At 46.3% G+C, this 71,042-nt stretch overlaps 1 protein-coding gene across 1 annotated transcript; it reads left to right on the top strand.

Moving 5' to 3' along the window:
* Positions 1-46,638: 46,638 nt before the first annotated feature.
* PHB1 (prohibitin 1) lies at positions 46,639-60,375 on the top strand. The gene is made up of 7 exons (XM_007525631.2): positions 46,639-46,717; positions 48,964-49,078; positions 51,013-51,174; positions 54,415-54,557; positions 54,711-54,827; positions 58,181-58,276; positions 59,998-60,375. Exons 2-7 carry the CDS (start codon positions 48,991-48,993, stop codon positions 60,208-60,210), a joined length of 819 nt encoding a protein of 272 aa, XP_007525693.1. The 5' UTR covers positions 46,639-46,717; positions 48,964-48,990; the 3' UTR covers positions 60,211-60,375.
* Positions 60,376-71,042: the final 10,667 nt, after the last annotated feature.

The following is a 71,042-nucleotide window of genomic DNA, read 5'->3' as shown; positions in this document are numbered from 1 at the left end:
ACTATCCAAGTGAGCTATTTCATCAGATTGTGGCCTTCCTCTTAAGGATCTCCCAGTCCTCACGCAGCTTGGTTACAGAGATGGTTGCCAAAAGAAAAAGTAAGGGGTCTAGTTATAGAGGTCCCAGAGTATTGCTTCAACTGTTAGCCAAAAGGCCTTTAGGAAAGGTAGGTGGATTGAAAGTCCCCTAAGGTGTAGTCACAAGGAGGACTTTAACATGGCTCTGGAGAGGGAAACTCACCTGGGGAAGGAAGCTGGGTCCTAGAAGAGCAGAGTGTCTGACCTGAGCAGGTGGGTCTGCAGGAGGCTCTGGTCTCAGGGTGGGCACAAGAGGAGAAAGAGGACTAGAAGGATGTGGTCTGGAGGTGGCACAGTGGATGGAGCACTGGACTCTCAAGTATGAGGTCCTGAGTGTAATCCCCAGCAGCACATGTACCAGAGTCGTGTCTGGTTTTTTTTCTCTCTCTTCCTATCCTTTTCATAAATAAATAAAAAATAAAGTTTTAAAAGAGGGCAGGTTGGAGGAGGGGTCATCTCCACAGGCTTGGGGCTAACTGTTAACTGTGATGCCACTGAGCCTAGAGTGTGAGTCAAGGGCATTAGCTTCTCATCTTGGTTCTGCCCTAACTCACCAGCAACCTTGGGCTTGCTCTCCTTCTAGCTTTCAGTTTCTCCCATCTGTTCAGTGAGCTCTTTCAGAGCCCAAGTTCCAGTGATTAGAACTAGGCAGTTCTAGGCATCGGGATGCAGAAGCACAAAAGAGGCCCAGGATGAGAGGCCCTTGTAGACACATGATGTGACACAGCCAGACAGGGTTCAGCCACCAGAGAGCTGCAGCTACTGGAGTAGCTGCCTGTGGGGAGTGTGGCAAGGAGCAAAGCTTTGACCATGTCTGCTGGAGAAGACAGTGATACTAACTCATCAACTTCCAGATGCCACTAACCTTGGGGAGTGTGGAGGAGTGGGGTTACCCTCAGGTTGAATGAGAGGCCAGAGAGGGCCAAAAGCATGCTGGGAGCAAGGGTCAGTGTCTGGACAAGGTCTTGTCTGACCATGTTGTTGTCTAAGTATGGATTCTCAGACTTTGGAAGTTACCAGGCATGGTGCCTCCCTGTCCCTAGCCCTCTCCTCCTCCCAACCACAGGCCCAACTCATCTGGACGTTTGCCACCCCATCTTGGTGGGATGTCATTGAAGAGTCATGGGGGGGGGGGGGTTTTCAAAAAGAATACGGTAGCCAGGGACCAATCACCCTAAATAAATGAGCAATCAAGGCAGTTACAAGAAGTATCCAGAGCCCCCTTCTATCCACCACCCTGAAAGATCACCATGGCAACCTCTGCTGCCTCCGCCCCATGGAAGACTGAGCCACATGGTTGGTTCACACGACTGTCACTCAGACAGTAGAGGGGGCGTGCCTTCAGGCTAAGAGCCGAAAGGATAACAGTGAAGACAGCACTAATGGGGAGGCCCGGGGTGACTGGCGTGACCTTCTGGCTGAGAAGACTGGGTGGTCCCCCCCCCCTCACGGGGGAGCTAGGGGGAGAATTTAAAGCAGATGCCATGGCCCTGCTGTGGGCCGGGCAATGGACATCCTGGACTGAGAGGTTGGCCGCAGCCCCATGGTGGGGGCTAGGGCGGCTGCCAGGAGAGGCAGCGGCTGCCAGGTCCCCATCTCCTCTCAGCACCCCGCCCCTCCCCCTACACTTCCTGTAATGGCGTCTCCAATGGGGAGGCCATTAGTCCTGCTCAGAGCAGCGCCTAAGTACTGTGGCTGATAAATATAACATGAAGCCATCGATTAGAATCCGCTAGTCCTGCAGCAGCTCGGCTCCCTAATGGCTCCCCTCCCCTCCGCGCGCCGACTGCCCACCCCCACGGCCCACAGGGGGCTGCTTTCTTGCTTACTCTGCCTGGTGCAGCAGACGGAAGTCAGAGGAGCAGAGGTGATGGCAGCAACACCCAGGACCACTCGCTGGGGCTGCTGCTGGGTGATACACAGGACTAGCTGGGGCCAGGCTGCACCTTGGTGACCTCAAGCCCCTGTCTGAAGGGGAACGAGGGGAATGAGCAATCCTGGTGGGGCACTCAGTACAGTGGGTGCAGAAGCAAAGAGCCCCGACCTCTAGGAGGGGGGAGGCCACAACTCCTGGTTTGAAGGAACTCTGCTGGTGAGTTTTTAATAAAGTCTGCAGTGAAACCAGCTTAGGTTCCTCTTCCCTGGAATCTCCTAGATCCATCCCACCCACCCGACCCCAGCAACTCAGGCCAGCTCAGTGCAATCTTCACTTCCCCCAAGCCCCAGTGTTCTTGCTTCATCTCACCCATCTCACGGACATCCATATTTTCTTAACAGTTTTGGAACTGTGGGTGCAGAGGACTATGTCTCTCTCCTCACTCTGGAACCTCCTGGGGAACAGGGACAGCCTTCTTTAGAGTGGGAGATTCTGGAAGCTCACCCTAATCCCTAGATCTGGGCTTGGAACTGTGGAAAGTGGAATGTGATTAGATCAATTAGACCTTTGCTCTGCCTTAAGCACCGGCTCTGAGACAGCAGAGCCAAGACAACTTTGCACTCCACACCAACCCCCAACCTGACAGCTCTAGCCAGCTGCTCAAAGACATCTGGAAGGGTCTTGGCTGGAGACCCAGAAACAGCTCCTGCCTGGGCTCCAGAGGAGGCTTGGGTGGGTGGGGGGACCCAAGCCCTGGAGCAGGCTGTGGTTTCGCAGAATCGTGTCTCTGGGTAGAGGTTGCCCGCAGAATCCTCTAACAGGAAGGCTGAGCCAGGCTGGCTGCAGCCAGGAAGTTAATCCTTAATGTGCATCTGGCCTCGCTGCTGTGCAAACTCACCACTTAAACACTCCAGGCCGTAGGGAAGAGCCACAAAGCCTGCACTCAGCAGGGTGGGCTTTGCCGCCATGGAGAGCTAAGTGTCAGTGATGCTTGTAGTGCAGTGGTACCTGGCCTTGTGTTAGAGGCCAGTGGCCACGGTGGGTCTGGTCGGTTCTCTGCTGGTCTTCTCTGCCCTAAGGCTACGAGAAGTCTCTGTTAGGAGGCCCAACAAAGGAGCTCGGTTTTGTGGGTTGGAGGCTTGAGCTGCATTCATTTGTGACTGGATTGTAAGGACATTCTCTCGTGAACTGAGTGGGAGACAAGAGTGCACATCCTTTAAGGCCATTGTGGATGGCCCTTGAAGGCATTCTGGAAGGGACTCTGACTACAAGTGGAAGAAAACATGGAGTAGGGGGTGGAAGAGGGAGGTTATGTTTAGGCAACTCGGGCTGCTCTGGAGCTAGGTGGCTTAAACAACAGTTCTGCAGGCTGGAAGTCCAGTCATTTCGGTTTCTGGTGAGACCTCGACTCCTGTTTTAAAATAGCTTTTCTAGTGACGATGGGGTGGGGAGCAGAGGGTCAAGTTCTCTTTTCTTTTTTTTTTTTCTACGTAAATTTTTTATAGATAAGAAAATTCGAGTCTCCAAAGTATATATTTTAAAAAGTGTAGAGTGAACTCTTACTTTCATCCTTGTTTGTGCCTTACCTATCCACTTCTCTCTTTTCCTTCAAAATTTATTTACTCATTGGATAGAGACAGAAAATGAAAGGGAAGAGGAAATAAGGAGAAAGAAAGATAGCTTTAGCTACTTTTACTACTTCACCACTCATGAAGCTTCATCCCTGCAGGTTGAGATGAGGACCTTGAACCCTGGTCTTTGGGGAGTGTAATGTGTGTGTTCAACCAGTTGTACCACAGCCTGGCACCCTTCTTGCCCATTTCTTATGCCCTGAAGGTGTTCTGCTTTGTTCCTTCCTTCCCTCTCTAATATTTGTGTCTCTTTTTATTAAGGTACTAATCCTGGGGCCAAGAGATACCTCACTCAGTTGACTGCACATTTTCCCATGCTCAGGGACCTGGGTTCAAGTCCCCAGTCACCATGTGGGAGTACCATGCAAAAGGAAAGCTTCACAAGCAGTAGTGTGATGCTGTGGTGTTTCTCCTCTCTGAATCTATTTCAGAGTGTGTGGGGAGGGTGGGGGAGTGAAGAATCCACCTAGTGTGGTAAACAACTCTTAGAAAAAGTCAGAAATCAAGGGCCAGGCTAAGTGTACAAGGCACAAAGAACAAGGACCAGAGTAAGGATTCTGATTCAAGCCCCTGGCTCCCTACCTGCAGGGAGTCAGGGGAAGGGTCACTTCACAAGCTGTGAAGCAGGTCTGCAGGTGTCTATCTTTCTCTCCCCCTCTGTCTTCCCCTCCTCTCTCGATTTCTCTCTGTCTTATCCAACAACAACAGCAATGGCAACAATAACAATAACAACAGGAGTCAGGCGGTAGTGCAGTGGGTTAAGCGCGGGTGGCACAAAGCTCAAGAACTGGTGTAAGGATCCTGGTTCGAGTCCCTGCCTCCCCACCTGCAAGGGAGTCCCTTCACAGGCGGTGAAGCAAGTCTGCAGGTGTCTGTCTTTCTCTCCCCTGCCCCCCCCCCCCGTCTTCCCCTCCTCTCTCCATTTCTCTCTGTCCTATCCAATAACAATAACAGCAACAACTACAACAAGGGCAACAAAAGGGAATAAATAAATATTTAAAAATAAATAAATAACAATAACAACAACAAGGGCAACAAAAATGGGAAAAAATGGCCTTCCAGGAGCAGTGGATTCACAGTGCACGCAATGAGTCCCAGCAATAACCCTGGAGGCAAAAAAAAAAGTCAGAAACCACTAATCCTATGGGATCACCACCCCACCCTTCCAACTTCATTTAGCCTTGATTACCTCCTTGCAGGCCACATATTTATCTCCAAGTACAGTCACACTGTGAGGTAGGGTTTCAGCATATGAATTTAGGGCAAACAATTCACTGCGTGGCTCAAAGTGAGAAATCTCTCTCCTTAATCCTCCATTTTGCACTTCCATTTCTTTTTCTTTTCTTTCTTTCTTTCTTTTTTTTTTTTTTTTTTGCCTTCAGGGATTTGCTGGGGCTCAGTGCCTGAACTATGAATCCACTGCTCCTGGATACCATCTTTTTTCCATTGTCATTGTTGCTGTTATTGTTGTTGCGGCTTCTGCTGTTGTTGTTGGATAGGACGGAGAGAAACTGAGAGAGGAGGGGAAGACAGAGAGGAGGGAGAGAAAGACAGACTCCTGCAGACCTGCTTCACTGCTTGTGAAATGACTACCCCCCTCCACACCAGGTGGGGAGCCGGGGACTGGAACCAGGATCCTTTTGTCGGTCCTTGCACTCCACATGCACCTCCATTTTTTTTTTAGGATGTAGTAGCTCTGATCTATCTCCCCAGCCCCTTCTAGGCCATGGGAGGGCCCACCTGCAGATCCCCACCCCTTCTCCCTTCTTCCCCAGCCTCCTCTTTTCCACAGCCTCTGAAGCCTGTGGGAGTAGAAGGCATTGGAAAAGCCCGTGCCCTCAATAGCCTGAATTCAGCCCCCAGCCCAGACTATATTTAGCTGTGTGCTGCAAACACTGGACAAAGACACTTTCCAAGAGGTTGGTAGGGACAGAGTTGACAGGGGGCTGCCCTTCCTGCCCCTGCCCCTTCCTGATATGGATACTCCTCGGCTGCCCTTCTGCAGTTACCAGAAATGCTGCTCACAGGGCCATGGGCTAGGAATTTGTGTAACTTGCATTCTATTTCCAGATGGCCTGCTGAGAAGGGCATTTTGAATCCCCTGCTTCAGCCTGAATGGACACATTCTGCAGTGTCCTTTCTTTAGTGTCTTCACTGTGCCTCAAAATAATCTAGGAGTTTTAAAATTATGTACATGCAGGCCTAAAACCTCTGATTTAATTGTTCTGGGGTGAAGCCCTGGCATTTTCTTTTTCAGGTCTCCCAGGCAACTGTAATGTGCAGAAAGGATGGTCAAACAGTTTAAGATCCTTGACATTCAAGAGTGGGTTCTGCAGCAGCAGCAGTAGCAGCAGAGGAAAAAGAGACTCGTTAGAGATGCAGATTCTTAGGGCTGGGAGATAGCTCAGCAGGTCAGGTACACACTTTGCCCTGTGTGAAGCTTTTAGTTAGAGGCCTGGTGTCACATGGTAATAGCATGGACAGCTCCAAAGGAAACTCCATGGGTGGTAGAGTGGTACTTTGGTATCTCTCTGTCCTTCTCTTACCACTTCAAGTACATAGAATTTTTTTAAATATTTATTTATTTATTCCCTTTTGTTGCCCTTGTTGTTTTATTGTTGTAGTTATTGTTGTTGTCATTGTTGTTGGATAGGACAGAAAGAAATGGAGAGAGGAGGGGAAGACAGAGAGGGGGGAGAGAAAGATAGACACCTGAAGACCTGCTTCACAGCCTGTGAAGCAACTTCCCTATAGGTGGGGAGCCAGAGGCTCAAACCGGGATCCTTATGCAGGTCCTTGCGCTTCGAGCCACGTGCGCTTAACCTGCTGCGATACCGCCCGACTCCCTATAGAATTTTTTTTTTAATTGGCTAGTACAGCCCAAAAGGTGACACAAACACGAGGTTCCAAGTTCAATCCCTGACATCATATATGCCAGAGTGATACCCTGGCTCTCTCTCTCTTTTTGTCATAAATAAGTAAATCATTTAAGAAAATAGCTGGGGCGGGGGGCGTGCAGTAGCACACCGGGTTAAGTGCACACAGTGTGAAGTGCTAGGATGGACACCAGGATCCCGGTTCAAACCCCCTGCTCCCCACCTGCAAGGGGGTCGCTTCACAAGTGCAGGGCTGCAGGTATCTTTCTCTCCCCCACTCTGTCTTCTCCATCTCTCTAAATTTCTCTCTGTCTTGTCCAATTTTTTTTAAAAATGGGGGGAAAATGATCTCTAGGAGCAGTGGATTTGTAGTTTCGTAGTGCAGGCACCAAACCTCAGTGAGAACCCTGGAGGGAAAGAAAGAAAGAAAGAAAGAAAGAAGGAAAGAAAGAAAGAAAGAAAGAAGAGAAGAGAAGAGAAGAGAAGAGAAGAGAAGAGAAGAGAAGAGAAGAGAAAGAAAAGAAAAGAGGAGAAAAGAAAAAAGAAAAAAGAGCTGGGCTGGAGAGGATGCTCACTAGTATCCCACGTGCACCAGGTCCTTGATTCATTCCCCAGCACTAGATAATTACTAGATAATAACCCCAGCCAGGTTCTGCATTTTAATAAAATCTTCAAGGGATTTGAGTGCAGGCTGAAGATTTAGAGTCACACTTCTGGAACCTTCCACCGCAGTGAACAAGACTCTAGATGTGTGGTTCTAAGTTGTTTGGATAGCGAAGGGTTTCAGGTTGAAGCAACAGGAGGTTCCAGTGTTGAATCCTCCTTGTCTGCTTTCTTTTTAGAAGAGGATTCTGGCTCCTTGAGATTCATTTCCTGTGGGAGGATGAATAGTCCAAATCATGGGCTCAGAGGAGTGAAGAAAAGACACTGAAGTACCATGAAGCTTCCCGCCTGCAGGTGCCTCCTTATGGCAGCCTGGTGTTTGAACCCAGGTCGTCGCATATGATAATGTCTGTATGAGTTCACTGGGCAAGCCACCTGCCATTCCAGTTTCTTCTCTCTTCCTGGCAGACTCCTCCCACTTGACAGTCTCCACCACCCCCCCCCAGAAGCCTTCCTGAGACACGGTGTTCCCATGGCTGTTTGCACAGGCCCCTCTCCCAGAATCTTTTTTTTTTTTTTTGCCTCTAGGATTATTGCTAGAGCTTGGTACCTGCACTACGAATGCATAACTGCTCCTGTGGCCATATTTTTCATTTTTTTTTGATAGGACAGAGATAAAATGAGAAGGGAGGGAAGAGAAAGATAGACACCTACAGACCTGCTTCACAGCTTGTGAAGTGATCCCCCCCCTGCAGGTGGGAGCTGGGCACTCAATCCAGGGTCCTCGCGTGGGTCCTTATGCTTCATACTATATGCACTACTTCCTGACCCCCTTCCCCCAGAATCTATTTATATTGTGTCTGTCTCCCGCTATTGAGAGACTAGTGGAAGCACTGGCTTCTTCAAGGAAGAAGCAGTCCAGTTAGTCTTTTTAACTTGCACCTGGCAAGGAGTAGAAGTAATAATAACTAGTACTGATTATGGTTATTCTGTTCTTGGCAACATGTAAACCAACTCTTCTGTATTGATGGTATTTTATTCCCCACAATCCTATAGGGCAGATGCTTTTGTCATCCCCAATGATTGGTGTGGAATCTGAGGCTCAGAGAGGCAAAATAGCTTGCCCTAGGCCACACAGTGAATCATAGCAGAACTGGGATTTGAACTCAGCCAGAGTTCATGCTCTTTGCAAATGTAGTCCAGGAAACTTGTCAGGTGGATGATGGAATTAACAGTTGAACTACTTCATGAATTTCCTAAAGTCGCCCCTTCATTGCATCAGTTCCATATTTCCTGCCTCCTTGCCAGCTTCATCAGCAAGAACCCTGGGTAGGTCTCAATAAGTATTAACCCTGGCACAGCTGGTCTTTTGCAGGGGTTGGAATGTTACTATTGCGGTGAAGCTCCTGCTCCAGTTCATGAATCTGGGAGGCCCCACTGCTCGAGTTCAAATCCTGGTTCTGCCACATACTCACCTGTGTGAGTTACTTCATTTCTGGGAGTCCTCAAGCCATCTCACTGCAGGGAGACAGTTATGGTATCTTGCCTATAGGACTGTTGGGGGATTGAATGATGTCTTGTAGGTAGAGGCTCTGTCCGCAATGAGCCCAGTCCCAAAGGAACACAGTGTTCTTAGGGAAGGTGAGCCTCCAGGTACAGAGTGTAGCCCCCAGTCCCCACCTGTAGGGGGAAGCTTCACAAGCTGTGAAACAAAGCTGTAGGCTTCTCCACTTCTCTCTCTCTCTCTCCTTCCCTCTTAATTTCTCTCTTCCTCTATCAAAAATAAAAATAAACATGGTATAATCTTCACCCTCCCATAGGAGAAGAAGCATGATTATTTGGATACTGGCATTGATGACGGGAGACAGTTGTTACAGGGTATGGAATTTCTTACTCAAATTGACCGGAATGGAGTAAGTCACCCCCTCCCCCTGGTTCAGCAAGGAAGATGTCAAGGGAGAGGAGAGGACTGAGAATGATGGGAGCGTTGTCTGAGAGAGATAGTTCAGAGGACAGGGGCTTTGAGGGTGCAGAGAAATGAGGGAAACCCACGGCTGGTGGGCCACTTTCCCCTAGATGGGTGCCTGCTTGGCCCTGTTTCTCACCCTGATGTGCTGTAGATGCTGTATTTAAAACTGGAAGTGACCTCAACCACATCCCAGCCTCAAGCCTTCTTCCTTGGCACCATTCGCTGGCAGGCACTTCGAGGACAGAGAGTGGGAGGAGGAGACCTTTGTCCAGGCCCCGCAGGAACAACCCCAGGGATAACCACTCCTTGGGTCAACGCAGCCCCCTCCCTCCATCCTTCCCTGCCCCATGAGGAATGTGTCTGCGAGCCTCACCAGCTTGGCGGTCAGCTCCAGTTCACAGAGGATGCTGTGTCCTGCTACCCGACCCTCTGAAGCCCCCATTGTCAGGCCAGAGGGTGAAGGGGCAGGCCTGGGACATGTCTCAAAGGCCTAATGTTCTCAGAGGTGGGGAGGCTGTAGGGTCTCCCGGAAGGACTAGGCCATGGGACACCTGCTCAAGCTCTGGCTGACTTGAAACAAGTGTTTGCAGCAAATGGGACAGTTACTGGGGCATCTTCTGCATTTGCCTCCTACTGCCAAATTGATCTCTCAGACTGGCAGATAGAATAGAGGTTTTAAAAAAATATTTGGGGGAGCTGGGCAGTGGCGCACCCAGTTAAACGCACATAGTACTAAGTGCAAGGACTCATGCAAGGATCCTAGTTCAAGCCTGTGCTCCTCACCTGCAGGGGGGATGCTTTACAAGTGTTGAAGCAGGTCTGCAGGTGTCTGTATTTTCTGTCCCCCCTCCCCTCTTGATTTCTCTCTGTCCTATCTAATAAAATAGAAAAAGACGGCCACCAGGAGCAGTGGATTTATAGTGCTGGCACCAAGCCCCAGCGATAACCCTGAAGGCCACACACACACACACACACACACACACACACACACACACACACAAAACTTTTTTGCCACCAAGATTGTCACTGGGGCTCTGTGCCTGCATGACCTCGCTATTCCTATATGCCTTTTTTTCTTTCCCTCTTTTTCTTCTTGTGTTAGAGGGTAAGACACATGAAAGGAGAGAGAGATGGAGAGACACTTGCATCACTGCTCTACTGCTCGTGAAACTTCTCCCCTTCAGGTGGGAGCTGGGGGCTTGAATCTGGGTTCTCGTGGATGGTAATGTGTGCAGCAGAGCCACCACCACCACCTGGCCCCTAGAGGGGATGTTGTAAAAAAGCAAAATATGGGCTGACAAATAGCTCACTTGGATAGTGTGTGAGGCCCAGATTCCAGCCTGGCTTCCATTGCACTGAAGGAAGCTTCAGTGCTATAGTCGCCCCCCCATCCTTAAAGGGAGGGGGGCAGGTTGAATATACATGTTACCATATGCAAGGACCTAGGTTCAAGCCCACCTACAGGGTGTACTTCTTGAGCAGTGAAGCAAGTCTGCAGGTGTCTTTCTTTCTCTCTAAAATATTTTCATTTATTTATTAATGAGAAAGGTAGGAGGAGAGAGAGAAAAAGAACCAGATATCACTTTCTTTTTTTTAAAAATAATTTATTTCTTTATTGGGAAATTAATGCTTTACATTCAACAGTGAATACAATAGTTTGTACATGCATAACATTCCCCAGATTCCCATTTAACAATACAACCCCCACTATGTCATTCATCATCCTTCATGGACCTGTATTCTCCCCACCCACCCACCCACCCCAGAGTCTTTTACTTTGGTGTAATACTCCAATTCCATTTCAGGTTCGACTTGTGTTTTCTTTTCTTTTTTTTTTTTTTTTTTTTTTTGTCTCCCTAGCATTCAAGGCAGCTTTTGAATCTCTGTGTTGAACTATTCTTTTTTTTTTTTTTTTCTTTTTTATTTAAGAAAGGATTAATTAACAAAACTATAGGGTAGGAGGGGTACAACTCCACACAATTCCCACCCCCCGATCTCCATGTGTTTTCTTTTCTAATCTTGTTTTTCAACTTCGGCCTGAGAGTGGATGGGGTTATTTGTTGTCTTGTTGTTGAGTCTGGCAAGCTCTTTATATATGTTGGTTATTAAACTCTTATCTGATGTATGGCATGTAAAGATCTTCTCCCATTCTGTGAGGGGTCTCTTGGTTTGGGTAGTGGTTTCTTTTGCTGTGAAGAAGCTTTTTATTTGATGTAGTCCCATAGGTTTATACTTGCCTTAGTCTTCCTTGTAATTGGATTCGTTTCATTGAAAATGTCTTTAAAATTTATGCGGAAAAAAGTTCTGCCAATATTTTCCTCTAAGTATCTGATAGTTTCTGGTCTAACATCCAAGTCCTTGATCCACTTGGAATTTACTTTTGTATTTGGTGAAATACAGTGATTCAGTTTCATTCTTCTGCATGTTTCAACCCATTGTTTCCAACACCATTTGTTGAAGAGACTCTGCTTTCCCCATGTAATAGTCTGAGCCCCTTTGTCAAAGATTACATGTCCATACATGTGGGGCCTCATTTCTGGGCTCTCAATTCTATTCCACTGGTCAGTGTGTCTGTTCATGTTCCAGTACCAAGCAGTTTTGATGACAATGGCCCTATAATACAGTTTGAGATCTGGGAGTGTGATGCCTCCGGTTCTGTTCTTTTTTCTCAAGATTGTTTTGGCAATTCTAGGTCTTTTCTGGTTCCAGATAAACATTTGTAGCATTTTTTCTATTCTCCTAAAAAATGTGCTTGGGATCTTGATGGGGATAGCATTAAATTTGTAGATGGCTCTGGGTAATATATTCATTTTGATGATGTTAATTCTTCCAACCCATGAACATGGAATATCTTTCCACTTCTTTGTGTCTTTTTCAATTTCTTTGAGTAGTGACTCATAATTTTCAGTATACAAGTCTTTCACTTCTTTGGTTAGGTTTAATCCTAGATATTTTATTGTTTTTGTTGCTATAGAAAAAGGAACTGATTTCTGGATTTCAATTTCTTCTAACTTAGTGTTTGCATAGAGGAATGCCACTGACTTTTGAATGTTAATTTTATAGCCTGACACATTACTGTATTGCCTGATGATTTCCAAAAGCTTCTTGCTGGATTCCTTAGGTTTTTCCATGTATACTATCATGTCATCTGCAAATAAGGAGAGTTTGACTTCTTCTCTTCCAATCTGTATGCCTTTAATTCCTTGCTCCTGCCTGATTGCTATGGCAAGAACTTCCAACACTATGTTGAATAGTAATGGTGATAGTGGGCAGCCCTGTCTAGTACCTGAAATGCTTCAGGTTTTTCACCATTTCAGGGGAAATGCTTCCAGTTTTTCACCATTGAGTATGATGTTGGCTGTAGGTTTGCTATATATAGACTCCACTATCTTCAGGAATTTTCTATCTATTCCCATTTTTTGTAGTGTTTTGATCATAAAGGGATGTTGTATTTTGTCAAAGGCTTTCTCTGCATCTATTGATATGACCATGTAGTTTTTGGTCTTGCTTTTGTTGATGTGGTGGATCACATTGATTGATTTACGTATATTAAACCAACCTTGCATGCCTGGGATAAACCCCACTTGGTCATGATGAACAATCTTTTTGATATACTGCTGTATCCGGTTGGCTAGAATTTTGTTCAATATTTTTGCATCTATGTTCATCAGGGATATTGGTCTGTAGTTTTCTTTTTTGGTTGTGTCCCTGTCTGCTTTTGGTATCAGGGTGATGTTGGCTTCATAGAAGCTGGCAGGGAGTATTCCAGTGTCTTCAATCTTCTGGAAGACTTTTAAAAGTAGAGGTATTAGTTCTTCTTTGAAAGTTTTGTAGAATTCATTTGTAAAACCATCTGGCCCAGAACTTTTATTTTTGGGGAGATTTTTGATAACTGTTTCAATTTCATTAGCTGTGATGGGCCTGTTCATGTTATCCACTTCCTCTTTACTTAGTTTTGGAAGTTGGTAGGTATCTAGGAAATCATTCATTTCTTCCAGGTTCTCTAGCTTGGTGGCATATAGTTGTTCATAGAAGCCTCGCATGATATGTTGAATTTCTGCAGTGTCTGTTGTGATATGTCCTCTTTCATTTACTATCTGATTTATTTGGGTCTTCTCCCTTTTTTGTTTTGTGAGTCTGGCTAAAGGTTTGTCGATTTTGTTTACTCTTTCGAAGAACCAACATTTACTTTCATTGATCTTTTGTATGGTTTTCCTATTCTCAATGTTATTTATTTCTGCCCTAACTTTAGTGATTTCTGTCCTTCTGGTTGCTTTAGGATTCCTTTGTTGTTCTTCTTCTAGGTCTTTAAGATGTGCAATCAGGCTGTTTATTTGTGCCTTTTCTTGTTTCCTAATGTGTGCTTGTATAGCTATGAACTTCCCTCTTAGGACTGCTTTAGCTGTGTCCCAAATATTTTGGTAGCTTGTGTCTTCATTTTCATTGAACTCTCAAACATTTTGATTTCTTCCTTGATTTCCTCTTTGACCCAGAAGTTGTTAAGAAGTATACTGTTGAGCTTCCACATTTTGACACTGTTACTAATCTTTTGTTGATTGTTAAGTGTTAGTTTAATTCCACTGTGGTCTGAGAAGATGCTTGGGATGATTTCAGTGCTCTTGAATAGGCTGATGCTGTCTTTGTGGCCTAACATATGGTCTATCCTTGAGAATGATCCATGTGGATTTGAGTAAAATGTGTATTCCAGTTTCTTGGGATGAATGACTCTGAAAATGTCCAATAGTTCTAGTTTATCTATCTCTTCATTTAGCTCCCTTATGTCTTTACTGATTTTCTTCCTGGATGATCTGTCAAGTTGAGATAGTGGGGTGTTGAAGTCCCCTACTATGATTGTGTTACTGTTAATATATTGCTGTAGCTCTTTCAGTAGAAGTTTGATGTATTTAGATGGCTTCTCATTGGGTGCATAGATGTTAATAATTGTTAAGTCCTCTTGATTGACTGACCCTCTGAGCATTAAGTAGTGTCCATTCCTATCTTTTTTAATCTTATCTATTTTAAAGTCTATCATGTCAGATATGAGAATAGCTGTTCCTGCCCTTTTTTGTGGGCCATTGGCTTGTATGATAGTTTTCCATCCTTTCACTTGAAGTCTGTGTTTGTCTTGTTGCGTTAGGTGAGTTTCCTGTAGACAACATATTGTTGGGTTGTGTTTTCTGATCCATCTTCCTACTCTGTGTCTTTTAATAGTTGAATTCAGGCCATTGACATTTATTGATATCAAAGACTGAAGATATTTTAACGCCATTCTTGTAGAGTGTTTTGATATATGTCCTATTTGTGGTGGTCTGGTTGTTTATAGGAGACCTTTCAGAACTTCTTTCAGGGCAGGCTTGGTGATGGTTGCTTCCTTCAACTGTTGCTTGTCTGAGAAGGTTTTGATGCTTCCATCTAGTCTGAATGACAATCTAGCAGGATATAGTATTCTTGGCTGAAAGCCTTTCTCATTGAGCACTCGATAGATATCTTGCCATTCTCTTCTGGCCTGTAGTGTTTGTATGGAGAAGTCTGCTGCTAATCTTATGGGTTTTCCTTTGTAGGTGACTCTTTGTTTTTCTCTTGCAGCCTTTAGGATCCTTTCTTTATCCTTATTCCTTTCCATTCTAAGTATGACATGTCTTGGTGTCTTTAGGTCTGGGTTAATTCTGTTTGGGACCCTCTGGGCTTCTTGAATCTTTATGTCTTTGGTGTTGTCTAGACTAGAGAAATTTTCAGCTATTATGGCCTGGAGAATGCTTTCTTCCTCTCCTTCTCTTTCTTCCTCTGGTAAGCCAATAATGCATATATTGTTTCTTTTGAAGTCATCCCATAGGACTCTGTTGTTGTTTTCAGCATCTCTTAATCTCTTTTTGAGATCTCTTACTTATTTTTTAGTTGTCTCTAATTCATCCTCAATCTTGCTAATTCTGTCTTCAGCCTCATAGATTCTATTCTCTCTGCCCTCTACTGCTTTCTGGAGTTCATCTATTTTGTTGCCCTGCTCTGATACTGTTTTAGCTTGTTCAGCTAGTTGCCTTCTTAGCTCAGTGATTTCAGCTTTCAGCTCTCTAATGACCATGAGATTATTAGAATTTTCTTCCATATTCTCATTTGTTGTTCCTGCATTTCTGATTACAATTTTTTCAAATTCTTTACTCACTCCTGTTATTATTTCCTTAGTTAATGTTTGGATGTTGAACTCCTTGTTTTGTGCTTCGCCCTCTGGAGGACTTTTAGCTGGACTCTTGTCCTGGTTCGAGTCTCCAATATTTTTTCTTGTTGTTTTAACCATTTTATATATTATGTTATGAGTTCCCTTTATCAGTACTTTTCAAATTATTGATTACTATTGCCTGGATTGACTTGTGTCTAAGTAATTTAATTAAAGGGTTTACCCTGGTGGAAGTTAACAGTTTTTTCCAATCCCTGAGTTGGAGCTCAGTGGTGTAAAAGCCTCTTTTTTTTTTCTTCCCTGTAGGCTATGGGAGCCTGAGGGCTTTTAAACTATCAATAGGCTTCTTATTAATCACTGACTCCTGACCAAGAGATAAAGCAGGGTGTGGCAGAGATAATCCAGTGGTTATGCAAAGAGACTTTCACAGCCCCTCAGCTATGCCACCGAGGTATAGGTCTTCTCCTGAGTTTCCCTGTTAGATCTCTGTCCCCTGGCGTCCCTCCCTGTTGCTGCTCCAGATTCTGAGGGCAGTAGCAATGGAGACTCAGAGTTGCACTTGGTGAGTCTCTGGGGAGTCCTTTCCTCCCTTCAGCTGTCCCCTTGTTGTGGAGCAGACTGAGGTGGTGTCTCCACTGATAAACTGTTGAACAGTTAGCAGTCACTTAATCTCTCCTTAGGCCCCTCTCTCCTCTCTGTCACCAGCCACGCGTGTTTGTACTCACGGGTGATTCACTGGGTTCCTGTGGTCATTCTAGTCCTGTCTTGTTTCGGTCTGGGTGGTCTCCTTTGGTATTCCTAGTTGATCTGGGAGAGGAGAGGAAAGGAGAGAAGAGGAGAGGAGAGGAGAGGAGAGGAGAGGAGAGGAGAGGAGAGGAGAGGAGAGGAGAGGAAGTGATATCCAGATATCACTTTCATATGCTGCTGGGGATTGAACTCAGGACCTCATGCTTAAGAGTCCAGTGCTTTATCCACTGTGCCATCTCCCGGACCACTCTCCCCCCTTCTTCATCTCCCCCTCCTCCTCCCCTCTCAGGTTTCTCTCTATCCTATGGGGTAAAATAGAAAAATGAAAGAAAGGAGAGAGAGAGAGAGAAAGGGAAAGAAAAAAGAAAAATGGTCACCAGGAACAGTGTATTCATATTATAGTACTGGCACTGAGCCCCAGCAATAACCTGGGTGGCAATATTTAAAAAAATTAATTGAGGGGGTTGGGCAGTAGCACAATGGGTTAAGCACACATGGCACAAAGCCCAAGGGCAGGAACAAGGATCCTGGTCCGAGCCCCTGGCTCCCCACCTGCATGGGGGTCGCTTTACAAAGCAGTGAAGCAGGTCTGCAGGTGTCTATCTTTCTCTCCCCCTCTCTGTCTTCCCCTCCTATCTCAAATTCTCTATGTCCTCTTCAACAACAATGACAGCAATCATAACAACAACAATAAACAATAAGGGCAACAAAAGGGGGAGAAATGGCCTCCAAGAGCAGTGGATTCATAGTGCAGGCACCAAGCCCCAGCGATAACCCTGGAAGCAAAAAAAAAAAAAAATTAAATTGAAAAGAAAGAAAAAGATTGGGAGAGAAAAAAGAATAAAAAGCAAGTTAATGAGCAGATGGTTAAGATAATACAAGTGCACTCTGACATCCAGACCACCCTCAGTCACTGTCATCATTCTTGGATTGGAGATGAGGAAACGAGTCACCCTGAGTTGGAGGTGAGGAAAGAAGTCATGGTCTGGCAAGCAACCTGCCAGAGGTGCACAGGCTGTGAAGCTACCCAGCCGGGCAGAACCCGTGTGCGCAATAACCCATGTGTGAACCAGAGTGGAAAGGACACTCACTGATGGTGACACTGTTTGTACCCCTCAGCAGTCCCCAAGGACCCGCCCCCCAATAGTTCTCCTACTTCCAGCTGAGAACAATTCCTCAATCCCTCCTAGGTTTCTAGCCCATGGCTCTGTGGTTGTTTTACTCTGGGAAACCCCCCCACCCTGCCCTCCACTCCCCACCTCCCATGCCCTCAAAGGGACAGAGGGCAAGCAGCTCATCTGCTCACTGACCAGCTTCAACCAGCTCTATCTCCTCCTCCAGGCTGGGTGGAAAGTACTAGTGCTACTTTTTTTTTTTAAATCCTAGGGCACAAGGCCAGCATGGCTGGATAAAATAAAGCCCTTGAAAGGAAAGCACAAGATGTCGCTGATGGTTTTGATAAAAGTGCCAGGACTCGGTGAAGCACACGTGTGGTCGTCTGCAACGCCGTCTTCCAAGGAGGTCCCCAGCGTTTGGGAAACTCCTGCTTGACCCAGCAGCTCAAGTCCCTTACAAAAGCCACAGTGCCTCTGTCGGGGGTTGAACTTGAGTTTGAAGGACAGTCAGGAGCCCCTTGAGCCCAGTGTGCCTCCTTCACTCAGGCAGGAGAGCCTCCTTCAGCACACAGCTGTGGAGCAGGCATTTACCTGGGCACAGTGCCAGGCTAGGGTGGCCCAAAGATGACCAAGGGATTCAGGGCATTCAGTGGGGAAGAAGAGACCCCTCTGAACAGCCCAGGGCACTGTGACAACCCATGTGAGGCTGCCTGCAAAGCAAGTCTTCCCTGTACAGGGGCCCTCAGGACAGGAAGGAGAGTGGGAGAAATACCACTGTGACATACAAAATCAATCACACCGGAGAGAGAGTATCCCAGCATCTTGGAAGGGACATGCCAAATCCAGGATGGCTTCCTGGAGCGGGCAGGCTTTATTCTGGTAAAGATGATGATAGATAGATGATAGATAGATAGATAGATAGATAGATAAGATATAATACAATTCTGGTTGAGTTTGAGCCAGCCTCTGTCACTTACTAGCTATATGGACTTGATCTCTCCTGGCCTTGGTTTTATCATCAGGAAGATGAGAATAATGATAGTGGCTGCCTCCTAGAATCATTTAAACATGAAACAAGGTAAGTTCTGAGAAGGACTGTGACTAGCTCATGGCCAGGATCCAGTCAGTGTCAGTTCTTGTGACAGTGTTCCTTCCATCTGTTTAAAAGATTTTTGGGAGTTAGGTGGTAGTGCAGCAGGTTAAGTGCAGGTGGCACAAAGCACAAGGACTGGCATAAGGATCCCGGTTCAAGCCCCCAGCTCCCCACCTGCAGGGGAGTCACTTCATAAGTGGTGAAGCAGGTTTGCAGGTGCCTATCTTTCTCTCCCCCTCTCTGGCTTCCCCTCCTCTCTCCATTTCTCTCTATCCTATTTAACAACGACATCAATAACAACAACAGGGGGTTGTATTGTTAAATGGGAAACTGGGGAATGTTATGCATGTACAAACTATTGTATTTACTGTTGAATGTAAAACATTAATTCCCCAATAAAGAAATAACTTTTTTTAAAAAACAACAATAATAACTACAACAATGATAAAACAACAAGGACAATAAAAGGAAAAATGAATATTAAAAAAAACTTTCTTAAAAAAATAAAAGAAAGAAAAGAGGTTCTTTCAACAGGCTCCGTCCTTACACATGGTCCTCATTGATGACTTTGGCTTCTAATAAACCAGCACATAAGGTGACATCTTCTAAAATAATTTTCCCAGAAGTTGGGTGGTAGCACGGTGGGTTAAGCGCATGTGGCGCGAAGCACAATAACTGGCATAAGCATCCTGGTTGGACTGCCCGGCTCCCCACCAGCAGGGGAATCGCTTCACAGGCAGTAAAGCAGGTCTGCAGGTGTCTATCTTTCTCTCCCCCTCTCTGTCTTCCCCTCCTCTCTCCATTTCTCTCTGTCCTAACAACAACGGCATCAATAACAACAATAATACAACAATAAAAAGGGCAACAAAAGGGAAAATAAACTTTAAAAAATAATAATTTTCACATTCTGCATTACTTGACTTCCTACTCCAAATCAGTAGTCCCCTTAGTGCCCTTCCAACCCTGATCTCTTCTCTCACCAAGCCTCAGTCTCTCCCAGCCCCAGAGTGACTCCCAAGAGTAGATCAGATTATGCCTCTCCTAAAAGATGTAACAACACTGATTCAATGGGATATATGCACCCCATGTTTATAGTGGCTTTATTCACCATAGTAAAAACTTATGCCCTTCAGCTGATGACTAGATAAAAAAAGTTATGGGTCATATACTCAACAGAGTATTATGCAGCCATAAAAAATGATGATGTTGTATCCTTTGGGATAAAGCAGATAGGATTTGGAGAAGATTATGCTCAGTGAAACAGGTAAGGAGGTGAAGGACAGCTACAGAAAGATTTCAAAAAAAAAAAGATTATGCCTCTCACCCTCACTTTTTAAAATTTTTAAAAAATTATCTTGATTTATTGGATAGAGACAGCCAGAAATCAAGAGGGAAGGGGGTGAAAGAGAGGAAGAGAGACAGGGAGACACCTGCAGTACTGCTTCACCACTAGCAAGGTTTCCTCCTGCAGGTGGGGACTGGGGGCTTGAACCCGGATCCTTGTGCATTGTAATACATGTGCTCAACCGGGTGCACCACCACCCAGAACCCCCCCCACACACACACACATACACACACACTCTTCAAAAGCCTTCATGAAGCACAGAGTGATCTTGGGTGCTCATGGGAGAGTTGTCATCTCTTTGCTTGTCGACTATGGCTCTATATCGGGCAGCAAAAGCAGTGCGTGATCGAAGAAGCAGCCTAAGACTTCAACGGAAGGTAGGAGAAGATGGCCCGAACCAAGCAGACTGCATGTTAATCGACTAAAGCAACTAAAGCCGCCAGGAAAAGCACCCCCTCTACTGGCGGGGTGAAAAAGCATCATTGCTACAGTCCCGGGACCTTGGCACTGCAGTTGATGGAGCTTCTGATGCGGAAGTTGCCTTTCCAGAGGCTGGGGAGGGAGATCGCCCAGGATTTCAAAATTGACTTGAGGTTTCAGAGCAGTGTCACTGGCATGCCCCAGGAAGCTAGTGAATCGTATCTGGAGAGTTCATTTGAAGATACTGATCTGTGTGCCGTCCACGCTAAGAGTCACTATCATGCCCAAAGACATCTAACTGGTTCACCAGATATGGGGAGAGAGAGCGTAAGTGAAGGCAGTTTTTACGGTGTTTTGTAGTAAATTCTGTAAAATGCAAAACAAACAAACAAAAAAACCTGCGTGGGTCCCAGCTGGGTTCTGGAAACCCCATGAAGCTCAACAAATGGGCCTGGTACTTGAAACCAGTGCTCCACCGCCCAGCCCCTGCCTGCCTTTCTGGCCGACAGCCTCACCGCCCATACTCGGGACCCTCCAGACGCCGAGAGCCATCTTCAGTCTCCGGCAGTGTGCGCATATCCCTGCCTTGGAGTCTTTTCCAGGCAACCCTGTTTCCCTTCTGCTTGAAATGTCTTTCTCCCGTCATAGAGCCTAGACATACTCTAAGGCCCACTCAGCCGCCTCCTTCTCCTCCCTGGAGCCCACCCAGATTTTATTACCCAGCAGGGACCATGGCTTGTTCCTGGCTGTCTCCTTGACTCAGTAGATCTAGATGGAAGCTGAGGCCACATTCTGTAGCTGTCCACAAGGACTATCCTGGGGCAGAGAGCGCTGCTGAGAGAGACTATCTCAAACCCTCTTGAAACAGGATAGGGCGGGGCTTCAGAAACCTACACAGAGCCTAGCATGGATGCCAGCAGCCTGGATAGAGCCCAGGCGGCAGGGTTGGCACGGCTCCGCTGCCGGAGATGAGGGTGAGACAAACAGCAATTAGCCAAGCACAGACTGGGCTCTCAAGGCTAATTACCAATTAGATGGGGGCCTGCGATTAGTGACATGAAAGAGACAGTCAGCAAATAGTCACTGGCTGGTAAAGCAGAAGGGGTGGGGGTGGGGGCTGTCTCTGATTCTGCCAACAGGTCTGGCCTCTGAATGGTTAGCACACCCTTCTATAGGAAGAGGGTCTTCAAAAATAGGGAGGAGAGGACTGAGGCTTTCAGGGAGGAGCAGGGCAGAGTTTGTCTTCTCTTTTTTCAGAATGGTTTGCAGCTTGGGGCTTTAGGTGGTGTTGGGGTGGTGAGTGCTTTGCTACCTTTGGACAGGTGAGCCCAGCAATGGGGTGCATTATATCTGGAGGGGGCAGGGTAACAGGCCCACTGCTTCCTTCCTCCATCTCTTCTTAGTTGAGCATTTCCTCAGCCTCCCTGCCCCCTCCCCTATTCATTTTTCTTTGCTCCTCTTGAACCCTCTGTCTCTTCATCAGCATGCCTCCGTGGCTTCCTATCCTGATCTCTGGCTCTCTTGGGTCTCACCCTCCCTGCTTCCCTGAACCCCAGGCCCACAGTCCCTGCTTCATGAGGGTGTGGCCGGCAGCAGTGTGGGGAGGATTAAGCTTGAGGTAGGTCCAGTGTACACAGAACAACAAAGCCAGACTGCTCTGGCCAGCTGTCCCTGAGATGGGAGCCTGCAGATGTGGGGTCTGGACTTCTCGGGGGACATACTGACTCGAGTGAGTGATCCTGAAAGGAAGCAGGATGGCAAGACTCTACATCACACAAACTAAGGGCAGGAATCAAGTTTAACACAGAGTGTGGTTACAAGACTCCCCGGCTGTCGTATGCTTTACATTGATTTGTTCTAGCCCCCCCCCCCCACCAAGAGAATTGGATCAGTCCTGTTAATTTCGTGGGCCTGCTTGGCCCCGCCCCAAGGAACCCCGAGAGAGGGTTCCTGAGTCCGAGGGTTCCTGAGTTCGAGAGTGCCAGAGTTCCTGAGTTCCTGCATTAGACTGAGTTCCTGAGTTCCTGAGTTAGTCAGAGTTCCTGAGTTCCTGCGTTAGACTGAGTTCCTGAGTTCCTGAGTTAGCCAGAGTTCCTGAGTTCCTGCGTTAGACTGAGTTCCTGAGTTCCTGAATTAGACAGAGTTCCTGAGTTCCTGAGTTAGACTGAGTTCCTGAGTTCCTGAGTTAGACAGAGTTCCTGAGTTCCTGCGTTAGACTGAGTTCCTGAGTTCCTGAGTTAGACAGAGTTCCTGAGTTCCTGCGTTAGACTGAGTTCCTGAGTTCCTGAGTTAGACAGAGTTCCTGAGTTCCTGCGTTAGACTGAGTTCCTGAGTTCCTGAGTTAGACAGAGTTCCTGAGTTCCTGAGTTAGACTGAGTTCCTGAGTTCCTGAGTTAGACAGAGTTCCTGAGTTCCTGAGTTAGACAGAGTTCCTGAGTTCCAGAGTTGGAGAGTTGCAGAGTTACAGAGTAAGAGAGAGTTCCACAGTGGAAGAGTTTCAGAGGGTTCCCCAGTACGAGAGTTCCAGAGTGCCAGAGTGCCAGAGTTCCTGAGTTCGAGAGTGCGAGAGTGCAAGAGTTTCAGAGGGTTCCCGAGTACAAGAGTTGGAGAGTTCCTGAGTTCGAGAGTAAGAGAGAGAGTGCTTGCGCCGCCGCAAAGAGACAGCAGAGTTCTGTTTGGTGATTAGTTTGTCTTAGTTTATGAATCGTTGTTCCTGAATAAAGAAATACAGCTGCCCTGCCCAGCTGTTGTCTCCGCGTCTCTGTTACCCGCCCGTGAAGCTAGACCCGCCCGGCCAGAGCCTCCGAAATTTTAACAACACCCGGCTGCCAGTTACTCATCTCCAGACCAAAGTCAGCTGGAGGCCTACTGAGATGTCTGGTGACCAGATCCTGCTACCAAACCTGTGTGCACCTGCCCACGCCAGGCCTTGGTGGTGGTGATCACCAGTGTAGTGCGTGTGCGCAGGTGTGTGTATGCACGCACACTTGTGTATGGTTGGGGGCTGGGTGCAGCAGTTCAGCACACGTCTCAGCCACTAACTATCTCGCAGGTCTGCATGGCAGACTGGGTCCTCTGGGGACACTGAAGATGAGAAGGAAAGGATGCTGCTCTCCCAGAGACAGTGATTCCAAGATCAGGAGGGAGGGAAAGGAAAGAATTCAACAAGGAGAGAGGACTGAGTGAGACAAGAAGGAGGTTCCAGACCAGCTAGGGGGACCCTGAGTGAAGGTGGCGGGGATCCCTGGGGAGATGCTCCAGGGGACCATGAGGCTGGTGGATGGAAGCAGACACAGGCACTCAGACCTGGCCCAGATACCTGGTGGGTCTGTTAATCATGGCAGTCCCCACTACAGGTGCACCCCATCAAAGCACCTCAGGCTCCCATCCCAATGTGGGCGGGGCACCGGAGGACTGCCCCTGTCCTCAGGGACAGGTGTCAAGCAAGATCCCCCAGCTGCAGTTATGTCCGGAGCACCCCCGGAAGGTCGGAAGGTCAGGAGGCTTTGCCCAGCTAGCTCTGAGAAGGAAAGAATGAAACAATAGGAGGTCGGAATGTGGAGCGAGGAGGGGCTATCAGCAGATCTGCTGGGGTGTCCTGAGAGCAGGTGTGTGTGTGTGTGTGTGTGTGTGTGTGTGTGTGTGTGTGTGTGTGTGTGTGTGTGAATGTGTATACATACGTGAACACACGTATGCCTGGCCTGTGCAGGGGCCCGGGATGTGGTGTGCCCCGCCCCACCCTACCCCCAGGACAGCATAGTCTGTCTGGGTTCCTGGCTCTGTGTGTGCAGTTGTGTACACCAGCTCTTGTCTCAACAAAGCCCAGCGGTGTTCCTTGACTCCCTCTTGCTTTGGCCATAAAGCTGGTGACCAGCACAGTGGTCAGCGTCTCTGGGCTCTGAACTCACCCCTCAACTATGCCCCCAGACAATGAGGCTCTTTCTGCACGAGATGGGCAGGCGGGACCCTGTCATGGATTTGTGACCTGAAGGATCAGGGCTGCCCCCAGGGCACATCCTGGTCTTGCTCCAACTTGTGGACACTCTCTGGCCTTGAGCCAGAGTAGACCAGCATGAGCAGAAGAAACTCTTCTGCCTGCTTATCCCAGGAAGGCTTCCTAGAAGAGAAGTCACTGTCCTTGTTCCAAGATCCCTGACACATCTACTCCATGGTGGGCATGCATGCATAAGGCTCCCTTGAAGCCTGAAAGAGCTGGCAGCTGCCCTGTAGCCACCAATACTCAAGTGACTTGATAATACCTCCTGAATTCCGCTAGAAGCGCTAATCAAATGCGGGTTTGATGGGAAAGACAGTGCCTTGGGTGGGGTGGCCAGTGGTGGCTGCCTTAACCTAATGACAGGGGTTATTCCTGGCCTTGCTCAGCTCAAATCCCCTTCTCTCTCTCTCCCTCTCCCCTTTTTTTAAAAAAATTACCTTTATTTATTGGATAGAGACAGCCAGAAATCAAGAGAGAAGGGGGAGAAAGAGAGGGAGAGAGACAGAGAGACACCTGCAGCACTGCTTACCACTTACAAAGCTTTCTCCCTGCAGGTGGCACCGGGGGTTCAAACCATGGTCCTTGTGCACTGTAACATGTGTCTCAACAAGGTGTGCCACCACTCGGCCCCCTCTCCCACTCCCCTACTTTTTAGTTATTTTTTTTTCATCAAAGCACTGCTCATCTGGTTTATGGTGGAGTGAGGGATTGAACCTGAGACTCTGGAGCCTCAAGCATGACAGTCTCTTTACATAACCATTATGCTATCTACCCCCCTCCCCTTCTCTATCAGAAAGAACAAAACCAAAACATCACTCTGGCACATGCGATGCCAAGGATCAAACTTGGAATCCTCAAGCTCAAGAGCACAATGTTTTATCCACTGCACCATCTCCCCAGTCACACTCTTTCTCATTCTTACAAAAGGAAAGTCTGTCTGATGGGCAGGACCAAACTAGGCCTAGACAGGTAGCAGGTAGGGGCCCCAAGGTGGGTGACCATGCAAGGAAAATTTTGTGGGGTTCTCTCCTTCCCAACATTGGGAACACCCCATCAACTGGCACAGAAAGGCCAGGCTCAGGCAAGAGGTTATAGAGTTTAGGCTTCTGCCCAAAGCATTTTCCTATCCCCTACCCCCCTTTGTTAGGAGTCGACCCCCCACCCCCACCCCGAGGCCCAAAAGATCAGTGGGGGGCCGGAAGCATGGTTCCAGCCGGACAGCTGTTCTGCGCAGCTGCTGGGGGCTCTGGGGGCTAAGGGCGGATTTGATTTGATTCAAGCCCCAAAATAACTATTGTAGCAGGAAGCACCGCCTCCCCCAGCGCCTCCAGGACTCTCCATCCGCAGGCTGAGTTGACACCTTCGCGGGCCTACCCCCTCTCCCTCCTCCGCACTCACCCCCTTGTCTCTGGGGACCCACTTTCTCCCCTCTCCTTCCATAATATAATTCCCACCTCCCCAAGCCTTCCCTCCTCCAGGAAGCCGGCCCAGGTCTCTCTCTCTCTCTCTCTCTCTCTCTCTCTCTCACACACACACACACACACACACACACACCCACTGTGCCTGCAGCAGTTCTCTGGCCACAGACTGTGCCCAGCCCCTCCCCCAGCCCTACGAGGTTGTGGTGGAGAGTCCAGGGCTGGGGGCCCGTGGCCAGGCACGGGCGGGCCGAGGAGGACACACAAAGACGCGGGCTGCCCTGGCCTTTGATGAGTAATTGCTGTTCCCTGGAGCCACGATTCCACTCGGCCGACCAGGGCCCCTGCCCCCAACCCACTCCAGCTCTGCAAATAAAACTCGTTTTTGTTCCGAGGACACAATGCTAGAAAATGTCACCCAGGGGGCGTGCCCCCTGGCCCCAGTCCTGACAGCACAAGCTCTTAATCACCCGGTCTCCTTCCTCCCCATCTTCTCTCCTTAGCAGCTGGCTGAGCTGGGGATGGGGGTGGGGGGACACTCACCACCTTCAGGGCTGAGACGTCTTCCGGATGGAACTCTCAAGTCTTCACTTTGCTCCCTTCCTGGGGAGAAAAATGAACCATCCTTTCACAAAGACCAGGACCTCTGCTGGGATGTTAGCTCTTCCCTCTTCCTCAAACTTGCCCAGGTCCCCAATGTGGGAAGGGGGCGGTCGCCTGGAAAGTGTCAAGAGCTCTAGAAGTTGTGTTATATTGTGCAAGGGCCTGGGTTCAAGCCCTTGGTTCCCACCTGTGTGTGTGTGTGTGTGGGGGGGAGTTTCACAGCCGTGAAGCAAAACTGCAGGTGCCTCTCTTTCTCTCTCTTTATATCCCCCTCCCCTCTCAATTTCTGTCTCTATCAAATCAAATCAAATGAAGACCAAGTGGTGGAGCACCCAATAGAGCACAAAAGCGGTAAAAGGGGCCTAAGCCAGAGCATTCTGCCAGGTTTTGTCACATGCTCCAGTGAAGGTGAAAGAACAAGGTAGAGAGTGATGGTGGGAAAAGAGTGATGGTGGGGGGAGAAGGGCAGAGGCCATCTCTTCTGTGCCATCAGGGCTGTAGCTCAGTGCTGTGCACAAACCTTCTAGACAAGTTCCCTGCGTGCCCCCTTTAGCCAAATGACTGCCCTCCACCCAAAGCCTTCTACATAGATATCCTAGAGCCTTCACCACTGAGAGCTTTTTCTACACCCACCAATCTGGTCTGCTCTTCCTCCTATATCACCCTGTTGGCTTCCTGTCACCTCCGCCACCCCTCCCACCTGATGCTGTGCCAATTCAGTGGGGGGTTGGCCCCAGCTCCACTGTGAGACCACCCCTAGCACCCACCACCCCCAAGTGCCTCCTCTGCACAGCCCACAGAGCAATCTTCCAAGGGAAGAGCATCAGACCCTATCACTCCCTTGCTTAAAAGCCTCCAAAGACTTCAAAGCTAGCACTTTGAGAACTAAACTCAGAGTCTCTGGGAGTAAAAGCAGAGAGGGTGGAGGAGTCACATGAGAGCCACATTTGTGGGTTCTCATGACAAGTGAGGGGGAGACCAAAAAAAAAAGTCAGATGACAATGGGCACAGTGAGAAGGCTGATACTAAGTCACTTTTTGGGCAGCTGATCAAATTTGTGTTCTTGAGCTCCTGTAACAACAACAACACAATTCCAGTCTGCTTTCTTTTCCTTTTTTTTTTTTGTCCTGATAGAGACAAAGAGGCAAAGAGTGAGAGAATGAAAGAGACCCCAGATCCCAGCACCACAACTTTCTTCGGTGTGATGGCAGTCTGGCCTCAGCCGAGGCAGTACACAGGCAAAGCAGCACACTGTCCAAGTGAGCTGTCTCTCCTGCCCCCAACCTGGTCTTCTTATTTTGAACCCCCAATCCCTCTGGCTGTCAAGGGTTAACTTTAATTAATAATTTCAAAGAAGTCACTTTGGAACAACATGTGAGGCTGACCACATAATTCCCCAGAATCTTCTGCTTTTACTTTTTTTTTTCCTTTAACAAAAATCCAGAACTTTATTCACTCCCCACCCCCTGCTTTTAGATTCTCATGTCTTGTTTTCTTGATGCTGTTCATGGTCCAGTGTGTCCTACTTCCACAATGTCTGTCTTATTCTCATGTGCTGTCTTTACAATGGATGTCTAACCAAGCAGAACACTAATGACAAACATCATCATCTTCAAAGAAGAAGACCCTTGTCACGGGACAGAAGACTTGCAAAATAAATCAGAAGCAAATGAATATGAAGGAAGAACATTGGGAGGCCGGGTGGTAGTGCAGCTGGTTAAGCGCACATGGCACCAAGTGCACGGACTAGTGTAGGAATCTTAATTCAAGCCCCTGGTTCCCCACCTGCAGGGGGGTCACCATTCAAGCGGTGAAGCAGTTCTACAGGTGTCTATCTTTCTCTCTCCACTCTCTGTCTTCCCCTTCTCTCTTGATTTCTCTCTGTCCTATCCAACAACAATAATAGCAACAATAATAATAACAACAACAAAGATGACAAAAAATGTGAGAAAATGGCTTCTAGGAACGGTGGATTTATAGTGCAGGCAATGAGCCCCAGACATAACCCTGAAGGAAAAAAGAAAGAAAGAAAGAAAGAAAGGAAGGAAGGAAGGAAGGAAGAACATTGTAAACTAGCTATAAGACTTCCTATAGAGAGCAATACAGGAGGTGGCACAGTAAATAAAGTATAGGATTCTTAAGCATGAGGTCCTGAGTTCAATCCCTGGAAGCTCATGTACCAGTGATGTATGATTCTCTTTCTCTCTTCTCTTAACTCTCAAATAAATAAATAATATGTTGTCAGGGGAAAAAAAGAAAAATTAAAGAGATTTCCTTTATAAACACTGAGTTTTTTCTGCCTCTTTGCAGTGGGCTGTTCTTTGCCTTCTGTCTGCTGTTCCTCACTGGTCAGTTTATTTCCAACAAGATGTTCCTTTCCACACTCTTTTTATTGTGAATTCTCTCGCAGACCCAGGAGATTGGCCATAGACAGATGCCTCACTTGTGGGGTCTCCTCCAGAGTCCCCACCTCTCCTACTTTTCTGGCCTTTTGTTTGCTCAACAGAGAACAGGGGGGAAGATTCCAACTTTGTGTGAATTTCCCACGCCATTTATACATTCAGTCACTCTTTCAGAGCCATTCATTGATTAGATGTGGAGATACAGAGCTAAATACAGGCTTACAGTGGGGGGTGGCAGGGCAGACAACAAAGATAAATAGGAAGTATGTAGGGAACCCACTTGGGAAAGGCTTCACAGCTTTGAGCTCAGTCTTCAAGGAGCCTCAGTTGACTAAACAAAACTCAGGATGGGAACTGTTGGTTGAGGGGGGGATGATATTTGCAGAAGCAAGACCCCTGAAGGAACATGGGCTGGGCGGATGCACTTGCTAGGAAATGAGCTTGGAATGGGAAGTGATGGGAGCAGACCATGAATGGAATTGGATGCCTTATTATGACTTGGATTTATCTTTAGGCCACAAGGCTACAGCCAAGAATTTAAAGCAGAGACGTGCATAATCAGATTTGTGTTTTAGAAAGAGCTCTCTGGCAGCAGCACAGATAAATGATAGATTAGAGAGAGGACAGACTGGAGTCAGAAAGACCAACTGGTTCCGGAAAGAAATAATGCAGGCTTGAACTAGGGCAGGAATCGCTTGAAAGGAAGAGGTGGGCACATTCGAGGTAAGCCCTATAACTGTGGGAAGAGGAAGTTCCACAAGAGAAGAGTTTCATGGGTGAGGTCATGAGTTGGATCTCCAAAATAAAAAATCAATATATACAGAAAGAGAGAGAGAGAGGAAGATAAAAGAAGACAAGAAAGGAAAAGACAGCTGGGGAATATAGCACACTGATTTCCACAAAAGACTTTCATACTGGGGTTTGGAGATCCCAGGTTCAATCCCTAGTCCCACTGTAAATCAGAACTGAGCATTGCTCTGGTAGAAGGAAGGAAGAAGGGAAGGGAGAAAGGGAAGGAAGGAGAGATGAAAGAAGGGAGGAAGCCTTGGGAGGAAAGGAGGTCAGGGGATTGGCACAGTCATAGAGTGAATATTTTGCATGTATGGAAACCTGAGGAAGACTAATCCCCAGCATCACTCCCAAAATATGAAGATAGGGATTGATATTAACAGTCAAGCTTCCTCTTGGATAACTGGGAGGGCCCTGGGGCTATTCTTGAGGTAGACAGTTAAGAGGAAGGGCCTCCTGGCATGGTGGGGAAGGTTGATTGAGTGCAGGTCCTGAGAGACTGTAGGTGGAGCAGTCTGGTTGAGAGCTAGAAGCCCACTCCGTGCTCAGCAGCACAATGTGGTTGGAGGGAGAGGCCCAGGAAAGGCCAAGAACATGGATCTCAACAGAGCTCCCCAGTCTCCTAAGGATTCTGACTTTCATAGCACACCCACCCCCCCTGCCTGAATATCTCTGCGTCGTCGGGAGCAGGGATAAGGGAAGTTCTCATGTTGGAATGGCTGTTATGTGCCTTCGGAGACCAGAGATGGACAAGGATAGATGGCAGTTAGAGGGATTCTCATCTTTTAAAAAAAATTTTTAATTATTATTTGTTTTCCCTTGTTGTTTTTTATTGTTGTTGTTGATGATGTCATTGTTGTTGGATAGGACAGAGAGAAATGGAGAGAGGAGGGGAAAACAGAGAGGGGGAGAGAAAGATAGACACCTGCTTCACTGCCTGTGAAGCGACTGCCCTGCAGGTGGGGGGCCGGGGGTAGAACTGGGATCTTTATGCCCATCCTTGTGCTTTGCACCATGTGCGCTTAACCTGCTGCACTACTGCCCAACCCTGGGGATTCCCATCTTTATGGTCGTGTGTGTGTGTGTGTGTGTGTGTGTGTGTGTGTGTGTGTGTGTTGGATAGAAAAGAGTTATCCAGAGGGGAAGGGAATAGAGAGGAGAGAAAGGGATATATATATATATATATATATATATAGAGAGAGAGAGAGAGAGAGAGAGAGAGAGAGAGAGAGAGCATTACCTGCAAGTGGGGACTGGGAGCTAGAACCCAGGTCCTTGTATGTTAGAACATGTATACGCTACTGGGTGTGCCACTGCCTGCCCCCCCCCCCCGAGTCCTTGCTTTTAACTTTAGCAGAAGAATCTCTGAAGTCATCCAAATGACAAAAAGTTCACACTTTACAGATGAAGATACTAAGGTTTCTATCCCATACTATCTCTCAAAAATGCCTGCACTTTAGGTTGGGCAGATGAAGTATAGCTCTGTCTATTTCCACCGGGAAATAGAATTCCACTCCCCACCACCACTTGTATGACAGAGGAGTTAGCTCCAGTCCTTAGTTAAATGGGAGCGGTCTGGAGAACTCAACTTTCTTCCTTCTCACCTCCTGAATGCTTCTGTCCCTAGAGAGCACCACCCAGAGTCCACTTGAGTCCACTAGCTCCTCCTGGTGGTCACAGAGAACACTGCACTTGGCTCCAGGTCCCTGGGAGTCCAAGTCCCTGGAGTTTTGGGCCTCAGTTACTTCTGATCAGTCTCCAAAGTGGCAAACGCTAGAAGAAGAAGTCTCCAAAGTAGGCCCAGTTTGGGCTACCAGCCCCCTGACAGACATTCTGTGTACACCTGCTGTAGGAAAGTTTTGCTCTGGCCAGAGTGAGGTCTAACCCCAGCAAGATGCTCTGTTTTTCACGTCAAACTCCCCAACCATAATGCTAATATGTTCTTGGGACTTATGATGAGGGGTGGGACCCACATCCAAATATCCAAATGCATGAGAGATGGCACAGTGTGTAGAACTTTAGATTAATAAGCATGGGGTTCTGGGTTCGAGCCTCAGCATCCATCGTATGTGCCAGAGTTCTTCCCTGTGTCATTCAGTCTTATTTAAATACTGATGCTCCATAGCATCTGCAGGGAATGGAGCTCACCAGCTGCCCAAAAGGCTTAAAGATCCCTCCCCTACCCACACTCTTCCAGGACAGGAAATCCACTCTCCCACAGCCTCTTAGTTTCAACTCATCATGAAGTTTCCTCTTTGAAAACAAGTCAGATCACGGTCCCAGAGGTGGTGCAGTAGATAAAGTTGGACTTGGGCAGAGGGTAGATAGCATAATAGTTATGCAAACAGACTCTCATGCTGAGGCTCCAAATTCCCAGGTTCAATCCCCTGCACCATAATAAGCCAGAGCTGAACAGTGCTCTGGTAAAAAAAAAAAAAAAAAAAAAAAAAAGATGGACTCTCAGGCATAAGGTCCCAAGTTTGGTCCTCAGCAGTACATATACCAGAATGATCCTCTGACTTGCTCATGCTCTCTCTCCTACCTCGCTCATTAATAAACAAATAGTATCTTTAAATGTTTTTTCTTTTTTAAAAAAAACTCAGATTAAAAGTAAATAAGTGGGGGGGGCGGAGCCAAGTGGTAGCACAGCAGATTAAGTGCACATGGTATGAAGCATGAAGACTGGAGTAAGGATCCCAGTTCAAGCCCCCGGCTCCCCACCTGCAGGGGAGTCGCTTCACAGGTGGTGAAGCAGGTCTGCAGGTGTCTGTCTGTCTCTCCCCTTCTCTGTCTTCCTCTCAATTTCTGTGTGTCCTATCTAACAACAACAGCAATGGCAACAATAACAATAACAACAACAACAAGGGCAACAAAAATGGGGAAAATGGCCTCCGGGAGCAGTGGATTTGCAGTGCAGGCACTCAGCCCCAGCACACACACACTCACACACACACTCACACACACACACACACACACACTCACACTCACACTCACACACACACACTCACACACACCTGGAGGCAAAAATTAAAAAAAAAAAAAAAGGAAATAAATTCTTAATCCAGATTGGAGTTGGAAAATAGCTCATCTGGTAGAGTTCACACTTTGCTATATATCTGACCCTGGGTTCGAGCCTTGGAGCATCATGGACAGCACTGGAGTGGGGGAAGGGGGGCTCAATAGATGGCAGAGCAGTGTTGTGGTACTGATTTTCTCTGTCTCCTTAATCTCTCTCAGATAAATAGGCCGGATGCTTAGTTGTATCTCATTTGCCCAAGGCCTTGGGTCTTCTCTCCAGTGCTGTATAAAACAATTCAGATTACTCACTCTGTGCTTGCTGCCAGGTCCTCCTAGAATCAGAAACACCTCCCAGAAATGCCTTTGGCTTAAGGGGTCTTTCCTCAAACACCCCCCCCCCAAGCAAACCTCCTCCCCCAACCCCTTCCCAGCACCTCCACCCACCTAAGAGGGCAGAGGGAGGCAGAGCTCTCTCCAAGCTCAGAGGCTTTCTCAGCACTTCCCAGGCCCCATCTGCTTGTCTTTGCTACAATATCTTTAGAAGCCCCAGACTTTTCTGGATTGTTTTCTTTCTTTCTTTCTTTCTTTCTTTCTTTCTTTCTTTCTTTCTTTCCCTTTCTTCCTTTTCTTTTCTTTTTTTTTAAGAGAGATTCTCGTTTTAAAATTTTTTTTTGGTATTTTATTTTCCCTTTTGTTGCCCTTGTTTTATTGTTGTAGTTATTATTGTTGTTGTTGATGTTGTCGTTGTTGGATAGGACAGAGAGAGATGGAGAGAGAAGGGGAAGACGGAGAGGCGGGAGATAAAGACAGACACCTGCTTCACCGCCTGCGAAGCAAATCCCCTGCAGTTGGGGAGCCAGGGCTCGAACAGAGATCCTTAAGTGGGGCTTTGCACTTCGCACCATGTGTGCTTAACCCACTGCGCTACTGCCTGACCCCCTCTTTCTTTCCCCTCCCTCCCTCCCTCCCTCCCTTCCCTCCTTCCTTCCTTCCTTCCTTCCTTCCTTCCTTCCTTCCTTCCTTCCTTCCTTCCTTCCTTCCGTTCTTTCTTTTCTACCAGAGCACTGCTCCGTTCTGCCTTCTGGTGGTAGATGGGACTGAGCCTGGAGCTTTAGAGCCTCAGGCAGGAGTCTCTTTGCATAACCATTATGCTATCTACTCCTCTTCTGGATTGGGGAAGTGATACTGAAATTGTCATGTCCCCCCCCCCCCCTGTGAAGAGTAGTTGTGTGTGGCATCCAAAGGGTGAAGCATTTTCATTACTCCTGGTTTTGACTGCCTTTCTAGGGTGGGAGGTACAAGAAGAAAAGGGAACCAGTCTAGAGGATGGTGCTGAGGACAAGGTATTGGAATCTCAAACATGAAGTCCTGGGTTCGATGCATCAGAGTGCTGTCTGCTTCTCTTTTTCTCTCTCCTCCAATCTCTCTCATTAAATAAGTAAATAAATAAAATATGTTTAAACCATAAAAGGAAAGGAAGGAGAAGGGGAGGAGAAGGGGAAAAAGAAAAGGAGAAGAGTAGGAGGAGAAAGGGGAGCCCCTGTGAGGTGAGCACCATGCCATGGGTGGAGTATGAGACGTGATGTAACAGCAGCTAATCTTTGAGTCTTGCACACCACTTTGGGACTTCAGAGGTATGTTCTTCCTACCGAGTCGAGCAAAGAGGGCAAGAATGTTGTTCAAGGGGAGTCGGGTGCGAAGCACAGGGACTGACATAAGGATCCCAGTTCGAGCCCCCGACTCCCCACCTGCAGGGGAGTCGCTTCACACGTGGTGAAGCAGGTCTGCAGGTGTCTTTCTCTCCCCCTCTCTGTCTTCCCCTCCTCTCTCCATTTCTCTCTGTCCTATCTAACAACAACGACAACAATAATAACTACAACAACAATAAAAACAAGGACAACAAAGGGGAAAATAAATTTAAAAAATTAAAAAAAAATTTTTTTAAAGAATGTTGTTCAAGATCACAGAAGTAGCAAGAGTGCAAAGCTGGAACACAGTCCAGGCCTCCAGACTTTCAAGTTGAGTCTTTCCCCTCCAAGATAAATGCCTGCTTTACACAATCTGTGACCTTTCAGAGGCTTGTTAACTTACGTCCGCAGGGTATAACCAGGAAAGAATAGATTTCCTGGGACTGACTTAAACACAAGTTTCATCTGCCCTCCTGCCCTTCCAACAAACTCTGCACTCAATCACTTCAGCCTTGAACTAGAAGGGTAAACGTATGCATTTGTCACTTCTCTGTTGCCACAGAGTGGCTGAGCAGTAGCTGCGCCAAAGAAAGAGAAGAAGCCACACACAAATGACTGGCCAGCCCGGGCCACTGCCAAGGAGGCCTCTGTAGATGAAATCTGTCTTGGGGTGCTGGAATGCTCAATCTAGGAGTGAGAGTGGCAAAGGGCACCAGTATGGCCAAGGTCCCCTGAGAGCTAAAACCATAAAGAGGAATAGACTTGTAGTATGGAGAATACAATTGCATCACCATAAAATGTGCAAAAATGGGTAGGGAGGTGGCAAGGGAGGAAATAGGGCAATTTCTCTTTTATACATATATATCTTCATTTATTTGTTGGGTAGAGACAGCCAGAAATTGAGAGGAGGGGAGATAGAAAGGGAGAGAGACAGAGAGACACCTGCAGACCTGTTTTACCACTTGCAAAGTTTTCCCCCTTGCAGGTGGGGACAGGGGGGCTCAAACCCAGGTCCTTGTGCACTGTAACATGTGCACTCAATGAGGTGTGCTACCACCTGGCCCCAGCAATTTTTTTTCTCTCTCTCTTTTTAAAATTTTATTTATTAATTTTTGGAGGCAGAAAAATTGAGAGGAGAGGAGACACTGCATCCCTGCTTCACCACTCCTGAAGCTTTTCCCCTGCAGGTGGGGACCGGGGGCTTGAATCTGGGTCCTTGAGCACTGTAATGTGTGCGCCTAACAAGGCGGCCCCAGCAACTTTTTTTAAAATTTATTTCTTTATTGGGGAATTAATGTTTTACATTCAACAGTAAATACAATAGTTTGTACATGCATAACATTCCCCAGTTTCCCATTTAACAATACAACCCCCACTATGTCATTTATCATCCTTCATGGACCTGTATTCTACCCACCCACCCACCCCAGAGTCTTTTACTTGGGTGCAATATGCCAATTCCATTTCAGGTTCTACTTGTGTTTTCTTTTCTGATCTTGTTTTTCAACTTCGGCCTGAGAGTGAGATCATCCTATATTCATCCTTCTGTTTCTGACTTATTTCACTCAACATGATTTTTTCAAGGTTCATCCAAGATCGGCTGAAAATGGTGAAGTCACCATTTTTTACAGCTGAGTAGTATTCCATTGTGTATATATACCACAACTTGCTCAGCTACTCATCTGTTGTTGGACACCTGGGTTGCTTCCAGGTTTTGGCTATTACAAATTGTGCTGCCAAGAACATATGTGTACACAGATCTTTTTGGATGGATGTGTTGAGTTCCTTAGGATATATCCCCAGGAGAGGAATTGCAGGGTCATAGGGTAGGTCCATTTCTAGCCTTCTGAGAGTTCTCCAGACTGTTCTCCACAGAGGTTGGACCAATTTACATTCCCACCAGCAGTGCAGGAGGGTTCCTTTGACCCTACACCCTCTCCAGCATTTGTTGCTGTTACCTTTTCTGATGTATGACATTCTCACAGGAGTGAAGTGATATCTCATTGTTGTCTTGATTTGCATTTCTCTGACAATCAGAGACTTGGAGCATTTTTTCATGTGTTTCTTGGCCTTTTGGATCTCTTCTGTGGTGAATATTTTGTCCAAGTCCTCCCCCCATTTTTGGATGGGGCTATCTGTTGTCTTGTTGTTGAGTCTGGCAAGCTCTTTATATATGTTGGTTATTAAACTCTTATCTGATGTATGACATGTAAAGATCTTCTCCCATTCTGTGAGGGGTCTCTTGGTTTGGGTAGTGGTTTCTTTTGCTGTGAAGAAGCTTTTTAATTTGATGTAGTCCCATAGGTTTATACTTGCCTTAGTCTTCTTTGTAATTGGATTTGTTTCATTGAAAATGTCTTTAAAATTTATGCAGAAAAGAGTTCTGCCAATATTTTCCTCTAAGTATTTGATAGTTTGTGGTCTAACATCCAAGTCCTTGATCCACTTGGAATTTACTTTTGTATTTGGTGAAATACAGTGATTCAGTTTCATTCTTCTGCATGTTCCAACCCATTGTTTCCAACACCATTTGTTGAAGAGACTCTGCTTTCCCCATGTAATAGTCTGGGCCCCTTTGTCAAAGATTAGATGTCCATAGGTGTGGGGCAGCAATTTCTCTCCTACTCCATCTCCTCCCAGTACCTTTCATTGGTCTAACCTGGGAATAACTGGCATGGGAGCAAAATCCCTACTCATAAAGCAGGTCAGAGAATGGGTCTAGGGATTCAGAGTAAACCAATATAAGCCAGCTCTCTCCTGCTTTGTACTGATTTTTTTCCCCTAGAAAAACAGAGAAGGTAGAGAGATAGAGAAAGAAAGAAAAGGAACACAGCACCAAAGCTTCTTTCAATGTGGTGAGGGCTGGGCTTGAACCTGGCTCTTGTACATAACAAACTGCACACAATCCAAGTGAGCTATTTTGCTGGCTTTCTGCACACTTGGAATTCCCAGGATCTAATACAGTCCACAACCCACAGGCTCACACACCGAACACTTGTTTAATGAATCCAAAGAATCGGATTAGTAACACCTATCCAATGAGGTGTCAGGAGGATTAAATCATAACCCCTAGCACTTGCTGAGTGCCAGTGTTCCCCCGGAGAGACCACAGACATGATTTAAAGCGGTCTAACATATGCCTGGACACAGAAGCTGCTCATCAGCCGTGCTTCCTTCCCTGGGCCCCTCCACTTTAACCAAGCACCTGCTGGGAAGCACTACCTTGAGCACAGCACGTATGGTGCACAGGGAACCCAGGGATAAGCCACTCTAGTCGTGGGACCTCCAGAGGGTGAGGGCTGAAGACAGACCAGCAAAGTGAAGCAATTCATCCAGTGCTAAGGTACTTTATTTGCCTTCAGGGGGGAAGGTTGGTAGGGAAAAAAATGTTGGGTGAGAGGAAAAAGAGCAGGAGAGTCTAGCCACCCTGAGCAGGATCTGAGAGCTGTTGCTATTTGAGGGGAAGGAAATGGATAAACAGGAAGCAGTTCCTCACAGTGTGTTGCACACCCCCAAATCGATCTAACCAGGAAGGAGTCCTCTGCTGCTCCCTTGGCCAACTATTTCAACATTTCTTCTCTCAACAAGGGTGGGGTGAGAGTCCCCCTTGCCTCTAAAATTTTTTTCTTTCCTTTCTTTAAAAATCTTAGATTATTGTGTTCCGGGAGATGGCACAGTGGAGAAGGCATTGGATTCTTAAGCATAAGGTCCCAAGTTCAATCCCTGACAGCACATGTACCAGAGTGATATCTGTTTCTTTCTTTCCTCCTAGCTTTCTCATTAATAAATAAAGTCTAAAAAAATAAATCTTAAAAAAAAAAACTTACTCAGGCAGAAGTTGAAAAACAAGATCAGAAATGAAAACACAAGTAGAACCTGAAATGGAATTGGCATATCGCACCAAAGTAAAAGACTCTGGGGTGGGTGGGTGGGGAGAATACGGGTCCATGAAGGATGATAAATGACATAGTGGGGGTTGTATTGTTAAATGGGAAACTGGGGAATGTTATGTATGAACAAACTATTGTATTTACTGTTGAATGTAAAACATTAATTCCCCAATAAAGAAATAAAATAATAAAAAAAACACTTAGATTATTGGCCAGGGGAGTGGCTTAGCATGAAAACCAGTCCCTTGTAGATGGGAGAGATAACATAATAGTTATACAAAAAGACTTTCATGCCTGAGGCTCCAAAGTCCCAGGTTCAATCCCCCAAACCACCATAAAACAGAGCTGAGCAGAGTTCTGGGAAAAAGAAAGATCTTATAAGAATTATAATGAATAATATCCATTCTTTGCGTATATGAGATTTTGGCCTTAATCTAGACACCATGTATAAATCTCTAAATAAATAAGTAGATTTAAAAACCAGTAAACCCCATATTATTTGAAGCTCCTGTGATTCATTTACCTTTAATCCACCTTGTCATGACCTATTCTTTGGTCTACCTCCCTGAACCTCATTTTTTCCCCTCTCTTTCTCTCTTTTCTTTTTCCTCTTCTTTCTTCCTTCCAACTTTCCCTCCTTCCTTTATCTCTCTTTTTATTTGTTATTAATTTAATAAAAATGTCAACAAGACCATAGGATAAGAGAGGTACAATTCCACACAATTTCTACCACCAGATTTCTGTATCCCATCACCTCCTTTGAAAGCTTTCCTATTCTTTATCCCTCTAAGACCATGGACCCAGGATCATTGTGGGGTGCAGAAGGTAGAAGGTCTGGCTTCTGTAATTGCTTCTCCGCTGAACATGGGCATTGGCAGGTCAGTCCATACTCCCAGCCCAGTCTATCCTTATCTATCCCTAGTGGAGCAGAGCTCTGGCGAGGTGGGGGTCCAGGGTACATAGGTGAGGTCCTCTGTCTGGGAAAGTCAGGTTGGCATCATGGTAGCATCTGCAACTTGGTGGCTGAAAAAGCATTAAGACATAAAGGAGATCAAACTGTTTAATAGTCAGAAACCTAAAGGCAAGATTATAGCAGATGAGTTTTGGGGATCCCCATTTTGGAAAAAGCTAGTAGGTTTATTTTAGGTATATTCCAAGGGGCCCATGACTTCACTAATTTTTGCCTGAGCATAACAGCTAACATGCAGGTGGGCCAAAGGTATTGTCTGGGGCGATGGTGGTGTCAAAGTCAAAGTTGGAAAAAGGACTAGAAAGCTGGATCAGGGCAGAGAGTAGCTCCCAAATATGGTAAAAGTATATAAGTATCATTTTATGGTTTTGTTGTTGTTGTTGTTGTTGTTGTTTAGGTATTTCTCCTTGCTTGCTGTTTTGGGTCACAGCAAACTATTGTGCACTTTTGCTTTAAGGTGTGTATTTCCCCCAACTTATGAGGACATGTGCAATGCATTCTGTCTCATGGGCCCCGACCTATATTTAGGTTCTGTGGCTTTGTTAGGAGGTACACCACCCAACATGGAACTGACAAGTCCTATGAGCTCAGGTCTTTGGACACGTTGTGGCGTGTGATCTACCAAGTACATACCACCCTGCCCATGAAAGTCTTTCTGCAGAACCACTATGCTATCTCCCCAGTCTGCCTTCAAGCAGGTTGAGACCTCCTTCTCAGATACCACTCTCAGCCATCCTTCCGGACTCCTTCCACCTGCCCAGCTTTGAGTCAGAGGTCTATCCCATTGTAGCTTCTCCCTCCCTCCCCCCCATTGCTATTGTCATAACCCACCTGACAAGATTCCCACCCTGGACACAGTCGGTTTACCGTATGCCTCTGCTGGCCAGGCCTGGGAAGCTGGTCACTGCAGGGGAGGGCCTCACAGACGGCACAGGCAGCACTTGGTGTTTATGCTCACGAACTTCACGAGGGCTCCATGGCTGCCAGTTCTTAGCAACATCGCCCCGCCAGATATTCGTCGGGATGCGGCATCATCTAAGTTCATTTCCCACGTCTACACTCGACCGGACCTGCCAATATACGCGGATATCTTCGCCCACCCTGTCCAACGCTTGACGTTGGACCCAATCTGGTCCCCTACGCCTACACTGAACTTCTCTGTTCCAGACTCTTGGAAACAGAGTTGGCAGTCAGCTGAGGTAAAGAACAAACACCTCATCACAGACCCCTGCAAGCGTCAACCCGGCTTTGACCTAGCACGTTATGATTGGGCCCTCCTCAATCGCTATCGAACAGGCCATGGCCAGTGCGCCGCTATGTTCCATCGCTGGGGAGCCAGAGACCACCCGAATTGCCCCTGCGGCTACAGACAGACTATGACCCACATAGTCAACGACTGCCACCTCTCCAGATTCAAAGGAGGTCTCGAAACTTTCCATCAGGCTCAACCTGACGCTGTTGACTGGCTACGGAAGAAGGGCAAATGCTAGAAGAACGAGGGCTCAACTCAGCGCAGCTCTCCGGCTCTATTTCTCTGGCTCTCATAGCTTCCACACCACACACCTTAGGCCTTCTCTCCTCTCCTCAGTCTCCCTTCTCCTCTGCACTCCTCCCAGCTGATGACTTCACCTTGTACCTAACTGGACACTGAGTCTGAGGTGCCTCTGCCATGTCCATCCCAAACCCTGAACCCTCCTGTGTCTGCACACTCCTTCCTCCTCTGTTCCTCCTGCCACAGCCACGTCTCTACTCATGCCATGAAGTTGGCACCCTTCTCCTTGCCAAAAACTCTGCTCCTAGATCACTGTTCTTACCACCAGGTAACTCCAGGGAGTCAGTCTCTAGACAGGTCAATAGAAATCCAGGGATGTGAGGACCTCCACTCTCCTCCATTGACCCCAGATGCTCTCACCACACTCTGCCATGTCTTTTTTCACCATCCCAAAATAATTGTTGACACATGCTAACTTTCAGCTTCCACATCCTCACTTCCTTGTGGTCTAGTTTCCTGCCCCCATGCTGGCAAAGAATATTTAATGCCAAGAAAATCTTCACAAGTGGTCCGGGAGGTGGTGCAGTGATAAAGCTTTGGATACTTAAGCATGAGGTCCTGAGTTCGATCCCCAGCAGCACATGTGCCAGAGTGATGTCTGGTTCTTTATCTCTCCTCCTATCTTTTTCACTAATAAATAAATAAAATCTTTAAAGGGCAGGGGTAGATAGCATAATGGTTATGCAAAGAGACTCTCTTTGCCTGAGGCTCTGATATCCCAGGTTCAATCCTCTGCACCACCAAAAAGCCAGAGTTCATAAAAGAAAAGAAAATCTTCACAAGAGAAAGACAAGACCGAAAGCTGCACACTGTCTAATTAAGGCAATCGCATTATTTATACATTAAAAGCAAAGGAAACAGTAAAATTCTAACAATAACTACTCCTGAAATGTTGGGGTTAGAGGCAAGTTTTATTTGTTTATGTATGGTTTTCTTCTCTTGGTTTCCACATTGAACATATTTCACATTTGTGTAATCTAAAAATAAAGCAACAGAAGAGCTCTTTCTTGCTGTTTCTGCCCAAGAATGCATCTCTGTTTATAGTGCCTTATCATCATGAACTTTTCCCTCTGTAATCATTTGCAGCAAGCCATGGAGACAACTTGGTCTTATGTATGTTTTTCCTCTAGATCCTCTTTCTGTTTTCCTTCTTTGATTTGTATTTTTGCTAAAGATACATAAGTCCACAGCTCAACTCAACGAGTTCCCGAAAACTTATTTTAAAAGCTCCAGAAGTCCTTGCCCCTTCTCTTTTCACCCAAATTCCTGTGAGATGTCACTGTGCACCCCCCATACTTATTTATTTTGATATTTCCCTTAACAATTCTGAACCACCTACTTATACAACTAGTTACTGAGTTCTCAGTCATAAATATTACTTGCTGTCTTCCTTAGGTGGAAGATGAAGATTTAGCTCAGAGACTTACTTTTCCTCCCTTGTCTTCTCAGTAGAGCTACTACTGCACATTTTGTAAGATCAATCAATGCTAATACTACTATTACTATGAAAATGCTACTCAGAGATGAGCCATGCAATATACTACAATATCATTCTCTAGCTTAAACAACTTCATTTCCCCTGAAATTAAGCTTCCCTTTGTTAACTACTGCTTAGTTGTTTTTTAATAGTAAGAAGTCTTTTTTATATATATTTATTCCCTTTTGTTGTCCTTATTGTTTTATTGTTGTAGTTATTATTGTTGTTGTTGATGATGTCGTTGTTGGACAAGATAGAGAGAAATGGAGAGAGGAAGGAAAGACGGAGGGGGGAGAGAAAGATAGACAGCTGCAGACCTGCTTCACCGCCTGTGAAGAGACTCCCCTGCAGGTGGGGAGCCAGGGGCTCCAACCGGGATCCTTAGGCTGGTCCTAGCGCTTTGAACCACCTGCGTCTAACCCACTGCACTACTGCCTGACTCCCTGCTTAGTTTTTTAATGTAATTATTGCTAATTAATTCCCACACTCTGACAGAAGTCAGAATCTCAGTACTTGTAAACATTTTTGTTGTTGTTAAACCAGAGCACTGCTCAGTTCTGGCTTATAGTGGAGCCAGGAATCCACCACAGGACCTTAGGATCTCGGAGTCTCAGATTATAAATGTCTTTTTGCATAACCACTATGATTTCTTCCAGGCTTTCCATCTGTAGAGATAGCTAACTAGGTAGGATGCCTGCTTTGCTATGTGGTCCAGGTTTTCTTTTAAATAGGGACAGAGAGTTCAATTTCCCCACACCACCATAAGCCAGAGCTGAGCAGTGTTCTGGTGAAAATAAATAAATAGGGAGAGAGAGAAAGAGACACACACTTTAGCACTGCTTCACGACTTGTGAAGCTTCCCCTCTGCAGATAGGGACTGGGGCCTTGAACCTGGGTCTTAAAGCTTGGTTTGCACTCTTATAAAGTGAGTCATAGCCTGGTCCCAACTGTTGCTGGTTTCTGTGTTTTGGCATTCTACCCTACAACCTTGCTAAACTCACTTGATTATAATTGTTATTTTAAAATCATTTTCTGGGAGTCGGGCGGTAGTGCAGTGGGTTAACCACACGTGGTGCAAAGCACAAGGACCAGCATAAGGATTCTGGATCCAGTTTCCAGCTCGCTACCTGCAGGGAAATTGCTTCACAGGTGGTAAAGCAGGTCTGCAGATGTCTATCTTTCTCTTCCTCTTCTCTGTCCTATCTAACAACAATGACATCAATAACAACAATAACTACAACAACAATAAAAAGGGCAACAAAAGGGAAAATAAATAAATATAAAAAATTTTTAAAAATCATTTTCTACTTATACAATAAAGGTGTTCTTTTAAAAATATTTATTTATTTCCTTTTTGTTGTCCTTGGTTTTTTATTGTTATTGTAGTTATTATTGTTGATGATGTTGTTGTATAGGACAGAGAGAAATGGAGAGAAGAGGGGAAGACAGAGAGGGGGAGAGAAAGATAGACACCTGCAGACCTGCTTCACCGCCTGTGAATTGACTCCCCTGCAGGTAGAGAGAACCCAGATCCTTACATCGGTCCTTACGCTTCGTGCCACATGTGCTTAACCCGCTGCACTACCGCCCAACCCACACTGGCTGGCTTCCTATTGTTGAATAGAAGTGATGAGAGTAGACATCTTTACCTTTTCCTGGTTTTAGGGGAAAACATTCAATCTTTCATTTCATATCTTGTCAGTGTCTTCTTAGTCCCAGGCATGGTAGTGGCTTTCTCTTTATCTAAAGATCGCTTTTACAGAACTGGTTGGTTTGTTTGGATTTCTCTGCTTCTTCTTTTTCTCTGAGTCTGCCAAGTTTTTCATTTGTGTTGCTTTTACTTTCGTAGTTGTCTTTGTATCTTTTATTTTTCTCTCTAATGTTGTAGTTTTTCTCAAGTGACTATGTTACTTGTCTGCTTGTTCATTTTTGAGAGTGAGTACTGTTGACTACTAGTTAATTTCCAAATCCTTTCTTCCTGGGTACCTGGTTACTCAGCCAAAGAATACTTTTCCCAGGCTAGTTGTGACTAGATAAGGTCTATTACAAGTTTTCACCATTAAATGGAATGGAATTTATATGTGCGGTGTCTGCCTTATTTGTCTTGGGGGCTGGGCGGCAGCCCAGCGGGTTAAGCACACATGGTGCAAAGTGCAAGGACCAGCATAAAGATCCCAGTTTGAGCCCCTGACTACCCATCTGTAAGGGGGTCGCCTCACAAGTGGTGAAGTAGGTCTGCAGGTGTCTGTCTTTCTCTCCCCCCTCTGTCTTCCCCCTCTTCTCTTGATTACTCTCTGTCCTATCCAACAGCAGCAATAACAAGGGCAACAACAAAAAGGGCAGCAAAATGGGGGAAACTGGTCTCCGGGAGTAGTGGATTTGTAGTGCAGGCACTGAGCCCCAGCGATAACCCTGGAGGCAAAAAAAAAAAAAAAAAAAAGCAAATGGCTACCCTGAATTTCTCCTGCCTTTCCTCCTGGCAAGCTGAAACACAGAAGACCAGCTCCCAGTTAGATGAGGACCATCTTTATGCGTATGGCAAACCAGTGAAAGGAAAGTGAGTCTGTGAACAACCCACAGAGAGAAATTAACTTCTATTTTCTCCACTGAGTTTTAAAAATACGTTTTTTATTTGTGAGAAAAAAACCAGAGCACTACTCTGGCACATGTAATGCTGGGGACTGAACTTGGGACCTTATGTCTGAGATTTCAACACTTCCCAAGTTACGTAGTCTACTGTATTTGGGATCTCTTGGTACAACAACCTAGATGTTACTTTAAATGCTATCCCTACTAATATAAGTACAGAAAACATGGTGGGAAGCTTTGTATGCATGAGGGCTCGTGCAGACATGGATTTTACTCCAAGATAGTGGGTCTCCAGGTGTGACTCATGTGACCCTGGGGTTCATAAGACCCTCTCAGGGAATACTTGAAGCCAAAATTATTTTCATGAAAATGCTAAATCATTATTTACCTTTTTCACTCTCATCCTCTCCTGATTATACAGCTGTTTCCCAGAGGCAAGGTGATACCTGACTGCACAACAGAATGAAAAGCCTAAGACTGCCAAAAACGTGGAGGGGGAAATGCCATGCATGTATACCATTCCTACCACCAAAGGTCTGTGTCTATACCCCCACTCCTCTAACCCCCCCTCCAGTGAAGCTGAAAATCTACCCTCCCCCCAGAGTTTTTAATTAATTTATCCTTTTTAAAAAAATATTTATTCATTTCCTTTTGTTGCCCTTGTTGTTTTTTATTGTTGTAGTTGTTATTCTTGTTGTTATTGATGTCGTCGTTAGATAGGACAGAGAAAATGGAGAGAGGAAAGGAAGACAGAGAGGGGGAGAGAAAGATAGACACCTGCAGACCTGCTTCACCGCCTGTGAAGCGACTCCCCTGCAGGTGGGGAGCCGGAAACTCGAACCGGGATCCTCAATGCCGGTCCTTGCGCTTTGCACCACCTGCGCTTAACCCGCTGCGCTACTGCCCGCCTCCCTTTAATTTATTTTTTATGTTTATTTATTGGATAGAGACAGCCAGAAATCGAGAGGGTAGGAGGAGATAGAAAGGGAGAGAGACACCTGCAGCCCTGCTTCACCATTTGCAAAGATTTCCCCCTCCAGGTGGGGACTGGGGACTCCAATCGCGGTTCTTGTGCATTGTAACATGTACGCTCAACCAGGTGCACCCCCAACCCTCCCTCAGAGTTCTTTTTTTAATATAAATTATCTTTATCTATTTATTGGATACAGCCAGAAATCGAGACGCAAGAGGGTGATAGAGAGGAAGAGAGACAGAGACACCTGTAACACTGCTTCACCACTCACAAAGCTTTCCCCCTACAGGTGGGAACTAGGAGCTCGAACCTGGGTCCTCCTACATTGTAGCATGTGAGCTCAACTAGGTGCGCCACCACCTGGAGCCCCCCCACACACACATACACATACAGAGTTTTGGTTTTTTTATTTTTTCCCCTTTTGGTGCCCTTATTGTTTACTGTTGTTGTTGTTATTGGTGTTGTTACTGATGTCATTGTTGTTGGATAGGCCAGAGAGAAATCGAGGGGGGGGGAAGACAGAGATGGGGAGAGACAGGCACCTGCAGACCTGCTTCACTGCCTGTGAGGCGACTCCCCTGCAGGTAGGGAACCGGGAGCTTTCTCTCTCTCCTCCTATATTTCTATATTCCTGTTTCTCATAAATAAATAAATAATATAAAAAATACAGAGAAAAGGAGGTGAGGAGAAAAGGAAGATTATAAAGCAAATGGAGCAAACTGTTAGCAATGGATGAACTTGAATAAATAATTTTTACTTTTCTTGAAGTAAAGAAGTGACTCTAGAAAAAGAGGGGAAAAAAAAGAATACACTTTTCTCTGAGCTATTCCTACCTTCGCTAACTCTGGCTCTCATCTTCTAGACCAGATGTTTTCTAAAGTTCTCTCTGCTCTGGCAATCAATGTCCGCGATGCTGATGTTTCCACACAAGGCTTTGTAAAGAAGGCGGCCTCGTGGCTTCCCTCTAGGCCTCTCAGTTCAACAGTTATTCTACCACAACCTTCTCTAGGGTGCCACTTCTCCTGTTCCATCATCCGTCAATCATCATCGGTCATCTCTGCCACAACACTAGTCAGGCTGGCTACTCCTCTAAAAGCTCCAGTATCAGGAAAGACACGTGCATTTATTTTCAAGAAACCACACTTCCCAAAAGGCTTTGCGCCAACATCTCGGAGGTTACCACCAAAGAGAAAAGGCTTTTCAGCAAGGACCAGTCGCTGCACAGTTTCTTGGGATTTGTAGTTCTCTTGTGAAAACCCGCTGAACCCGGAGAGCGCCGCTAGACACCTTTCCCAGAATACACTGCGTTTTCTTCCACCAATCGGAGACGCCAATATTGGGAGAAGGCGGGGAAGAGGCGATGCTAGCTGGCGCGTGCGCAGTTTGCCTGGCTGGGGAATTCATGTGGAGGTCAGAGTGAATGCAGGTGAGAATGGAGGGTCCGGCTCTGGGCGGTGCGTGGAGCCTCTGCGCGCCCAGTCACCATTTGAGCAAAGGGGTCTGGGGGTGCATGCTTGGGCGGACTTCTTGGGGGAAGACAGCAGCGCACGAGCTCGGGACGAGCCAGGGAGTTAGTAGTCTAAGGAAGATGTGTATGGGGGCAGGGTGAGGAATAATCCAGAAACTGTTTGAAATGGAAAAGTTGAGGTGTCCGACTGCATGCTCTGGTATTGGGAAAGGAATATTTAAGTGTACGGAGGAAACATCAGTGCACTCGGCCCGAAGCGTGGCAAGGCAAGAGGGAGGACGAGGACGGTGGGCGGGGCATTGGAAAGTTAAGTTTTGGATTCCGCTTAGGCCCGCGGTGCCCCCGCCCACCCTTCCTCAGCACCACCCTCCGCAGGCCCAGTTGAATCCCCTGTTATCTTTGGTCTCGGTGTCATCCAGCACCCTCTTCCATAGAAACAGACCCTTCTTAAAATGTAAGGTGGAGAGGCAGGACGGTAAGGAAATTAAGCTGTGTCTAGTCCTAGACCTTCAGGTCCCAATCCTGGTCTCGCCTCTTAAGAGTTGTGTGATCTTGAGCTTGTCAACTAATTCTCATGTGCCCCAACTCCCTCATCTGTAGTGATCTACTTCATAAGTCTTAGTTGAAGATTAAACAAATTGCTTTTAGAAGCTATTCTCTAGTTTGCAGTTAGCTGTTACTTTCGCTATTAGAATTACCATGTAATAGGGGCCAGGTAGCGGCATACCTGGTTGACTGCACACATTACAGTGCTCAAGGACCTGGGTTCAAGCCCCTGGTCCCCACCTGTAAGGGAAAAGCTTCACGAGTGGTGAAGCAGGACCGCAGGTGTCTCTCTGTCTCTTCCTCTTTCCGTCTCCACCTCCCCTCTCGATTTCTGGCTGTCTCTATCCAATAAATAAATAAAGATTAAAAATTTAAAAAAAAATTACCATGTAATAATGTGTTGGGATGTTTGGTTTTTCTTTTTGTAGTTTATCTGTGGCTATTAAATCAGTGTCCTTTTCATTTTTTTTTTAAATTATCTTTATTTATTAGATAGAGACAGCCAGAAATCAAGAGGGAAGGGGGTGAGAAAGAGGGAGAGAGACACCTGCAGCCCTGCTTCACCACTTGTAAAGCTTTCCCCCCTGCAGGTGGGGGTTGAACCCGGGTCCTTGCGCATTGTAATACATGCACTTAACCAGGTGTGCCACCACCCAGTCCCTGTCCTTTTCATTTTTAACAGAGTGCCCCGGAGTGTTCTTTGTGGAGCATAGGTCTCAAGCATGTGCTGTTTCACCGCTCCAGGCCACTTTTTTTTTTTTTAATTGGATAGGACAGAAGTTGAGAAGAAGGGAAGGTAGAGGAGAGAGACACCTACAGACCTGCTTCACCACTTGTGGAACCGTCCGACGCCCCATCCTCCCCCACCCCGCAAGTGGAGAACTGGGGACTCGAACCCTGATCCTTGCACTTCATACTAAGTGCACTTAACCTGGTGGGCCCACCCCGTCCAGGCCACTTTTCCAGTCTCATAGGAAGAGAGACCCCACAATTCCAGTGTCATAGCACCTGTGTGGTGCCAGGGCTGGAACCATAGGTGCCATATCCAATGAGCTATCTCTCTGGCCTCAGGCTCCTTTTTGATAGGAAAAAGGGGAGGAGGAAAAGGAAAAAAAACAGGAACTGATAATGTATTTTTCTAAGCTGTAGTGTTATTTATTAGTTGTCGTTAAGTAGATGATGATTCAGAGCTCTCAAGAGTTGAAAAACAGTGGTCTGGGAGGTGGCCCAGTGCATAAAGCATCGGACTCTCAAGCATGAGGTCCTGAGTTCAATCTCCGGCAGCACACGTACCAGAGTGATGTCTGGATTTTTCTCTCTCCTCTTATGTTTCTCATTATTAAATAAATAAGGGGGCCAGGCAGTGGCACACCTGGTTAAGCACACACATTACAGTGTGCAAGGACCTGGGTTCAAGCCCCTGGTCCCCACCTGCAGGGGGAAAGCTTCACGAGTGGTGAAACAGGGCGGCTGCAGGTGTCTCTGTCTCTCTTCCGCATTGTATCCCCCTCACCTCACAACTTTTCTGTCTCTATTCAAAATAAAGATTTAAAAATAAAATCTTAAAAAAAAAAGTTGAAAAACAGACAGTTGATAGACTTGGAGAGGTCTTTCTCTGAGGATTTGAAGATGAAGTTGCTCTGTTTTTACCTCCACAGGTGTGAGAGGGTTCAGCAGAAGCAGACATGGCTGCCAAAGTGTTTGAGTCCATTGGCAAGTTTGGCCTGGCTTTAGCTGTTGCTGGAGGCGTGGTGAACTCTGCCTTATATAATGGTGAGGGGGGTAGGTGGGCTGGGGAATCCCCAAAGGATTTCAGTTACCCTGCAGTCTTGCTGGTAGCTGCTGTGTGTGAATCCCACACAATGTGGCTGCCTGTATGTATCCTTTTAGTCAAGGTTCCTTCAGCACTTGTATGCACAGAGAGTCTCCAAGTTGCTCAGCTGCTGGTTGGACACTTCCAGCTGCTCTTGTTAATTTGAAATGATGCCACAGCACCTGAAGGCTGCACTACTGTCAGGGGTTCATAGGCTGGTGGAAATGGAGAGCCTGTTTCTTCTCGTCTCCCTGTGTGTAAAATAACTTGGCAAGGTCTTTAGACCTTTATTCACCTTGACTCTGGGCAAGTTGGCGTAGTTCTACAGAGAAACTGTCTTTACGATGCATTGCCCAGCTTCTTACAATGTAGTAGTGATGTAAGCTGGCATTTCTGGTACTTTCCTGCACAGCTTTAGACAAATCACTTGCTCCTATTCCAGACCCTAGCTTCCTCACTAGCCGTGTGTGGGACTAAACTAGTTTATCTCTGGCACCCTCTAGTTTTGTTGAGAAACAATAGATTGACTTCCACCAAAATCTCCAGATTCAGTTCCCAGCACCGCCTTAAGCCAGAGCTGTCCTCTGGTTTAAAAAAAAAGGGGGGGAGGGAAGAAGGTAGATAGCATAATGGTTATGCAAAGTGACTCTCATGCCTGAGGCTCCAAAGCCCCAGGTTCAATCCCCTGCACCACCATAAACCAGAGCTGAACAGTGCTCTGGTTAAAAAAAAGGGGGGGAGAGAAAGGAAAAGATTGACTCACCCAATGTGTGACACTGACAAAAAGAGAATTGCAGCCTGGGGAGACAGCATAATAAATGCAAAATGACTGCTGAGTAATGATATTTGGACTGATCTTAAAGTCCAAAAAGACTGGCAGACAAAAGCCTATGTATACAGCTGTCTGTATACTCTGATCTTTCTTAGCCATTCCTGCATAACTAGAAAGTTATGTTCATCACTATGCTCTCTCAGGCAACAAGACAGCTCTGTAACTCCTTAGAAAAACCAAGTTACTGCAGAGGAGATTAGGATTGGGCCGAGGGTAGATAGCATAATGGTTATGCAAACAGATTCTCATGCCTGAGGCTCCAAAGACAAATTCAATCCCCTGCACCACTTTAAACCAGAGTTGAACAGTGCTCTGGTAAAAAGGAGCTTACAGGGAGTCGGGTGGTAGCACAGTGGGTTAAATGCACGTAGCGCAACAAGGACCGCCATAAGGATCCCGGTTTGAGCCCCCAGCTCCCCACCTGCAGGGGAGTCGCTTCACAAGTGGTGAAGCAGGTCTACAGGTGTCTTTCTCTCCTCCCTCTCTGTCTTCCCCTCCTCTCTTCATTTCTCTCTGTCCTATCTAACAACGAAGACATCAGTAACAACAATAATAGCTACAACAATTTAAAAAAAAGGGCAACAAAAAGGGGAAAATAAATAAATATTAAAAAAACAGATTAGGCTCTGTCAGATTATGGTTTTCCCATAATTAGAGTGCTGCTTCTGGAAATAGTGGATTAAATTGGAGTCAGGATGGGACATGGCAGCAGTGAATACTTTGGGCAGTTTTAGAAAGCTTTAGTAGTTGATTCTGGAAATGTGTTGGCTGGAGTTTGGGGGTGGAGTTATTAATCAGAAAATCAGCAGTTACTTATTTCAAGGAGAAACTAAGGAATAAATCCTATTACTGAAGTCCTTGGGAAGACACATGGGACAAGAAGTAATTGCTTAGTTTTCCTGCTAGTCAGAAACCTCTGAAGACCAGAAATGTGGGAAGGCAGAACAAAAGAGGAGAGACTTAATAAATGAACAGAAAGCACAGGGAGCTTTCAGAGACATGATCCTTTTGGTGAAAGTGTAAGGGGGATTTTCTGACTCACTTTCTTTCATTCCTTTCTAGTGGATGCTGGTCACAGAGCTGTCATTTTTGATCGGTTTCGTGGCGTACAGGACATTGTGGTAGGAGAAGGCACTCACTTTCTCATCCCATGGGTACAAAAACCGATTATCTTTGACTGCCGCTCTCGGCCACGAAATGTGCCAGTAATTACTGGCAGTAAAGGTGAGTCTTGCCTGTGGGTCAGGTGAAGTGAAGTGTGTGGAGGGGTTGTTGTGTTCTTTTGTCTGTGGGATACTAGGACCCAGAACAGATTGGACTTCATAAAGAATTTCTAGCATATTTTCTGTGGAGAATTTTATATGGAGTCATAGAATATATGTCTGTGGTATTTAGCTGCAAATTTAGAGAAGTACATTTCAAGGGGGGTCGGGCGGTAGTGCAGCAGGTGAAGCACATAAGGCGCAAAGCACAAGGACTGGCATAAGAATCCCAGTTCAAGTCCCAGCTCCCTTACCTGCAGGGGAGTCACTTCATAGGCGGTGAAACAGGTCTGCAGGTGTTTTATCTTTCCCTCTCTGTCTTCCCCATTTCTCTCTGTCCTATCCAACAACGATGACATCAATAACAATAATAACTATAACAAAGGCAACAAAAGGGGGGGGAAGCCTTCAGAAGCAGTGGATTTGTGGTGCAGATAATGAGCCCCAGCAGGCAAAAAAGTGTGTGTGTGTGTGTGTGTGTGTGTGTGTATTTCAAGAGTTACATAGTGATTTGATTTTTTTAAAGGTTTTATTTATTTATGAGAAAGATAGGAGGGGAGAGTGAAAGAACCAGACATCACTCTGGTACATGTGCTGGTGGGAATTGAACTTGGGACCTCATGCTTGAGAGTCCAGTGCCTTATCCACTACTGTACCACCTCCCGGACCACATCTAACTTTTTTTTTTTTTTTAGGTTTATTCATTGGGCTGGAAAAAATAACTCAAATCGATAGTGCACACAGCCCAGATTTGAGCCTGGCCCCCATTTTATTAGGCAAAATTTGGTGCTGTGGTGTCTTTCCTTTGCTCTTTTTATCTGAAAAAGTTAACCCAGCGCAGTGAAGCCCTAACAATGGCCAAAAAAAAAAATGTTTATGGAGGGTGGGGGAGAGAGAAAACGAACCAGAGTATCACTCTGGCACATGTGATGGGGTCAAACTCTGGACCTCACGCTTGAGAGTCCAAGGCTTTGTCCAGTGTGCCACCTCCTGGGTTGCAGTGATCTGGTTTTCAAGAAATTGTCATGTGTGTTTTCTCCTTCTGTTGACCCTTGCCATCGGTGGCTCCCCAGAGTGACTATAGAAACTGGTCTCTAGCCGTTGTGTTTGTTTTTTATAGCCAACTTACGCTTTGCTGTCCTTTCCAAGACCTGTTTCCAACAGAGCTGACCTCACATTGTTAACTCACAGGCCGAGACCCACATCCTTGGGAGTATAATCTGTTGGTGTTTGTGACATATCACTGGATTTCTAGTTGATGCTCACGTGAATTATTGTCGTTACTCCCCGCTCCTACATACAGAGGTGAAATGAATTACTGTCAGTGTGCTCCCCCACAGAGAGGGACATAGAGGTACACAGGCAGTAAATGGAATAGCAGATGCTGGCTCAGCAGTGACATCTGTGCAGCAGGAGAGGGTCGTGTTGATGTTGGTTTGTTCATTGTATTCTTCAGCAGATATTTGCTTACTGCGATCGAGCCCAGCTTTGTACTGGGTTGGAGGATGGGGTGGTTCAGCAATGAATAAAGCCTTTAGTAGCTCAGTCTCCGGAGAGATAAGACATGTGAGTAGTTAGTGTGGTGAGTACAGAGCCAAGAAGGTATAGAGGGAGCCGAGAAGGGCACACCAGCCTAGACTAGGCAGGGTCTGAGTTGGGGTTTTAGAATGAGAAGTGGGCATAGGAGGGGTTGCGTTAGAGTCTGTCCTGTAGCTTCTGGTCAGGGAGAGAAAGGCCTCCTGTAAAATTAGACATTTGGTATATCCTTTACAAGAAGAAACCAAAAATGTGATGGGGTTAATGAAGAAACTTGAGGGTCTAGTTCTAGACTTTCTACTGCTCTATTTGCATTTCTTTTTTTTCCCAAGATATATTTGATTTTTAACATTGTTTATTTTAGAGAAAGAGATAATAGCAAGAGAACAGAGCGCTGCTTGCCTCTGGCTTATGGTGATGCCAAGGATTGAACCTGGGACCTTAGAGCCTCAGGCATGAATCTTTTACATAATCACTATGCTGTCTCCCCAGCCCAGATATATTTTACTTATTTCACATGAGACAAGAAGGGAGAAATAAACCAGAGAAGCACTCCGGTATATGTGACATCAAGAACCTCGGGCACACAGCCTCAGTGCTGTAACAGTTGAACCATTTCGCTGGCCACCTAAGGATACATTATGTCTGTAATGCCAGTACAGAATAGTCTACACAGCTCTTGGCAGAAGCTTCCAGAAATCGGGAACTTTGTGTGTACACATTTCTCACTTCTCTTGGTGTCTGGTTAGGACTTGATCTCGTGGGCACCTGTTCTATTTTGTTGATGATTAGAAGCTACCCTACCTGAGCAGGCCTGGGGCACGGTGTTCTTTCCACCTTGGATCCTTTGACCAAGTGAAATAATGAAGAGCAGACTCTGGCTGATTCTGATAACCCCCTACATCTGTTGTGTCTTTGACTGTTTACTCCTTCAATTTCCTTCTGCATACCTGGAAGATGGATAAAAGCCCTTTTTTTTTTTCTTATTTCTTTTCTGCAGACAAGGAAATAAGCTGAGATTGGCTAATGTTTACTGAGGCTGCATAGTTAGTAAACAGTAGAGTGTCCCTGCAGCCCAGGCCTTGAACAGCTAACCCAGTCCAAAGTGGACTGTTTTTCCTGGACCCACAGTAACCGCTCCAAGGCACACTCCCGACGTGAGCCACATTCACACTAGAATTTTTGGTGTTGACCTATTCCCTTAAAATAGTCAAGTATTCCAGATAGCCCACAGCACCTATTAGACACCTAACCTGAATCACTTCTACCAGAGGTCATTCAGGACATAGAGAAAAACTGACATCACCAGAAACCTTTAAGAAGTTACACCCTCTGTGGTCCTGTGCTGAGTCCTTTGCCAGCATGAACTAAAATGCTGCGTTTGGGTGGGGGGGGGGGTGTGAAGCAATCTTGAAATCTTACGATTTTGTAAACCATCATTGAATCAAAAATCAATAAAATGTAAAACGAACAAAAAGAGGTGCAGTCTAATTTATTTTAAGTAGAGACAAGAGAGTGGAAGATTACAGAGCGCTGAAGTTCCCTTTCAAACCTAGGTCACTCCCATGGCCAAGCAGCTCACTGTTCAAGTAAGCGGTTTTGCTGGCCTAAGGCCAGTATTTTTTATTTTACTTTTTAACTCCAGAGTTTGTCCTCCACCCTAAAGATTTACAGAACGTCAACATAACCCTGCGCATCCTTTTCCGGCCGGTTGCTAGCCAGCTTCCTCGCATCTTCACCAGCATCGGGGAAGACTATGACGAGCGTGTGCTGCCGTCCATCACCACAGAGATCCTCAAGTCAGTGGTGGTAAGTGAGCCAGACCTCTGCATCCCGCCTAAAGCATGGCATCCAAGAGACTGTTGCGGGGTGGCAGGAAGACCTTGGCTGTGGCTGGTGGTTTCCTGGTGGGTCCCTTTCTACCCCTTCGTTATCCTGATCTCTGCCCTCTCGTGGAATCAGGCTCGCTTTGATGCTGGAGAACTAATCACGCAGAGAGAGCTGGTTTCCAGACAGGTGAGCGATGACCTTACGGAGCGAGCAGCCACCTTTGGGCTCATCCTGGATGACGTATCCTTGGTAAGACCTTTGTGGAGCATGTGTGGAAGGAGGTGGTGGTTCTTGTTCAAGTGCTAGACTCAGCTTCTGTGTAGAAACTAAGTCCTATGTAAGAGTTAAAAAAAAAAAAAAAAACATTGGGGACCATCTTGGTAGTAGTGTAAGGCTTTGTTCTCACACAAAGGTTATTTTATATCCCCTCTGTTGCAACCTTTTTTTTTTTCCTGGCCCTACCCAGATGATCCCTAACTACTAAATGTTTCACCTCTTCCAACTTAAGATTTATTTATCTTATTTGTGATAAGAGAGAGACAGCATCACTCTGGCACATCACACTGGGCTGAACTTAGGACCTCATGCTTATAAGTCTAGGCTGCTCTTCTCTACTTATTTAATTAATTAATTAACCTACCACCAGGGTTATTGTTGGAGTTTGGTGCCTTCACAATGAGTCCACCACTCCCAATGGCTTTATTTTATTTTGTTTTATTTTTACTTATTTATTATTGGATAGAGACAGAAAGAATTTGAGAGGGGAGGGGGTGATAGAGAGACAGACTTGCAGCCCTGCTTCACCACTCGTGAGGCTTTCCTTCCTGTAGGTGGGGACCAGGGGCTTGAACCTGGGTCCTTGTGCACCGTAATGCAAGTGCTTAACCAGGTGCACCACCACCTGGTCCCCTTTCCAGATTTAAAAAAAGATTTTTTTAATATTATTTATTCCCTTTTGTTGCCCTTGTTTTATTGATGTAGTTATTGTTGTTATTGACGTTGTTGTTGGATAGGACAAAGAGAAATGGAGAGAGGAGGGGAGACAGAGAGGGGGAGAGAAAGATAGACACCTGCAGGCCTGCTTCACTGCCTGTGAAGCGACTCCCCTGCAGGTGGGAAGCCGGGGGCTTGAACTGGGATCCTTCTGCCAGTCCTTGTGCTTTGCGCCACCTGCACTTAATCTGCTACACTATCGCCTGGCTCCCCCCTTTCCAAATATTTTAAGATTTTATTTAATTATCCATGAGAAAGATAGAGAGAGAAAGAACCAGATATCACTCTGGTACATATGCTGCCAGGGATTGAACTTGGGACCTCATGCTTGAGGGTCCAATGCTTTAGTCACTGCACCATCTCCTGGACCACCCTTTCCAAATTCTTAAGTGGTCCCCAGTGCTGTCTGGAAAATGGTATTTTGTTAACCCTGTTTGATACAGGGAGAAACAGTCTGGTGGAAAGTGGAGAACAGCTTGGATATTTTTCTCCCTAGCACAGACCTCCCAACCTGACCCCTGGAATTTCCCGTACAGTTAGGGTCTGAAGCTCAGTGAATTGATCTCTGGGAACCCCCGTGAAAGATGATAGAGTGTAGGTGCATGATTCTGTCCCCCACAGCCTGGTATGTAGGGGTGGGGGTGGGGGATTGGGGAGAGCAAGGGACATCTTGGAGACATAAGTTATTCTCTTGAGACCATATAGTCTGTGTATTTATATGGCATTGAACGCCATAACTCAAACAGAAGGTAGTGCAGGTGGGATAGCATTTCATATCCAGGAGTGTGAGGGGAAGAGGTCGTGTTTCTGACTCTGGGAAAAATCTTGTTCGGTTAGCAAGGTAGAGTGTTTCCTATGCGTCGCTAGGGAAAGGCACCACTTCCCCCCTCAGCTTGTGTGCAGCTGTTTAAACAGCCATCACAACACCTCCCAGGGCACTGCTCTCACCTAGTGTGGATTACTTCTAGTGGAAGACCTGTGGGCTCCCTCTACTGGCAAGCTGCCCAACTGCAGCCATTTGGCTCACTTGCTGTTAACCTAAACACTTTGTGAGAAAATGCTAAGTGAAAAGCTGAGGAGATGCTTGGCGTTTTTGCTAGACTTCAACCGCATGCTCTATTCTGAGGGAATGTGGGCTGACCACAAGAAACCTCATCTAAGAGGTGTGAGAAGAAAATTAGATTTCATGGGAAATTTGCTGCCCTCAGCTGGCCCTTCTAGAGAGAACTTTTATTCCGTAATTACACATTTCATTTTTCATTCCCAAGGAGTATATTTCCTCCCGCAAACCTGGAACAAGACTAGCCGAGGAGCAGGCAAAGCAAGACGGCTGCAGTTTAAGAGCTTTATGGAGACCACGGGGCTAGGAATCAGAAGTTTTGAACAAACTCTGTTAAGCAAAAAGCAGCAGTTGAAATAATGGAAGAGGAGGTGAAATAAATAGAATATGATAGAAAAATCAATGTGATTCACTTTGTTTCTCCCTTTTTAATTAAAATACTTGAGATTAGTCAGTAAACTGCTGCAGGCTAAGCATTGAGAGGTTTCTTTCTTTGTTTTTAATCTAGAGAGGAGGGAAGAGAACCCTGCTCAACTCTGGCAATGGTGGGGCCTGGGCTTGTCTCTGGGGCCTCAGATGTGCAAGTTGGTGCACTCACAGGTCAAGCTCTCTCCCCAGCCAGCCCTTGGGTATTAGGAATATTTATTATTTATTTATCAGATAGAGACAGCCAGAAATTGATAGGGTAGGGGGAGATAGAGAGGGAGACAGACGCAACACTGTTTCACCGTTTGTGAAGCTTTCCTCCTGCAGGTGGGGACTAGGGGCTCGAACCTGGGTCCTTGTGCATAGTAGCATGTGTTCAACCAGGTGCACCACCACCTGCTTCTGTATTAGGAGTTCTGAGGTCTGTTCCCTCCCTTTGCTTACACTCTGGCTGAAGACAGTCACTTCAGCCAAGTCTGATATGTGTGCTCTGGGGAAGGTCCATGGGTAGTCAGACTTTTAGACTCTTAAGTCTAAGCAATAGCTTTACCTGCCTTCTCTTTTAAGCCCTTTCCCAGAGCACTCACACATGGGAATACTATGATTTGCAGTCCACTTTCTTCCTCTTCCTGTTTTGTGGTGGAGGTGCTGTGAGGAGAAGTGGACTGGTTAATCCATAAGTAGAGATCATCAGGCTCTTGAATTCCTGAGAACCTACTGCACCCTCCACTCTCAGGGGCTCAGTTTTCCATCTGGCTTCCCTGGGGGCTTCAAACAGGCCATCAAAGGGCCTTGTAGAAGTGCTAGTCGGTGGTGGGGATCTTCTCTCCTGGGGAGGTGGCTGATGGGGTAGATACTTTCTGGTGTCTGTAGGCCATCTTCTACTTGAGGTTGCTATGCTGGGGGTGACAGAACCATGCACGAGCAATTTGGGCAACAGGGAATTCTGGGGGTGCGAACTCATTTTGGACACGACTGCAGAGGCAGGAGGGTTTCTGGCCTCTCACTGCTTCCAGCTGCTAGAGCCATTCCTGGCCTCTTCCTCCGGTGGCCATGGAGGCTTCACAGCCGCGCTGTCTAAACAATTAGACTGCCTCATCTCTCGCTCACTCTCTCCCCTTAGACACATCTGACCTTCGGGAAGGAGTTCACAGAAGCGGTAGAAGCCAAACAGGTGGCTCAGCAGGAAGCAGAGAGAGCCAGATTTGTGGTAGAGAAGGTGAGTGTTCAGCCAGATGGCAGGAGCCTTTCTTCCCTTCTCCAGTGTTCCGCTTCCCCATTTGCTGGGTGGCCTGGAAATTCATCATCTGTCATCTCTTCCGGGATCATCAGAAAGGGATTGAAGGGATCATACTCCTACAATTGGTTCCAGAGCCTTTGGGGACTAGTTAAAGATATGTGAAATTATATTCCTAAATCACTGAAGGGTAATTTTTCCCCTCTACTTCCATAAGATCAAAAAACACACCCTATAAATAAAAATGTTTCTCCTGGAATATTTTCAGCTTCACTCAAATAATTTTTAACTGTGGTTCCACGGTGAAAGCTGACAGCAAAAAAAGGATCAAACAGTGTGCCAGAAGCATTATCGTCACTGGATTTCCCCCCCTCCCCCAGCTCTAAATCCGTCCAGATGTTTGAGTGTGTGATAGGACACAATGTATGTGCATGACAGCCTGGTCTTTGCAAAGGTGTATTTCTTGCTGCCTTTCTCCCCACCACTAATTCTCAGAGATTAGCATTTCTGATCTAAAACCTAAGTGTCTCTCTCTCTCTTTTTTAAGATGTTATTTTTTAAAAAAACATTTTTTAATATTTAATTTACTTATTTATTCCCTTTTGTTGCCCTTATTGTTTTTTATTGTTGTTATTATTGTTGTTATGATGTCGTCATTGTTGGATAGGACAGAGAGAAATGGAGAGAGGAGGGGAGGACGGGGAGAGAAAGATAGACAGACACCTACAGACCTGCTTCACTGCCTGTGAAGTGAAGTGACTCCCCTGCAGGTGGGGAGCTGGGGGCTCGAACCTGGATCCTTACTCCAGTCCTTGTGCTTCATGCCACATGTGTTTAACCCGCTGTGCTACCACCCGACTCCCTACATGTTATTTTTGTTACGAGAGAGGGAGATTTGAGACCAGAACACTGCTTGAAACTAGTATATGGTGGTACTGGGGATTGAACCTGTGACCTCTGGAACTTCAGTCATGAAAGTCTGGTGTGTAGCTACTGTGATACTTCCCTGATTCAGTCCTTTGTCTCTAGAATTAGTGAAAAGAGATGTATAGGGATGGCCAACATAAGCTCTGTGTGTGGAAGCTTTCTTGATGCTTTCTTGCCTGTCCCCAGAATGTCTATGATTGCCTGAGGATACTTTGTGCTAGGGAGACAGGAGTTGCACTAACAGTCACAACCTAGGAGTTAAAAACAAAGGGCTCGTTTCAGAGAGACATGGTACTATACTCTCCTCCCACACTTCATTCATGCCAGTGCCATAATCAGTGGGAGGGGCCATTTGATCTCTTCTAGATACATGAGCTCCTGGCCTGAAACTGGTGGAGTTCACAGGAAGAGCCATCTTAAAAGCAGCCTTCTCCTGCTTCCTAGCTATACTGGTTTCCATGAAGGCCACACTGACTTGGGGATGGAGGGTTGATTTCTACCTTTATTTTCTCCTGTTTTCCTTGGCGGTGAATCCTCCTTGCCCCCCCCCTCCCAGTCCCCCCCCCCCAGAGAAGGCTGGTCAGACTGAAATTCTATGAATATGTATGAGAACTTTGAAATAAGACCTATACAGCCAGCATAAATGTCTCCCTACAAGGATGAGAAGTGGAACGTTACAGAAGTACAGGGTTGGGTGGTCATTGTTGACCCCGTATGAGGGAGGAGGCCACTTTGCAGAGTTCTAACACCTGAGTGATCATCTCTCCCACCCATAGGCTGAGCAGCAGAAGAAGGCAGCCATTATCTCTGCTGAGGGCGACTCCAAGGCCGCTGAGCTGATCGCCAACTCATTGGCCACCGCAGGCGATGGTCTGATTGAGCTGCGCAAGTTGGAGGCAGCGGAGGACATCGCCTACCAGCTCTCGCGCTCGCGGAACATCACCTACCTGCCCTCCGGGCAGTCAGTGCTCCTCCAGCTACCCCAGTGAGGCCCTGGCCGCCCGCACCTCCTTGGAGCTATCTGGGCCGCAGCCCTCATGATCATTCACGCCGCCTTCCTTCTGCCCCTGCCCCAGAAATCACTGAAATTATGTGATTGGCTATAAGAGAAGGAAATAAAGTGAAATCACTTTAGATCTCTAATTACTCTATTAGATGAAGCTCTTTTTTTCTACTCATTTCCATTCTTCTTCTTTTTTTCCCCCTTTATTTTTAATCCACCTCCCAACCAAAAATTGTCAAGTGCCTCCAAGGCAGGCCAGCCTGCCCTGCCCCCCCCCCTTTCTGGGCCAGGTCGGCCACTGCATCTGCTCTAGGCATTTGCGATCGGCAGAGGAAAGGCAGGGCCACCCGTGTGTGAGGGGCCAGGAGCACACTCATCAGCCTGAGTAACTAGGTGGCCCCCAATCTCAAGATTTGAGGAAGATGGCACATGCAGTTCAGCTGAGGAGGCTGGTGTCAGTTTTTTCCAGCAGTTCTGCAACAGACCCAGCTGAAGAGGTGCCGGGGAGGGTCAGAGAGGAAGTGGTCTGTCAGTTACCATAAGGCTGATGCTCTTTAACTGTGGGGCCAGCGGAAGCAGGTGTGTACAAGCAAGGCACGGCTTGAAAAATCTGCCCTGTGAAGGTGGGTGGGCCTGATTTGCTGGTCCCCGGGGTCCTAAAACTGGGATGGACTTAAATAATGAGAGAACAGACCTGATGTGTAAGATGTGAGATGTGTAAAGACTTCCTCTCCCCCCCCCCCCCCCACACACACACCTTGGTGTCTTGAATACCCAGCGGAATTCCAGCTTGAAGGATTGCATCCTGCTGGGGCTGAACTGCCTGCCAAAAACACGCATCTTGCTTTCCTGGCTGCCTCGGTCAAAGACTGCCCTTCTGGAGGGTTCTGTGCCTGTGCTTTGAAGGAAACAGCCTTGAGAAGAAAACAAATCTGTTGTAAACTGCTGTCAATAAATGACACCCAGACCTTCCAGCTCAGTCCTCTGGGTTTGCTTTGGTGTTTGTGGAAGCCAGGGGATCAGAACAGACCGTTCTGATCGTTCTAGCAATGTTTGTGTCCATGTGCTTCTGTCGCCACCTGGGACAGGCGCTTTAGCAAGGCAGAAAAGGCTTTGGTTTTAGAGAACACTGCTGTGTTCAGGCCCATCCCCAGCCTGTCGTGGATCTCAGTGGTGTCAGGTGAAGTGTGTCATGAGATGGACTCTTGGAGGTCAAAGTGGGGGAGATTAATTACCTTTCCTCAGCTTTTAGTACCAGTACTAAAAATATATATATATACATATATATTAATTTTTAAAAATGTTTATCCCCTTTTGTTGGTCTTGTTTTATTGTTGTAGTTATTATTGTTGTTATTGATGTCGTCGTTGCTAGATGGGACAGAGAAAAATGGAGAGAGGAGGGGAAGACGGGGAGAGAAAGACACCTGCAGACCTGCTTCACCACCCGTGAGTGACCCCTGCAGGTGGGGAGCCGGGGGCTCGAACTGGGATCCTTAGACCGGTCCTTGTGCTTTGTGTTGCCTGCGCTTAACCCGCTGAGCTACTGCCCGACTCCCGGATATATTATTTTTTCTTTTTTTTATTATTATTATTTTTTCCTCCTCCAGGGTTATTGCTGGGCTCGGTGCCTGCACCATGAATCCACCGCTCCTGGAGGCCATTTTTTCCCCCCCTTTTGTTGCCCTTGTTGTAGCTTCGTTGTGGTTATTATTAGGGGAGAGAAAGATAGACACCTGCAGACCTGCTTCACCGCCTGTGAAGCGACTCCCCTGCAGGTGGGGAGCCGGGGGCTCGAACCGGGATCCTTAACCAGAGCACTGCTCAGCTCTGGCTGACAGTGGTGCTAGGGATCGAGCCTGGCACATCAGAAGCCCAGGTATGAGAGTCTGAGAGTCTTGCATAACCATCATGCTGTCTCCCTATCCTGGTGCCAGCAGTCCTGATGGCTGTAGGCCTGCTCGCCACCCATCAACAGCACGTTCCCCTTATGGAAGAGATCAGAAATTGTAGGTCTGCCAAGACACCCCCCCCCCCCCCAATTCGAGTGTGTGTGCGTGATTCCTGTTTGCCTTTTATATATCAGCTAGTTACCGGTGCTGTGCCATGGATCCTGACAGAAAATGACACAGGAGTTTCCGTGTCGGACAGGGAAAGTAGGCCTGTGATTGAGAAGCCAACTATGCCACCACCCACTGCTAATTCTTTTAGGAACAAAGCGGAGGAAACGTGTAGTGAAACGTGTAGTGAGTGAGCTCACATGCTGACTGCTTTAACCTCCACTCTAATCCCTGTACTCTCCACCTAGCTGGGGAGAACCATCTTCAAGAGGACTCTGACCTGGACTCTGCACCCCCTCTCCCCAGTGATAGACCCAGCTGTCAGCTGGAAGAGGCAGGACCAATGTGCAGATTCAGGGTGGAACTACGCCCTCCCCCCTCTGTCCCCCCCCCCAGCACCACACACACACACACACACACACACACACTGAAAGCACGTGTGTGATGAGCTGCTGAACCTCAGGCCTCCTCTCAGGAACTTTTCTCCCAGCTTTTTTTTTTTTTTTTCCCCTGTAAGGATAAGGAAGCTTGTAACTGATGAGGTACCTGGAGTCAGAGAGCACGTTAAACACCGGAACAGAAAGGGCAGGAGTCCTACATAGATTGTAGGCCAGCTTCTACTCCACAACCTTCCTTTTTTTCCCTGCTGTTAATTGCTTTGGACACCCTTTGTGGGGAAAGACGGGTAGGAGGCCCCTCTCTTCCCCAGGCCCTTCTGAACAGAGCAGCTCCATTTCTTGCATTTGGCAAAAGGTTAAATTTCCTACTCCAGGTGTCTGGAGGGGAGCCCCCAACAGTTTCTGGGATCCTTCTGCCTACAGGTCAGTCCTCTCAGTGGCAGGCAGGCAGGCTAGGCTTCTGCTGGTTTTGTTGTTAGCCTCCCTGCCACGGATGGTGCCAGGGGCCTCATTCTGCCTTAACTTTCGCCCAGTAATTCTTTTCACGAATGTCCAAGGGCTGTTAACTGGCTGCTTAGCCTCAGGATCCCCTGAGAGCTGGGTTTCTCCAGACACTGCCACAATGGGCCTTTATCAGCTTGGGACTCTGAGCCTGGGATCAAAAGCCCTATCCTGTCCTGTCCTGGCTGGGGAAGGGGCCAAGCAGGGAGTGTCTTCTCTCTCTCTCTCTCCTTTGGTCAGGCTAAATGGTTCCCTTGTTCTAGCTCTGAGGGAGCTTACTCTCAGCTTACTCTAGCTTACTCAGAGCAGTGAGTGGACTCTGAACAGGAAGGCTAGGGAAAAACCCTCCAAAGACTGCCATTTTCTTCTGTTAGTTCTGTACACATTCAGCCAGTATGGAGCAATGGGGAAGATAGGGTTCACCCCCCAAGTGGACTTGTCTTTTATTTATATTTTTATGTATTTACTTATTTTCGGAAGTAGCACCAAGGCTGGCTCCCAGACTGGCTTTCATTATTTCAGATAGAGAAGGCAGGAGAAAGGAGGTTGTACTGCGGCATAAACTGAAGCTTTGTACACGGTAAGGCCCACATTCCACCTAGGAAACTTCTGAAAGGGAGAAACAATGGAATATCGGTTAAGTCCTGACTTAGCAAATGCATCTAGCAATCAGCCAGGGATGCTCAGTCAGGACTTGACTTTTTCCATCTGTCCATAATTGTGCAGACAGAGCAGTCTGTCCACCCTGATTGAGATCGCAGAATGTTGAACTGATCCTCCTCACTGCTTCCAATTTCATTTTCCTGCAGCAGATCTCATCCCCTCCTGACTTGAGACAACTTCAGTAGCCACTTCTAGCTCTCTGAATAAAGTGTAAATGAGGGCCGGCAAGATAGCTCACTTAGATAGTGCACCTGTTTTGTCATGCACAGGACCTACATTCAAGCCTGCCCCCCCCCCTTTTTTTAAACCAGAGCACTGCTCAGTTCTGACTTAAAGTGGTGTGGGGGATTGAACCTGAACCTGAGATTATGGAGCCTCAGGCATGAGAGTCTCTGCATAACCATTTCACTATCCCCCCACCCTATCTTTTTATCTGAAAAAACCAGCTTGGAGCAGTGAAGCTGTGGTGATGGTGGCAAGAATAAAGTACAAATGTTTTGTTGTATTGTTTGTATAGAAATGAAAGGGGCGGGGGGCAGCAGCAGTGCAGTAGGTTAAGCACATATGACACAAAGTGAAAGGACCAGTGAAAGGACTGAAAGGATTCCGGGGGAGTTGGGCGGTAGTGCAGTGGGTTAAGCGCCTGTGGTGCAAAGCGCAAGGCATAAGGATCCCGGTCCAGCCCCTGGCTCCCCACCTGCAGGGGAGTCGCTTCACAGGCGGTGAAGCAGATCTGCAGGTGTCTGTCTTTCTCTCTCCCTCTCTGTCGTCCCCATCTCTCTCCATTTCTCTCTGTCCTATCCAACAACGACGACATCAACAACAATAAAAGCAAGGGCAACAAAAAGGAAATAAATATTAAAAAAATCTAAAAAAAATTAAAAAGAAGAAAGGATTCTGGTTTGAGCCCCTGGCTCCCCACCTGCAGGGGGGTTGCCTCACAGGCAGTGAAGCGAGTCTGCAGGTGTCTATCTTCCTCTCCCCATCTGTCTTTCCCTCCTCTCTCGATTTCTCTCTGTCCTGTCCAACAACAACAGCAAGGGCAACAAAATGGGAGAAAATGGCCTCCAGGAGCAGTGGACCGAGCCCCAGCAATGACCCTGGAGGCAAAAGAAAAAAAAAAAAAAAAAGGAAAAGAAAAGAAAAATGAACCAACAGTGGCACACCTGGTTGAACACACACGTTTTTAACCATATGCAAGGACCCAGGATTGAACCCCTGCTCCCCACTTGCAGAGGGGACAGTTCACGAGCGTCAGGCAGGTCTCCGGGCATCTTAGTTTTCCTTCTCCCCTCTTATCTCCCCCACCCCCTCAATTTCTCTCTGTCCTATCAATTAAAATAGGAAGTGGGGGGGAAATAGCTGCCAGGAATGGCAGATTCATAGTGCAGTCTCTGAGCTCCAGAGACAACCCTGATGGCAATAGAAGGAGAGGAAGGGGCCTGGAGTTGACACACCTGGTTAAGCGCACACTTTACAGTGCACAAGGATCCAGGTTCAAGCCCCTGGTCCCCACCTGCAGGGGGAAACTTCATGATGGTGAAGCAGGGCTACAGGTATCTCTGTTTCTTTCCCTCTATCTCCCACTCCCCTCTCAATTTCTCTTTGTCTCTGTTCAGTAATAAATAATAAAGTAAATTTAAAAAATTTTTAAAAAAAAGAAGAGGAAGAAAAAGTAATGACTAGGATACCAAAAACTCACCCCAAAGGCAACAACACTAACAGCACCATTGAAAACACTGCACCCAGGGCCGTGGAAGTGATGCAGTGGTAAAGCTTAGGGCTTATGAGCATGGGGTCCTGCCAGAATATTCTGCTCTGGCCTCAATCTCTCCTATCTGTCTCATGAAATAAATAAATAAATGTAAAGTAAAAAACAAAACAAAACAACAAAATTACCACCACCTCCAACCAGAGCTATCTGCTCTTGTCCGTGTAACCCCATAACTTCACTGAAGCTGCTGTGTTCAGTCTCACACCATCCTGGCTGGTCCCTCCCCCAACACTTTACAGCTCTAAATGTCTCCTCTGAGTGCTGACTCTCCCACAAAACTTGCCAGTGTTCTTTCCTCCCCATCCTTTACCTCTCCCTTGTGTGAACTTAACCGCGCTCTCATGAGGCATTTGGCACTTTATTCATTGAGTTGTTGTGTCACTACTGTGTGTGTGTGTGTGTGTGTGTGTTCTCACTTATGGAAGCTAGAACACAAATGCCTCAATGTTACCTCTTCTGCTTCTTTCCCTCAACCACCCTCTGCTCTGTGCCCTGAGTCCAACATGAGTAACCCTTGATGGGAATGACTAAATGTGTGTGGAAGGAATAGAGACTGCAGAGCTGAGGTTACTGCTTAGAGCTTGAGTTTTCTCATACTATTGGGCTAAGTTATGTCAAGCTACTGAGTCAGGGCTCCTGGGATCCAGAGGGAAAACCCATCTACTAATGTCCCGCCCACCCTTGGCCAGAGAGAGATACATGGGAACATACAGGTCCTGCATGCAAGAGGCTTCAGGTTCAATCCCCTACACACAAAAAAGCCAAAGTTGAGTGCTGCTCTGGTCAGTAATAATAATTATATATGTATGTATAACTATTATATACCTTTATATAGAGGCAGAGAGAGACCCCATAGCAGTGGGAGCCAGGCTTGAAGCTGAGTCACACACAGAAAAATAATAATAATAACTCTGACTAGCTCCCCACTTTTATTAGTCTTGCTTCATATGGCCTCCAGATGTGACCTCTGCCCTCACCACCACCTGCCCACCGTCTGCCCTCTCCTTTCTGAAGCACTACTCTCCATTTTCCCTCTTTTGGCCTATCTCCTTATCTCAAGCCCAGTTAAAAGCCCCTCTTCTTGAGGAATCCACCAGGCTGACTGATAACCTCTTTTCCTTTCAGTCTTTGTATAAAAAGCAAAATTGTGGGTGAGGGTAGAGACTCTCATGCCTGAGGCTCCACTGTCTCAGGTTCAATCCCCTGTAACACCATAAACCTGAGCTGAGCAATGCTCTTGTAAAAAAAAAAAAAAAAAAAGGGGGGGGTGCTCTGGAGTGGCAACAGCAGGATTGAGAATTGAACAAAAAATGATAAGGGGAAGAGGTCTGCCTTCACTGATAGAGGTGAGGATGCTTTTGGAAAATTCCAGAAGACAAGGTTGGAAGAAAATGAGTGGAAATTAGTCCTAGGGAAGCCAGCTCAGAGTTGAAAGAGAATAACTTTTCCGTCCAGGAGGTGGCGCAGTGAATAAAGTGTTGAACTCTCAGGCATAAAGTCCTGAGTTTGATACCCAGATCACGTGTGCCAGAGTGATTTTTCTTGTTTGTGTTTCTTTATCTCTCTCTCTCTGCATCTCTGTCTCTCTGTCCTCCCTCTCTGCTCTCTCTCTCACCAGTCAATAAATCCCAAAGAGAGAGAGAGAGAGAATACTTTTGCACAGGTTATTTTTGGACCACCCTCCAATCAAGTCCCTTCAGAAGAATGAAAGTGAAAGAGCAGTCTACTTTAGGGGGAAGCTTTCAACTGTTACCAGCCTTGAAGTATAGAATAAACCTTATGGATTTGCAAAACAAACAAACAAACAAACTTAAGTGTTATGGTCAATGAAAGGCCCATCTAGTTTGGCTAAATAAGTTTCTTTTCTTTATTTTTTTATTATTATTTTTTATTTCCCCTTTTGTTGCCCTTGTTGTTTCATTGTTGTTGTAGTTATTGTTGTTACTGATGTCGTCATTGTTAGATAGGACAGAGAGAAATGGAGAGAGGAGGGGAAGACAGAGAGGGGGAGAGAAAGATAGACACCTGCAGACCTGCTTCACAGCCTGTGAAGTGATTCCCTTGCAGGTGGGGAGCGGGGAGCTTGAACTGGGATCCTTAAGCTGGTCTTTGCACTTTGCACCACGTGTGCTTAACCCACTGCGCTACCGCCCAGCCCCCTAAATACGTTTCAAACCTTTAGGTTAGGGGTTAGCAAAGTATGACTTGCAGACAAAGTACGACTTACCATTTGTTTTTGTATCATTTACAAGCTAAGAATAATGAAAAAAACTATCAGTAGGTGGCTAGAGGACCAACATACCTGGGCAACTCTGGTACTTGTGATGACAGGGATCGAACTCAGAACCTCATGTTTGAGGCCCCAACACCTCAGTTACTTTGCTACTACCTTGACCACCTAACATTGGTTTTTGAACTAATAAATAGCTAGAAAAAGATTTTTTAAATATTTCTACCAGGGTTATTGTTGGGGCTTGGTGTGTGTACACCCGGTAGTCTTTTCTCTCTCTCTCTTCTTTCTTTCTTTCTTTCTTCCTCTCTTTCTTTATTTCTTCCTTTATATTTTATTTGAAAGGACAGAGAGAAATTGAGAGAGGAGGGGAAGATAGATAGGTAGATAGACTGGCAGACCTGCTTCACTGCTCATGAAGCATCTCCCCTGCAGGTGGGAAGGGTGCTCAAACCTGGGTCCTTCTGCATGGTATTGTGTGTGCTCAACTGAGTACACCACTGCCTGGCCCACTGTTGGAAAAAAAAATTTAAGGATAATATTGCATGACACATGAAATTCAAGCTTCAGTGGCCAGGGAGGTGGCACAATGGATAAAACATTGGATTCTCAACTATGAGGTCCTGAGTTCAATCCCCGGCAGCACATGTACCAGAGTGATGTTTGGTTCCTTCTCTCCTCCTATGTTTCTCATGAATAAAAAAAAAAATTCTTTGAAAAAAAAAAAGAAAGAAAATCAAGCATCAGTAGTGTAAGAAAGCTTTCCTTGGAACACAGCTATACCCATTTTCACTACAACAGCAGAGCTGAATAGTTGCAACAAAAACCATATGACTTGCAAAGCCCAAGTATCCACTAGCTATCCCTTTACATCCCTTTACAGAAAATGTTTGCTTATCCTTGACTTAAGGGGATTAGATAGTCTTGGGAATGAAAGAGGAAAAAAAAAAAAACCTGGAATTTAGAAATCTCAAGCACCTAGGTGAGAGGGGCACGGGTGGGAGAGTTAAGGGTTTTAAATGTAACACCAATATGATAGTCACCAGGGTTCCTGATTTTGTCAGAGGCTCTGGTGATCTGGGAAGCAAAGTCACCATGGGGCCTCTGCTCACAGATGTAGAACACCTGCTGTTGTCTATGGCCTACATGTGTTTCTAAACTTAGCACAAGTTGGGACATGGGCTTGCCAGTAGGTGGGAATTGGGAAGAAGCCCACAGTCCCCTAGAGACCTAAGGATCCCAGGCCTGGTGCAAAATCACTTATTTTATTTCATTTTCTTCCTTCCTTCCTTTTTAATTTTTTTTTTTTTTTGCCTCCAGAGTTATCACTGGGGCTTGGTGCCAGCACTACAAATCCACTCCTCCTGGAGGTCATTTTTTCCATTTTTAAAAAAGATTTTATTTATTTATTAATGAGAAAAATAGGAGAAGAGAAAGAACCAGATATCACTCTGGTACATGTGCTGCTGGGGATTGAACTCAGGACCTCATGCTTGAGAGTCCACTGCTTTATCCACTGCACCACCTCCCGTACCACCTTTTTTTTTTTTTTAATAGGATAGGACAGAGAGAAATTGAGAGGGGAGGGGCAATTAGAGTGGGGAGAGAATGATAGACCTCTGCTTTACTGCATATAAAGTGACCCCCCTGCAGGTGGGGAACTGGGTGCTTGAAATGGGATCCTTGCATGAGTTCTTGTACTTCATACTATGTGAGTTTAACCTGGTGTGCTATCTCCTGGCCCCCAAAACCACTTCTTTTCTACTCCTCTGCCCTATAGGAAGAGTTTGCTGCAGGACTGCCTTTTTTTTTAAGTTTTATTTTTATTTTTTTAAATTTATTTCTTTATTGGGGAATTAATGTTTTACATTCAACAGTAAATACAATAGTTCGTACATGCATAACATTCCCCAGTTTCCCATTTAACAATACAACCCCCACTATGTCATTTATCATCCTTCATGGACCTGTATTCTCCCCACCCACCCACCCCAGAGTCTTTTACTTTGGTGCGATATGCCAATTACATTTCAGGTTCTACTTGTGTTTTCTTTTCTGATCTTGTTTTTCAACTTCTGCCTGAGAGTGAGATCATCCCATATTCATCCTTCTGTTTCTGACTTATTTCACTCAACATGATTTTTTCCAAGCTCCATGGAAGATCGGCTGAAAACGGTGAAGTCACCATTTTTTACAGCAGAGTAGTATTCCATTGTGTATATATAGCACAACTTGCTCAGCCACTCATCTGTTGTTGGACACCTGGGTTGCTTCCAGGTTTTGGCTATTACAAATTGTGCTGCCAAGAACATATGTGTACACAGATCTTTTTGGATGGATGTGTTGAGTTCCTTAGGATATATCCCCAGGAGAGGAATTGCAGGGTTATAGGGTAGGTCCATTTCTAGCCTTCTGAGAGTTCTCCAGACTGTTCTCCACAGAGATTGGACCAATTTACATTCCCACCAGCAGTGCAGGAGGGTTCCTTTGACCCCACACCTTCTCTAGCATTTGCTGCTGTTACCTTTTCTGATGTATGACATTCTCACAGGAGTGAAGTGGTATCTCATTGTTGTCTTGATTTGCATTTCTCTGACAATCAGAGACTTGGAGCATTTTTTCATGTGTTTCTCGGCCTTTTGGATCTCTTCTGTGGTGAATATTCTGTCCAACTCCTCCCCCCATTTTTGGATAGGGTTATTTGTTGTCTTGTTGTTGAGTCTGGCAAGCTCTTTATATATGTTGGTTATTAAACTCTTATCTGATGTATGACATGTAAAGATCTTCTCCCATTCTGTGAGGGGTCTCTTGGTTTGGGTAGTGGTTTCTTTTGCTGTGAAGAAGCTTTTTAATTTGATGTAGTCCCATAGGTTTATACTTGCCTTAGTCTTCTTTGTAATTGGCTTTGTTTCATTGAAAATGTCTTTAAAATTTATGCAGAAAAGAGTTCTGCCAATATTTTCCTCTAAGTATTTGATAGTTTGTGGTCTAACATCCAAGTCCTTGATCCACTTGGAATTTACTTTTGTATTTGGTGAAATACAGTGATTCAGTTTCATTCTTCTGCATGTTTCAACCCATTGTTTCCAACACCATTTGTTGAAGAGACTCTGCTTTCCCCATGTAATAGTCTGGGCACCTTTGTCAAAGATTAGATGTCCATAGGTGTGGGGCCTCATTTCTGGGCTCTCAA

The sequence above is a fragment of the Erinaceus europaeus genome, chromosome 12 (assembly GCF_950295315.1).
Source record: "Erinaceus europaeus chromosome 12, mEriEur2.1, whole genome shotgun sequence".
In the NCBI taxonomy this organism is placed as follows: Eukaryota; Metazoa; Chordata; class Mammalia; order Eulipotyphla; family Erinaceidae; genus Erinaceus; species Erinaceus europaeus.
This window is presented reverse-complemented; position numbering and strand designations above follow the sequence as displayed.

Excerpts from the sequence above, each read along its gene's own strand:
- PHB1 (XM_007525631.2), top strand. The coding sequence starts at position 48,991 with ATGGCTGCCAAAGTGTTTGAGTCCATTGGCAAGTTTGGCCTGGCTTTA. Across the intron at positions 49,079-51,012 it reads GAACTCTGCCTTATATAATG|TGGATGCTGGTCACAGAGCT; the intron begins GTGAGGGGGGTA and ends ATTCCTTTCTAG. Across the intron at positions 51,175-54,414 it reads AGTAATTACTGGCAGTAAAG|ATTTACAGAACGTCAACATA; the intron begins GTGAGTCTTGCC and ends TCCACCCTAAAG.